Genomic DNA, 72,089 nt, shown 5'->3' with positions numbered 1-72,089 from the left:
TTTATAGATGCGTGCGATCTCTGGCACTAAGGGGTCATCTGGGTTTGGGTCACATAGCAGTGAACAAATGGACAAAAGAACTCTAGAAATAGTTAAAGCAGGAGACCACTGCGATCTGAGAATATCGAGACAAATGCTGCCATTACTGTTAATATTTGGATGATAAATTCTTGTTGTAAATGCCACCTTGGGTGGTTTGAATGGGTAGTCTGTAGGGAAATGAATTGTCAAAAAGAATACCCCGCCTTGATATGGGCTGTCATTAGGTCCCATAATCGTGGCTTGCCAATGAAACATGTCATCCTCAACTGGACCTGCAGAACACTGTGCTGGAGGGTCACGGGCCAAGTCACTAAATTCTTTATTAATCCGTTTCAATGCCATGGTGAGTCCTTCTTTCCACCAGATTCCACACTCTCTCAGTGGGTAGAAAATTCCGGCCAAACACTTGGATTATTCTGGTCAGTGGGGAGTTATTAGGGGGCTGGGATCTCTCTTCTCATACAGGATCCTAGGTTGGACAGAGTGGATCAGAGGCCAGTCACGAGCTGAGGAGGGAAAAGAACAAGCTGGAGTCTGAGAGAAGCATGGAGAACAGAGGGGACCCCATGCCCCTTCTTGTTTCTCCAGCATTTTTTATTAATCATGGCAAGAAAAAAATTCCATTCTTAGATGAAATATAATGAAAAACTATACTGGATTTTAAAATGAACTAGATTCATTTTGTTTTCTGATTCAGATTAAATAATTTGTGACTACTATAGCAGGAAGGCATTTTGAATTTTTTTTATTGCTCAGTTGAATAAACTCACTTGTAGGTTTTATAATCAAGTTCTCTAATACAATGGAATATTTTCCATCAGCTTTTATAAAAGACAACCCATTACTAAAAGGAATACCTAGGAGGAATCTGAGAAAACCTATGGATCTCAAAGAACAAACCAGGTCTTCAGGATTTTATTTGCAGAAGTGGTTTGCTTCATGACTTCTGTCACTCATGATATGGATAAAAAAACTGTCAGTATCCAGATTATTGTTAATGTATGGGGAAAAATGTATTCACTGTGCTTGTATATACAGTAAAATGAGTTGCATATTAATATATTACTGAATCAAAGTGTTCCATTATACAGACTTCTCTTCTTGTGTAAATTTACATAATGGAGATATTGAATAGAATTTCTTGTCATCTCCTTTTGTTTAAAACCAAGCAAGTTAAAAATGCCCGGATTCATTCTTTGTAGGCACTTATTTTAGTGGGAGACAGTGGCCATTTTAAGCTAAGGTCTTGAATCTGTTTCAGTTTGACTGAACTAATGCACATTCAGCTTTAAAGCCTAAGAAAGAAATGAAACACCTAGCTAGTCAAAAAACAATCAACATCAGAGGGGAAGGCCATCAGGGTTTTTATTCAAAAGAGAAAAAATCCTCTTTATTTCTATCTGAGTCAATTTAGATATAAAAGGAGTATCAATAGCAAACAGAAGGGGAAGGGAGGAAATAACAACTATGGATAAGGGAAGAGGTTATAACATGAGAAATATAAGTAAGAATCACAGGAAACAAAATGAATAATTTTGTTTCCATAAAGTTGAAATATTTTGCATAAAGAGATCAAATGCTGTTAAAACAAGAAGGGTAATATGAGGGAAAAAGATCTCTACACTATATTTCTCTAAGGGATATTGCATATGGAAGCTATAGAAGAAAGTGCTTCCATTTTCCTAGATTGAGTCATTCGCCAATTGTTCAAAGGAATAGGAAGCTTTCAAAGGAAGAAATGCAAGTCATCAATAACACTATAACAAAATGTCCAAATCCTTTAGAATGAGATAAGTTCCCAAGAAATCGTCCCTGACCTTTCAGTTGGAAAAATCACAGAGATCCACAGCTTCAAGAACATTTCCTTCTTTCTAAGCCACAATAAGGTCCATGGAAATATCCCTTTAAACAAAAGATATGATATGAAGAAGGGGAGGGGGAAATTTCCTAGACTGTGTCCTCTCTCCCCAGCGGTAAGACAAAACTAAGGATGGAGGGAGGATGGAAATACCTGTGTTAGGAGAGGTGGAAGGGAGTGTTCCCAAAGACTGGCCCCTGAAGGTGTCCACACCCCACCCCAGTTCCTCATCCCCCAAGCTCCAGACCCTCAGACAAAGGCCTAGGCAGGCAGGCAGCCCAGGGCAGCAGCAACAGTGCAGGACCAGCCACACCCAGCTTCACCCTGAACACATACTCATTCAAACATTCACAAACACATTCACTCACACACCAGGATGACTTAACCTATTTACACCACACATGCAAAAGCAAAAATATTAATACCTGCCATCCACCCTTACACACATTTTCCTGAGTATGCAGAAAACCCCATTGAGGAGGGAGTTGGGGATGAAAAGCTGGGGAGGGGAACGAAAGGAAGATAAAGAGAAGAAAGAGAGGGGGTGAGGAAGGACCAGAGAAGGGGCACTTACCTCCCTCACAGTCTTTGGCACTTGCAGGATCTTCAGATAAGGTCAGTCTCGAAAATAAGGGGCAACAAAGGAGAAGTGTGGAGGAGGGCAAGGCAAGTGGTGAGGGGCCCCCAGAATTCCAGCTGGTCCCCCGTCCTTCACATCTTCTGGCAGAGACAAAGAAGACTTACACTCGATAGAGTGGGGGAGGGGTGGTTACGATGACATCATTGAAAGGCAGTACTTATCTCCTCTCTGAGCAAAGGAGGGGGAAGACAGGAGGGGGCTCTGTGACATCAGGTCAGAAACAATAAGGAGCTCCCCCAGTTATTTCACTCAATCCCCAATCACCCAGTCTGACAAAGGAAGGGGGCGTGGGGGTCCTGAGGGCAGTCTGCTGTGGCTGAGGGTGGGGGGCATCAGTTGAGCTCAGCTTAGGGTAGTTGTGGGTGGGTCCTTTTGTAGAGAGAGACCTAGGATGGGGAGGGTGAGTTCCGAGATAGGGTTTCTTGAGTTCCCTAAAAGGAAGAGCACAAAAACTCCAATGGCATCTGCAAACCACCAGGCCTTGAACACACCTTGGACAGCTCACAGCCCCCAGAGTAGAGGAGGAAGGGACTGGTCTGAACAAAGACTCTTTTTTTCCAGGCAGGAGTAGATAAAGATGGAGGAGGGTCAGAAAGAGAGGAAATGGAGAACCCAGGAACCCACCACATGTCTACCACCTTTGTTTATGTGTGGGACCCTGGACAAATCCTACAGAATACAAACATTCCAGAGCCTGGACAGGAGGCAGCCAGACCTTTCTTTCTGACTTAGTCTCTTGTACCAAGTGATTTCATAAATTTCTTTCTAAAACTATTTCAGATTTGGGGTTTTATTTGCTCCCAAACCAGTTGCTCTGCACTAGTGAAATTGTACAGTTGAGATATAACTGGAACTGGAGTCCCAAGATCTAGACTTAAGTTCTGACATACTTAAATTCTCTAAACTTCAATGTTCATATCTCTAAACTGAGGGGGATAATAATACCTATGCTAAGTATATTGTATAGTGGTTGTAAGGTTCTAATGGGTTCTTTGCACAGAACTTTTCAAATTATGACATACTACCGAAATATTTATTATCATTATCTTTCTTATTCATATATGTAATTATTTTTATGGGGTTTACATATTGTTCTATTGACTCTTTTTAGTTTTCTTCAGATAAATGCACATAATTACTATCTTTTGTAACTCAAAAAAAGTGTTGGTATGTTCACTCATCTGCTGCAGACTTCATAAAATATCTTTCAGACAATTTTAGGAGGAGATAGATTGTGAAGATCATGTGTTCCTCAAACTGTCCTGACATGGTTTTCAAATTTTCCCCTGGGTCACTAAATGTAAAGAGATTTTCTCCATGGAACTTATAGATATTAAAAACAATAGGTATGCTATTAAAACATTGTTTTTGATTTTTTTTCTTTTTTTTAAGGTTTTTGCAAAGCAATGGGTTTAAGTGGCTTGCCCAATGTCACACAGCTAGGTAATTATTGAGTGTCTGAGGCTGGATTTGAACTCAGGTATTCTTGACTCTAGGGCTGGTGCTCTATCCACTGTGCCACCTAGCTGCCCCATGTTTTTGAACTTTTAAGGATCAATGTTATGTCAAGAAGATGGGGGCAATAATTTAGTACAATGACATTGTTCCATTTCCAATATAATCAATTTTTCAAATCTCCAGGATAGCCTGAGGTCTCCATTTGAAATATGAACATTTGTCATTTGTTCACTTTTGAAAGGTAGTGAGCTTCTGATGAGTAATTCCAGCCACCAGTTCATGTCTTGCTAAGAATTCTTGAGCTAGTAAAGTTTTACAACCTGCAGTCAAGTGTGACTCAGTTTCTACCATTTCCTTCTATAACCCCTTTGGTTGCTAAATCTGGGCTTTCTAAGTACAATCGTATATAATTTCTTCTGAAACTGACTTGATGCAGGGTTGCCATCAGAAATCACCTCCATTTCCAGAGACAAATGTACATGATGAGTATGTGCTCAGTGGATCTCTGTTCATATATTGTTGTTTGAATTTATGTAGAATATTATCATTGAAGTGCTATTGGACATTATTCTTGGTGTTTACTGTTTTTATAGGATTCCCCAGAGACTGACCACTTCCAGTTACACTGGACATACCCAGCATATTTACTTTTTTAACTTCCTTTTACTATTTCTAAATGAAGTGTTAACAACTCTTTGTTGCACAAGTATTTCTGTCAGTTTTAAACTTGTATAATTTATGCTTTGACAGCATCCCTCAATCCTCTCCCTCCTTTTTAATGAGTAACTGTAGATCTCTGTATTTCATTACTGGATAAATTTTTGTTGGGATATTTTCCAAGTCTTGCTTGCATTTGCAGATGGAGTACAAGGTCTATTTACACAAGGCCCTATCTAAGATGGCGGCTATATTAAGGACCATCAGCTGGGAGAGGCAATGGGAAGTAGGAAATGATCCCATGGATATGACAGGTAGAAAGTTCTAAAGGATTAGTGAATTATCCTGTGGGTCACAGGTATGAATATACATGAGGTGATATTTGGGTTACTGTGATTCAGTTCATTTAGAACAAATGCTGTATGGAGTCAGAGCTCAAAAAACTCTCTTAGCTTTCTCAGAAATCAACCCAGACTTTTGTTTCACCCTGGAAGACTTCCTGAGGTCAAAGAGACTATTTCTAATCCCTTCAGAATGGCACTGGCCTAGCTCTCAGGACCAACTGATCCATGTTCAACTGCTGCTGAACTTTGGCCTTCTCCACTTCAAAGTTCTTGTTTGAATATTTGCTAGCAAAATCACACTCATATCCCTCCACACACACTGGCCCTTCTGTACTTTAGGTCATACATATTCAAGAACTTTCACCCTAATTCAATGAGAGCAGTAGTAAGGGCTTTAGAAATGGAATCTCAATTAATTTCATTATCAACTGAACATACTATCACCCTCCTAGTCAGCATCACCACAGAACTGAAAGTTTTTATCTCTCTTTTGATTTTCATAATTTCTAATTTGGTACTGAATGGGGTACTTTTAATTTGTTATTTTTCTAGCTTTTTTAGTTGTTTGTCCAATTCAATGATCTCCTCTTTCCCTCTTTCTTTCATGTAAGCATTTAGAAACATAAAACCTCCCTGCAGAACTGATTTAAATGTAACCCTTAAGTTTGGATATGCTGTCTCATTATAGTCTTTCTCTTTGATGAAATTGTTGATCGTACCCTCATCAAATTTAACTCAAAGAAAGAATGACATGCACACTGAATTGGGTTTAGAATCTTAGCCTAAATGGAGGAAGAAGGGAAAAGGAAGGACAAGCTGAGAGCAGGAAGGGCAGAAGGAAAGGCAGAAGGAAGAGGGGAATGGAGAAAGGAAAAGGAGGACTGATAGAAGGGAGAAAAAATTGAGGGAGGTGCTGGTTAGAAGCAAAACACTGATGACAGGAATATACTGAAAGGAGAGAAAAAAGAAAAAATGGGGGAAAATGGGATGAAGAGAAATACAGAATTAGTACTAACAACTGTGCATGTGAATGGGAGGAACTCCCCTATAAAAGGGAAGAAGATAACAAAGTATTTTAATAGTCATAATCCTACAATATGTGATTTACAATAAACAAATTTCAAGCAGAGAGATTCACTCAGTTTAAAGGTAAAAGTCTAGAGCAGAATATATTATGCTTTACTAAAGTCAAAAAGTGGCAGCAATCCTGATATCAGACAAAACTTAAGTAAAAATAGATCTAATTAAAAGAGATCAGGAAGGAAACTATTTTTTTAAAGTAATTTCATTTTTCCAATTGCATATACAAATAATTTACAACATTCATTGTTTTTAAGATTTTGCATTCCACATTTTTCTCCATCTCTCCCACATCTCTCCCTTCTCCAAGATAGCAAGTGATCACATATGTTATACAGAGAAAAACATTTTAAACATATTTCCATATATTCTTGTTGTGAAAGAAGAATCAGGACAAAGGGGGTAAATAACATAAGAAAAAACAAAAACAAATCTAAAAGTTAAAATCATATATTTTGGACTGCCTTCAGAATGCTTAGTTCTTTCTCTGGATGTGGATGACATTTTCTATCGCAAGAATTGCTAAGTCTCATAGGTGATTGACACATAATGTTGCTGTTGCTGTAGATTGCTGGTTCTTTTCACTTCACTCAATATCAGTTCATCTAATTTTTTCCATGTTTTTCTGAAATCCTCATGATTTATTAAAGAAAAATTTCCTTTTTCATTATCCCATTCAATTACAAACCTAGTAATGGTATTGCTGAATCAAAAGATATGCACAGTTTTATAGACCTATTTCTAAAGTCCTAGATCTAAAGTGCTCTGCAAAATGGTTGGATCAATTCACAGCTCCACCAACAGTTCATTAGGGTCACAGTTTCCCCACATTCCCTCCAACATTTATCCTTTTACTTTTGTCTGTTAATCTGATAGGTGTGATGTGGTACCTCAGTGTTCTTTTAATTTTAATTTCTCCAATAATTAATGGTTTAGAATATTTTCATGTAACTGTAGTTATAATTTATTCCTCTGAAAAATGACTGTTCATATCCTATGAACATTTCTCAACTGGAAATTGACTTATAGTCTGATAAATTTGATTCCATTTTCTATATATTTTAAAAATAAGACCTTCATCAGAAAAACTGGATGAAAAATTGTTTCCCAGCTTTTGGCTTTAATTCTAATTTTGGCTACATTGGTTTTGTTTGTCCAAACAGTTTTTCATTTAATGGAACCAAAATTATTTGTTTTGCATTTTATGATGTTGTCTGTTTCTTGTTTTATCATAAATTCTTCCCCTCACCATACATATGACAGATAAACTATCCCCTGTTCTCATAACTATTCCTTGTACTCTCTATGGTATCACCTCTCATGTCTGTGCCATGTACCCATTTTGATCTTAACTTGGAATAAAGTGTGAGATGCTGATCTATAGCCAAGATTCTACCATACTATTTTCCAGTTTTTCTAGCAATTTTTTCAAACTGTGAAACATTCTTATCCCAGAAGCTAGTCTTTCTGTTTGTCAAATATTATATTACTATAATCATCTGCTACTGTTCCTTTATTACTTATTTATCTATTTCTGATCCAACACTATTTTTTAGTCAGTACAAAACAGTTTTAATGACTATTGCTTTACAATACAGTTTTAGGTCTGGTACAGGTTGGTCACCTTCCTTTGCATTTTTTTTCCTTAACTCCCTTGATAATATTGATCTTTTGTTACTCCAGATGAATTATGTTACTATTTTCTGTAGCATTATATAATGACTGTTGGTAGTTTGTTTGGTATGGTACTAGGTTACTAGATTAATTAAAACAGAATTGCTATTTTTATTTCTGATTTTATTTGTATGACAAGTGTTTTGTAATTGTGTTCATATAGTTTCTGGATTTATCTTGGGAAATAGATTCCCAAATATTTTGGGTTGTCTACAACTACTTTAAATGGAATTTCCCTTTGAATCACTTGCTGCTGAAATTTCTTAGTAATATCTAGAAATGTGGATGATTTCTGTAATTTAATTTATATTGTGAAACTCTTAAAAGTTTTTGATTCAAATAGTTTTGTAGTTGATTTCCTAGGATGCTCTAAATATTACTATCAATTTAAGTATACCATCTACAAAGAGTGATAGTTTGGTCTCCTCAATGCCTATTCTAATTTCTTCAGTTTATTTTTCTTCCCTTATTGTGAAGTTAATACTTTTAATACAATATTGAATAATAGTGATGATAACAGACAAACTTGTTTCACTTCTTATTTTATTGTAACTACTTCTATCTTTTCCCCATTGCATTCAATGTTTACTGATGGTTTTAAACAGATACTTATTATGATTTTAAAGAAAACTCCATTTATTCCTATACTCTCTAGTGGTTTTAGTAGGAATTGGTATTGTATTTTTCAAAAGCTTTTACATCTGTTGAGATAATGATATTATTTCTGTTGCTTTTTATTGAAATGGTCAATTATGCTAATTGTTTTTTGATTATTGAACAGTCCTTTATCCCTAGCATATATCCTATCTGATCATAGAGTATTATCCTCATCATAAATTGCCTTAAACTTATTGCTAATATTTTATTTAAAATGTCTGCATCTATATTCTGTGTTGGCATCTTCTGGTTTAACTATCAGCACCATAGATGTGTCAAAATATGCTTTAGCAGAACTCTTTCACTATTTTTTAATCTTATTTTATTTTATTTCTTCCAATTACATGTAAAGATAATTTTTCAACTCTTATCTTTTCGTAAGCTTTTGGTTTCCATATTTTTCTACCATCCTCCCTTCCCTCACTCTCCCCATGATAATGAGTAATATGATATAGGTTATTCATGTATAGTTATGGTTAACATATTTACTTCTTACTTAAGCTGCAAAAGAAAAATCAGAACTAAACATGGGAAGCAATGAAAAAATTTAGAAACATTTTGAAAAGTGAAAATGGCTCTTGATGGATGCATTTCTATTGGGATAGTTGTAGGAAGTATACTTAGACTTAGGGTGTGAGTATGAAATGCTTTTGGCATGATAATGCTTATACCTCTGGAGAATTCTGTTTCTAATGAGAAGTTGAAAGGAGTATACTTTGACAGAGGATGTCAGCTCAATGCAAGTTTAAAACAAATAAGAAATGAAAAAAATATATACTGGTAGAAAAAAGAAGAAGCATTATGGTATAAATAACATCACATGAAAAGGCAAAAAGGGCCTATTATAATGCAGGGAAAAAAGGGAAAGTATGAACACTAGGCAAATCTTACTCTTAACATATTTGACTCAAAGTGGTAATGACAGGAAAATATGGGGGGGGAAAGGGGACATAAAGAGGAATGAAAAGAATGATAAAAGGAGGGAGGAATATAAAAAAGTAAAGAAAAAGGTAACAGGAAAAAAGGGAGAAGAAAAGGGAAGGGGAATAATAGAACCAAGGGCAGATTGAGCGAGACAGCAGTCAGGAACAATATATTGGTGAGGAGGGATAAGGGTAAAGGAAAGAGAAAAGTACAAACAGAGGAAGGGGAAGATGTAGGAAAATACAGTGATACTAATCATATTTGTGAATATAAATGGGATGAATACTCCAATAAAATAGAAGCAGATAGTATAGTGGATTAAAAACCAGGATCCTACAATATGTTGTTTACAAGAAATGCATTTGAAGCAGAGAGAAACACATAGTGAAAAAATAAAAGGTTGAAGCAGAATATATTATGCTTCCACTGAAATAAAAAAGAAGAGATAGCAATCTTGACCTCAGAGGGAGCAAATGTAAAACAATTGATCTTATTACAAAGAATAAGAAAAGAAACTACATCTTCTGAAACAGTACCATAGACAATGATGTAATATCAGTATTAAAAACATGTGGTATACCATCCAAAATTTTAGAGGAGAAGCTAAATGAGTTATATGAGTCTGTTAGTGGGGGACCTCAAACCTTCTCACTCAGAATTAGATAAACCTAACTACAAAATAAACAAGGTAAGAAAATGAATAGAATGTTGGAAAAGCAAGATATGATAGACCTCTGGAGAAAATAAGATGGCAATAGAAAGAAATAAACTTTAAAAACTTCACCATCAAATGCAGAAAAGCAGACATTTTACATTTTTGCTTTTCTGATCATGATACAATTAAATTAAATGTAATAAAGTGTCATGTAAAGATAAACTAAAAATTTATTGGCAATTGAATTTAAAGAATTAGTAGATCAAACAACAAATCATGGAAATAGTCAACATAGCTATGATAATGACAATAATTAGCAATCTTGTGAAAACTATTCAGAAAAATAAGTGAAGGAGTTCTATCAAATTCCTTTTATGAAACCAACATGGTTTTGATATGGAAGCAAGGAAGAACCAAAACAGACAAAGACAATTATCACCAATTTCCCTAATGAATATTGAAGCAAAAATTTTCAATAAAATATTAGCAAAGAGATTACAGCCTGTTATTAGTAGAAGAATATATACAATAAGTAGCATTTATACTAGGTATGAAAGGATGGTTCAATATTAGGAAAACATTCAGCACAACTGACTATATCAAGAACAAATTTAAAAAAATCATTTGATTGTCTTAACAGATGTTGAAAATAATTTTGGCAAAATATAGTATTCAGTCCCATAAAAAATATCAGAGAGCATAGGAATAAATGAAGTTTTTTCTTAAAATGAGAAGCAGTTTCTATCTGCAACTATCAGCAAACATTATATGTAATGGGTATAAACTATAAGCATAAGACTGGGGTAAACAAGGATGCCCATTATCATCACTGTTATTCACTATTGTATTAGAAAAGTTAGTTTTAACTATAAGAGAATAAAAAGAAATGGAAACAATTAGAAAAGAAAATGTGGAAATAAAACTCTCACTCTTTGCAGATAATATAATGCTATACTTAGAGAACCCTAGAAAATCGACTAAAACCTACTTAAACTATTAACAACTTAAGAAAAGTAACAGGATATAAAATAAACTCACACAAATCACCAGCATCATTATATGTTATAAACGAAGTCCAATAGCAAGATAAAGAAAGAAAAATTTCATTTAAAGTAATTGTAGATAAAATAAAGTACTTGTGACTCTATCTTCCAAGATAAATTCAGAAATCATATGAATAAAATTACAAAACAATTTTCACACAAATAAAGTCAGATTTAAATAATAGGAAAAATGGCTAATGCTAATGAGTAGCATGATCTAATAACAAAATGACAATTGTACCTAAGTGAAATTACTTATACAGTGCACACCAATCAAACTACCCCAAAATTATTTTATACAGCTATAAAAATTGCACCAAAATTTTTTTTTGAAGAAGAAAAAAAAGGTCAAGAATATCAAGGGAATTAATTAAAAAAATACAAACTAAGGTGGACTAGCCATACAAGATCTAAAATTGGAACAATTTTTACTATTATAAAGCAGCAGTTTTCAAAATAGTCTGGCAATACTAAGCAATAGAGACTTTCAGCAGTTCTTTTAAATACTCAAGCTGTTTTAAATATTTGCATAAGTTCAATCCTTTTCATCTCTCCTCCTTGTACATCAAGGGTGAATTGGGAGTTGGTAATTCTCTACAGCTAAACTATAAGGCCTTGCCATGGAAGATTTTATATCCTATGCATTAACCATACATTCAGCCCTAAGATTAGACATGGTATAGGCCATTCCAACTTTGGGAGTTAATTTCCCATAAATTTAGAAGAGGATGTACTATCATGAAAAGATTTTTTTGAGCTGAAGCTGAACTAAATAGAAAGTAATACCAATCATGACTAGTATCGCTAGTTACAAGGTGAGAGGCCTCAAGTAGTTTCCCATCAACTACATGGGTCTGTATTCTGAGTTCATTGTGCAATCTTTCATTTTTCTTCAATAGTTGCTTTAGAAAATCAGAATCATTTAATATTTGTATAAGAGGTTCTAAGGACAGGTGAAGTTAACTTGTATGGAAGATGTGGAGTTCCTCCACCACAAATGGATGCAGGTGTGATTGAATCTCAGGATGGGTCCAGGAGTTCATGAGGCTGATCCATGCAGAAGAAACCACAGCAGGAGGCACCATAATAAAACACTTCATTCATGTAAAAACACTTGAATTAATGGAACAGTATACCATTTATCACTCCCTGAATAGCAGATTACAACAGTATTATCTTTGCCTTCCACAATAATTTTCAAAACCTTAGGTGTGTCATGTAAATATATCCAAACCTTAGCCCCCACTTTAATGTTAGTTGAGCCAAAGGTGACTCTTCAATGTGTTTCCATTCTACTTTTAAACATGGTAAATTATTAATTGACATAATCCTGTTCCTTTAAAAACTACAAATGTGTTTGAGGGACTAAAATTATGAAGATACACCTTTATTTGTCTCACTATCTATAACCCTATCCACCACTTGTACATTTTGAATAGCAATATTTGATCTGGAGACTAACTGACCACAACATCCTTTAGGAATTTCAACCCATAGTCCAATAGAGAATAATCCAGATTTTCCTGAACCTAATTCTACATCTTGAGTTAAAGACAAATCATAGGCTGCAAACCCAGAATAGGGAGCCAGGGCATATATTTTATATATTTATATTTATACATAGCCACCATTTCAAGGTTCTGAATTTTGCCTTATTAGGTTTTATTTGCAAGTTAGGAGTCATCATTTGGGATAAAGGGGGTACCTTCACCCAATGGACAGTTATTTAACTGTGTTGTAAGGCTTAAAATAAGTTTTCTTTCCATTTTGGTAAGAAGTTATTTCCTTTTTCAATTTTATTTTTAACAACCCATTCATTCTTTCAATCAAGCCAGTTGCCTGGGGGTAATAGGGTAAGTGGTAGATCCATTCTGTATAATGTGTCTTACAATATAGGTCTATTACTATCCCTTTAAAATGTGACTCATTATTACTCTGTATTTGCATAGGAGAACCATAATATAATGCTATAATATATAATGTTTCTCAGGAGTTCTTTTGTGTATCTCTCTTGTAGGGGCAGGCTATGAGTACTCCATAATAGGCGTCTACACAGGTGTAGGCATATTGATACCCTTGACTAAAAGGCAAAGGTCCAATATAATCAATTTGCCAAATTTGGCCAGGCAGGGCGCCCCTTCCTATTTCCCCAATAATAATGTTGGGAATTGGTCTTTGTACATTGATCAGTAGCTTGTCTTAACAGTGAAAGAGGAATTGATGTGCCCTAAGCAAGGGCCCGCCTGTGAGAGGCTTGGGGTACTAGATGTCCTGCAGTTACATGGAGCCATCTGGCCAAAATCAATAAATCTTCAGGTTCCTCAGTTTCTTTAGGAGCTACTTGCATGATTCCAATCTCTGGAATCCATCTACATATGCATTGTACTTACGTTCCAGGCTGTCCACACTGGCATGGGCATCTATATAAAAGACTGAGACATTAATATACTGGGACCAAATCCATGTAGCTTTCCATATTGCATGACCCCAAACTTGTTTCCCATTAAGATATCAATATTTTGCATGCCACACAGGCATCCAAGTGGTTAGGTCATTTGCTACTGCCCAGGAGTGTATAAAAATATGACACTGTTCCCCCTTCTCCTGTTTCAATACTTGATATATAGCCATCAGTTCTGTCCACTGACTGCTGCCTCCCCTGCCTATAGTTCCTAAAGTATTATATACCATGGCCCTCCAATGCCTAATTTGCCCTCAATATTTAGCAGAACCATCCATGAACAAAGTGTGTTTCTTTTGTTGAGGACTCAAGGCATCAAATCCTTGATTCTGTTTGACTGGTGAAATGGCCTTCTGAGGGGGAATGGTCAATGGAGGATGAACTGAGTTTAATTCAGACATTTTGATATGCCGAGGAGAGATGCCAGATTTTCCTATTTTAGCTCTATTGTGTATGTACCATTTCCATTTAATTATACTGGACTCCTGTGTATGTCCTATTTTATGAGAGTTCGGATTCCCCATTTATCCAGCTCATAATAGATATTTGGGGAATTAACAAAACTTCATGATTTAAAGGGAGCTGTTCAGTTGCTACTAATGCCCAAGATACATTCAACAATTTTTGTGTACTTAATCACTTTTTTAAGGTTTTTTCAAGGCAATAGGGTTAATTGCCTTGCCCAAGGCCACACAGCTAGGTAATTATTAAGTGTCTGAGGCCAGATTTGAACTCAGGTACTCCTGATTCCAGGATTGGTGCTCTACTGCACCACCTAGCCAACCCCCAATCACTTTTAAGAAGACATCTCAATTCAGTACAAATCTGGGTTATATAATTCCAGAAGAAATTCCATAGCGTTAGTTAATTCATAACTATATTTTTTGTATTTTACATTAATTTTAAAACAATTTTCAAAACTTCCAAAAACTAATATTTAATTTCTACAAAGTCATACTTGTTCATACCTTCATTCTACATGCATTAGCTTCCACAAATTGGATATACTTCAAAAAACTCAGCATGCTCTATGCCTCCTCAATTTTTCCTTGCACCCCTTTCATTATCCTCTTCACAGATCTTTTAAACCCAATATTCAGACTGCACAACTTGAATTTTCTCTTAATATACTATTTAAGCATATTTCAGACTTTATTCACACCCCCCTTTCTTCTTTTTTTTATTTTAACATGCACTGTTCTTGACCAGATCCAATGACTTACTTGCAACCTTATTTTTACAACTAAATAGGCATAATTCTATTTACAAGTTCTTGGGCAAGATTTTTCTATATCCCTGATTACATTGTATATTTAAAATTTTACAGATTGAGATGGTCCTTGTACTTTAGCAAGATTAATTTCTCCTCAGGTAAATTTAGAGTCATCCCCCTAATATGTACTGGGCTGGGGGGGGGGGCGGGAAGGGAATAATCACCACTGAATACTCCTTTTTTGGGGCAATTTATCTATCTTCATTAATTTCTTTAACCTAAATTTATTTTCTTCCTAAGTCTGTAAATGTAATGGATATTCCATTTCTAAATATACTAGGATTGCCATATATCAAAGAGGTCTTGTCCTAGTATAAAAAAGTACATTTTAGTAACAATTATATAACAATTTTTGCCAATTTATAATATTATGAGAGGCCAATAATTCATCTGTCTAATCTCCATTACTGGGGTTTGGTCCCTATCTACTATTTTCCTTTAAGATTGGTCAGATGTGGGTATAGGGAGGGTACTAATGGAGTGATCTTAATGTCTCTATTTCTATTTTCTTGTCCTTTCTTCTCCTTATTCATCCTGAACAACTCAGGAGTGGGGAGTCCAATCTTATTCCTATCCATTCTTGCTCATAGGGCAATAAATACATTTTTCAGGACATTCTATTTTGTACTTATCTTGAGACTGACCAGTAGTATGTTCACCACTCCTATATTGACATTTATTGTTCACCACTCCTATATTGATATTTATTGCCATCAGATCAGTATACTCACAGTTACCTAAGTTCTCTACTTGGGAGATTTTGTCCAAAACTTCTGCCAGAGGCTTGTCTGCTTCACTAAGCAGCAATGTCATTATCAAATTGTTATATCCACAGGGGCCCTCAAAGTCAATCAGCCTTCCCTTTTTTAACTGTGTCACTTAATGGCAGCTTTTCCAGCTACACTCTGATAATTGCATACCTGATCTCCTAAAATAAAGTTCTGACATTGTAGAATAGATACATTACTCTAATTCCTTTCTCAAATTTACCTTTTCTTCCACTGTCTTATCTCTCTAATCCTGCATTTTATGATAGGATGTTAATAGCACCCACTGGCTTCTACAGACTTTTGCCATTTCCTTGCCTTTTTCTACAGTTATTTGCTTCAAGTCTCTCTATAATCAGATTAAAAATTTCTCTAAATCATTATTGATTAAAGGAATGCACATTAAAACATCTCTGAGGTACCACCTCATTTAAGAAAGGACAATGATCCATGTTGGAGTGGATGTGGGAAATCTGGGACACTATTACATTGCTGGTGGAGCTGTGAACTCATCCAGCCTTTCTGGAGAGTAATTTGGAACTATCTCCAAAGGGCACCAAAAATGTGCATGCCATTTGACCCAGCAATACCACTACTGGGTCTATACCCTGAAGAGATGATGGAAAAGGGTAAAAACATCACTTGTACAAAAATATTCATAGCAGCTCTATTTGCGGTGGTAAAAGAAAAAAATGGAAACTGAGGGAATGGCCATCAATTGGGGAATGGTTGAACAAATTGTAATATATATATATATATATATCTGTATATATATGTATGTATACATACATGCTGCATTGATAATTCCTAATTCCTAATTAATAATTACCAAATTATTAGTGTAAGGCCTCTTCAATATATATGAAGGCCGTAATTGAGTCAATGGCCGGTATATGAACTCACCATTTGGAGTATGCCTTATGTGATTTGGCTGTATTTCTGACATCCCAGCAACTAGCCATCCCGGGGAAAGACAAAACAGGATTGGGAGGAACTGGTTATTCTCCCAATGCTGATATTTAATAAAAATAAACCTTATAGCCCCATAATGGCATTTCTTTAAAAATAACATATTGATTCAATCTATACCTGAAGCCAAAAGAGAATTAGATGCCATTCAACTTAGATGGCTCTGAGCCTTCTTTGTCTTCAAAGGTATAAAAGTTGTATGCCCCCTCTCCTCATTGGAATCAAACCGATGGAGTAGATGTCCTGCCTGGGGTATGAATGTGGTCTCCTAATTCGGACCTCGAGGGTCGATGAAAACTGGGATTCCCCGACCTGACATCTCGAGAGTTGGTGCTCCCCGAATTGGTTATGTTTTCTTTATATTACTCTTCTGTTTTTGATTATAGTATTAATAATCCTTTGTCTTTTATGTATTATCTGTTGTATTGGATGTTACTGTAAGCAATCTATTCCTTGTATTGTATAATTAAAATACTTTCATTTTTAACTGAGTGAGAGCTTCATTTTCAGGAATGAATCCGAACCTCATTAAAATCACAAAACACATGCACACACCGGCATACATATGTATGTGTGTACATATGCATGGGTGCATGTGTATATGTATGTGTGTTAATGTACATATACATGTACATATATAAGGGAACACTATCGCTCTATAAGCACTCAAGGACAGGATTTTAGAAAAGTCTAGAAAGACATGTATGAATTGATGTTGAGTGAATTGAGCAGCAGCAGAAGAATATTATACACATTAACACCATAGGAGAGGGACCAATGTCACAGAGTATGTTAATAATAGAGTTTAAGCTGAAAAAGACTGGAAATATGGCCAATTAGAAAGGACTTTGAATGCCAACCAGGAAATATTTGATTTCACCCTGAAGACTCTAAAATCATTGAGTAGTAGAATTTCATGGTAGGATTTGAACATTTGGACAGCTGAATAGAGGATGAAATGGCATAAAGTGAGAATGGAAGAAGGAAATGCAATAGAAAGGCTCTTTCAATAGTCCTGATATGAGATGATGAGGAACTACTACAAAGTGGTGGCAGTGTCAGAGGACAGAGCTGACATATATAAGATGGTAAAGATGAAGATGGTAAAACTGACAAGATATGGCAGCAGATAAGAAATCCTTTGGTTTTCCTTCCAAATCTCTATTCCTTTTTTCTCTTTGGCTCATCCCCTTTAATCTTTTCCCTTATTCATCTCTTGTTTAATGACTGTAGAATGTTCCTTATTGCCTTTGTATCCTGAGTGCCTGAAAAGTTATACAATGCAAATTTATTCCTTAGAAAGATGTAGCTGCTATCTGTGGACAATAGCCTTCTTTAGCAGTCTAGTAGTCTAGTAGTTGGCTAAAGCAGGGGGAAGGTGAATGCAAAAGGGTAACTGAATCAGTTGCTGTGGAGGTTTTATGATTTGGTCAGACATCAGAGTTGACAATGTCATCCCCTATGTCCCAAGGCATTGCAGGTTGTCTTGACTTTTCATTTGTCACTAGACTTTGGTAATCATGGAAGAGAATATGACAGTTTCTGTAACTCTGCCACAATGATATCACATTTATTCACAAATAAGTATATAATTCATCCTTCAGTATTGTATCCCAACATACTGATGGCAATGGTCATCTTCAAAAAAGGATGAACAACTAGCATTGTTTTCAGTTTATCATCCTATCTTTGGTCTAGGGTCACTGACTGCTGACTAACCACTGTTCTTCTGCCAAGAAATTGAGAGCATCATTCAATCATTTGGGCTCAGAAGTATGCATAGTGTGATTCACCCTGAGTTGGTGAAAATATGGGAAACCTGGGATTTTTGGAATGTGCATGTGGCAAAATTTTTACCTACATTTCTGCCTTCCATGTTACTGAGTCATCTTCTGTCTCCTTGGGTGATAAGAATTTTTTTATCAAAACATTTTTGTTTTAGGGAGAACAGAGTGAAACACATAGTAAGCGTGATACTTCATATTTCTTTGTTATGGTCTTATAAGGAAGGACAGCTCTGTGCTAGGAATTGTCTTATATGTAATCATTGACCAAGGTTAGGAATATCCATCTTGGTGGCCACACTGAATTCCCAAGATTTCTCTTATATTGCAAGATCTGAGTGTGGTAATCTTAATCCTCAGTGAGATGGACAAATCATTAGTCTGGTCAGCCTGTGAGCTGGGTCCAAGATAGAAGCAGAACCTCCAGCTCCTTGACCTCAAGGAAAATACTTCATTACACTATGAAATTAACAGAAAAAGGCATTTGGTTGAACTGCAAGTGTGTATCAATAGAAATGGCCAGTGATTATGTGAGTCAATGAATAAGCCCAAATATGTCATGAGACAAAAGATCTGTGAAGACCTGAATGAGGTCTTTGGGAAAATCTCTCAGAGAGAGTCTCCGACAATCACAACTTCCTGACCTCACCCAAGGATCCAATGCATCCCATTTTGCATTATATAGATAATTCTACTGTTTGTAAAGTCTCCAGTAACACAGAGCCTGTGGAGTGAAGCTCCAGTTCAGTCTGTGGGGAGATAGGACCAAATAAGGAACCAACAAAAATCACCATAATCCTAAATCATCTCTTGCCTCAGTTCCTCTTATGCCTTTGAAAATGGAGCTTAGAATCATAGTATAAGCTCTTGTGATCTGACAATTTAGGAGAGAAAGAGCAGCATTTTGCTAATTTTGGATTATTCTGTGTACTTCAGAATACATGGTGTCCACATGATCTGTATTTGGTATCCTTGTAAATTAAATTGTCTTTTTCCCTGTGGTCTGACTAGACATAGAAGAAAGAGTGAAAAGAATGAGAACTTTCCTCTGACAATTGCCAAAAGTTCAAAGAACAGTCTTTTCTCTGCATTCCTAATTCTGGACAAGTTAGGAATACAGAGCGAAGGGGAGAGAGAAACAGAGAGAGACAAACAGACAGGAGAAAAGAGATTCTTTTTAATTTTTTTTTGAGGATTTTTGCAAGGCGAATGGGGTTAAGTGGCTTGCCCAAGGCCACATGGACAGGTGATCATTAAAAGTGCCTGAGACTGGATTTGAACTCAGGTACTCCTGACTCCAGTACCAGTGCTCTATCCACTTAGTCACCTAGCTGCTGTCCCAATACTTTTGTTTTTTTTAAGAAAAATTTTTTATTTTGAATTTTACAATTTTCCCCCTAATCTCGCTTCCCCCCCACCCCCAACAGAAGGCAGCCTGTTAGTCTTTACATTGTTGTGATGGTATGCATTGATGAGAGAGAAATCATATACTTAAGGAAGAAAGAAAGTATAAGAGAGCAAAATTACATAATAAGATAACGTTTTCTTTTTAATTAAAAGAGTTTGGTCTTTGTGCATACTCCACAATTCTTTCTCTGGATACAGATGGCATTCTCCATCACAAATACCCCAAAATTGTGCCTGATTGTTGCAGTGATGGAATGAACAAATACAGTAAGTTTGACCATCACCTCCATGTTGCTGTTATGGTGAACAAAGTTTTTCTGGTTCTGCTCATCTCACTCAGCATCAGTTTGTGCAAATCGTTCCAGCTTCCCTAAATTCTCATCCCTCTTGGTTTCTAATTGAATAATGTTCCATCACATACAAGAGAAGAGATCCTTTTGAGAAATTGCAAATTTATTAGCGAACAAATTTGCGTGTGAAGTGTAATCTATTTAATATGTATTTCCAAATTTTGATGGGACTGCTATTTGAATATCTTATTGGCTATATTCTATAGTTCCTTAGAAATATGCAAAGGTCCAGCCAAAAGACTGTTTGTTATAAATGGTAAATTTAATAATGCAGAAAGCTTTAGATCTTGACTTTTAAATCTACTAAAGAAACTGAGAAGAAATTCAAGTTTGTTTAATGTTGTGTGAAACTTTCTTATATATTCCATTTATGTTCATTTTGTGAATGATAGAACTAAGTTTAAGAATAGTAGTTTTCTTGCTTCAGATAGAAAGGAACTTTTTACAATTAGGAAAATCTTTAAGAGATCTATACAAGAACATTGTTCAAAAGTCTTTAATCCTGGAGGCAGCTAGGTTGCTCAGTGGATAGAGCATGGACCCTGAATTCAGGAGCTGAGTTCAAATCTGGTTTCAGATACTTAAAAATTACCTAGCTGTGTGACTTTGGGCAAGTCGCTTAACCCCATTTGCCTTGCACAATAAATTTCTGATACAATGGCCAATCTTTGCTATCTTATTTGTGGTTTGTGCCAATCCATGTTGGTAGGTTCTTCCAAGCATTTGCTTTTTCTGTGGTTTTTTTTGGATAAATCAATGAAATCATAAAGACTGTTAAAAATACAACTTTTCAAAAAGTCTTCAGAAAACACAATTCTCTATTTCCTCTATTTTCAGTTCAAATCATACTGAAGTTGCAGAGATGAGAGTAAGATAAAATAATCATATTAATAAAATAAACTAAAATTGTTATTCTCTACTGGGAATTTCTCAATTATGATTTGAAAAATTTTAAGATATTTTGATAGGTTTTTGAAGTAGAAGCAAACTTTATAAATTTTAAGGAAAACAAAATTGGATACATGAGTTACTCAATAAATGGAGAATTTTAAAATGAGTAGAAATTTATTCTAAAGCTGCATTTTAAATTTTAATACCTCCTTTATTAATCAAGGAATCTTCTCAGGAGACATTCAGTGAAATTCACATTCAGTAAAATTTGGAGAAGTATTAAAATAAGGGGGGAAAAGCTTAGAAAAATATTGCAGGAGAAATTAGAATAAAACTTTTGTGAATTTAAATAAATTCATAACTAAGAATTTTAAAAAGAGAACCACAGAAGATTTTTTGGGGGGTTGTGAGTCTGTCAAACTGGTTTTAACTTTAATGTAGATTAAAGGTATATTTAAAAACTGAACTTAAAGTTGAGACAGATGTACTGCAGGAAGGGAGTATGAATAGTTTTATTAGAAGTCAGAATTGTAAAGTTTTAGACCATTTTGAGAATCCAAAAGAATAAAAGTAAGTAGAGTTGGATTTCATTTACCCTTCTATTGCTTATTGTTTTTAAGCAATCAACATGAAGACATCAGGGAAGCCCTACCGTACTTTGGGATTCCCAGATTGAAGATGAGTCCCAAACCATTCCCAGGAATAGAAGAACTTGTTTTGAAATCAAGAAACAAATGAAATTAAGTGAATTTTAATGATATCTCTATAGTTTTAGTAAATTGTTTAGGTTAATTGGGAGCATAATAAAATTTGTGTTGAAATCAATAAACGTGAACATGATATTTTGGCAGAACTACAGCAAGTAAGGCTAAGATAATTTAAGGTAAGAATTACTAAAGACAAAATTAAACAAGAATATAAATTTGTAGTGTTAAACCCAGAGAGTGATACGAAGAGAAAAATTTGATAATTTTGGAGATCTTTAATTTCCCAGGGACTGCTTGGGGATGAAGAGTACCAAAATCAGATAGTACCTGAGTATTCAAGGGATAGGGTTTTTATAGTGTTTTTGTTTAGGGGGGAAGTTTACTGAGAGCAAGCAGGATAAAGAAGTAAAGACAGCAGTTAGATATATTGTCTTGTCATACTACTACAAACATATGTAACCATATGGTTCAGTATAGATAGAGAGCTGGACAGAGTGGGAAAGGGTCAGGGTCTTTGTGTTATTTCTGAACATGTTTCCTGGGATGGAGGGAGTCACATATTCATGGGCTTTCCACAGGGTTGAGGGAGTGAAATTTACTGTTATGCTTCCAGCCACTTCTGGGGAAGGGGAGGCAATCCTGAGAGGAAGCAGGGATTTTACAGATACAGCAAGATAATTAGGCTAACAAGGGGGCTATGTGAATCTTAGACAAATTTATGTTATATCTGTGACCCCAAGAATCAAGTATTTGGGTCCTGCCCGATTATTCTCAGAACAAAATCTCCTGGCCAAAGTTATATTTCTGAGGAGTTTCTCAGGGCCCAGAAAGGTGTCAAGGAGCCCTTCTAAACAGGGATTATACAAATATTGATTTTGTACTTCAGTAGGAAAGTAGAAGAATAAAAGGCATGAACACATAATACAGGGTACTCAAAAGTATAAAAAATCAAATTAAAAGAAATATATGACTTAAAAATAATAGATAAAAACAAGAATTTTGTGAAAACAAAACAGTAAATTATTTCAGGATATTTTTTGCTTCGGTGTGAAACATAAATTCTAGCATAATCACATTGCAAAAATTGGGTAGTAAAATTTGAAATCTTTCAATTAATGACTGGAGGAATTAAGTAAACATAAGAAAATAAGAGAAGTGTTGAATAAGACAACAAGAAAGGTCCAGTTTTTAAGAGATTTTGTAAAATGAAAGAAGAGATGACAGTTTAAACAATTAGGAATGACAAAAAAATGGGTAGAGTATAAGGAAAGTAGGAGTCTGCATTGACAGAGTGTGAATACAGAGCATAACAGAAAAAAAGCACTGAAATTCTGAAAAAGGAAATTCAAAGAATGGTCTGGTGGTCACTAAGAAAAAACAATTTTGAAGGGAGGATTTTAAGAATTTTTTACAGAAAATGCCTTAAAGACCTTTGTGAATTCTATTGGTGAAAATCATAATAATGTGGACCCCTTAAGCAGTAATAGTCATGATGTGGGTTTCCTAGCAAAAGTCTTTAGCAGTAAATGTCTCTATGATCTATCTATCTATCTATCTATCTGTCTATCTATCTATCTATCTGTCTGTCTGTCTGTCTGTCTGTCTATCTATCTATCTATCTATCTATGTCATGACCCTCATGTTCCCTCAGCTCCCATATCTAATCAGCTATCACATTTTGTGATAACCATATGAACAATATCTTATGCATTCTTTCTTATCTATCTACTCTTGTAACCTTATCATTTTTATTGTTAACTATTACCATAATCTCCTAAATTCTCTGCCTGGCTCAAATCATTCCCTCCTCCATTCTATCCTCCATTCAGCTGTTGAAGGAATATTGCTGCTATCTAATTCTGATTATGTCAGTCCCACACTCAAATAATTATATTGGTTGGTTAGTTGTCTTGTATCAAATCCAAACTGAGCTTTTATTACCTGTGTCACTAATTATCATAAATCCTATCTAATGTATTCATATATTATTCTATGTTGATTCTGTCAAGATGCAAGTTTTTTGTTGCTGTAATTCACACATGACCTGATATATCATTTCTCTTCAATAAGCTTTACAAAATTGTTAGTCAAGTGTGGAATCCATTGAATTCTCACTCTTGAATTCACTAGTTTTCTTGGAAGTTCAGCTAACATGTAATATTGTCCTACTTCAGTACTTTCCTAAATGCTGACCCCACTACACCAAAAGGTAGAGAGCTTTCCCCTTTTCCCCGAAAACCCTGCAATTTCTTATATTTCATACATAATTTTATATGTATATGATGCCTTCACCAATTCCAATAGGATTTAAGCTCCTTTAAGGAAGAGGTCATTTACATCTTGCCCTTAAAGTCCCAGAACCTAGTCTTTGACATCAGAAAAGTAGTGACTAATGAATAATTAAACTGATCCCTTCAGGGACATTTAGAAAAATAGAACAGGCTTTCCCTGACATCTGCTGGCCACAAGGAATATTGCAGCAGATGAAAAAGGTTAGGACAGAAAATAGTTAATGCAGAGAGGTCTTCAGCCCATCTCTTAAACAAATCCTACTATCACTTTCTGTCCAATTCTAAGCCATATTTTTAGATTTTAGGATGTGACAGTTCAGTTGCTATAAAAAGAGGCAGAAAAGGAGTCAAATCACAACTTTCAGTGTAAACAGAAGTTCAGACTAAATCATCTCTCAAATGACCTATTTCACTCCTAATTCTATCACAGGAGAAGAGATATAGGTTAAGACGTAAAAGGAGAAAGGGGGCAGCTAGGTGGCACAGTATATAGAGCACTGGCCCTGGAGCCAGAAGTACCTGAGTTCAAGTCCGACCTCAGACACTTAATAATTACCTAGTTGCTAGACCTTGGGCAAGTCACTTAACCCCACTGCTTTGCAAAAAAGGAGAAGGGGAGGCTAGATGTTACACTAATTAGAGCACCAGTCCTGGACACAGGAAGACCTGAGTTCAAATCTGGCTCAGACATTTAATAATTACCTAGCTGTGTGGCATTAGACAAGTCACTTAACCCCATTGTCTTGCCAAAAATAGATAAATAAAGATAACAAAGATTAAGTAGAATTAGAGAGAGAATATTGTATACACTTTAGCCATCAATGCACCTCACCTCTGGTGAAGCATCAATGTTCCCCAAGACAATGGTTTTGAGAAGCTGATCAATGAAAATGGATGATCTTGGGGTGGCTAGGTAGTGCAGTAGATAGAGCACTGGCCTTGGAGTCAGAAGGACCTGAGTTCAAATCTAACCTCAGACACTTAATAATTACCTAGCTGTGTGTCCTTGGGCAAGTTACTTAACCCCATTGCCTTGCAAAAAAAAAAAAAGAAAAGAAAATGGATGATCTTTGCTTTGGAAATAATTTTTGAAAAAAAACTATCAAGAGTTAGACTGAACTGATATCAAGATTATATCAAGCAATAGGGGAATGTTTTGTCTTTGTGCTGAAAGAAACTACAAACATCCTTAATCCTGCATTATGCAGAATCAACCAATGAATGGAATGCCAGTTCTTGGCATTATAGAGATATTCTTGGAATCTGGTTCCTCTACCACTAGTTCCTATCTTTGAAGCAGGTTTTCCATTTGTCTCCCACCGTGGCATTCCATTATGAACAGAGCTGTCCCACTCTCCTTTCAGTCACTGACAATCTTATCAAATACATGACCTCTACCCACTGTCCCAATTCCCTCCAAATTCAGTCATTGATTAAAACCCTTAAACAGAAATATGGGATCAAAGTCCTAAATGTAAGGCTCCAAGGGATCTCCAAACTATTCTATCCCATTTCCATAATTTTCCAGAAGAGGAAGCTGAAGCCCAAGAAGGTAAAATGATTCGTCCTTATTTATTTTAAAGTTCATAGATCTATATCTGACAGGAGCCTAAGAGTCTTCCAGTTTAAGGCCTTAATTTAAAGAGAAAGCCCAAGGAATGGAAGCAGTTTATCCCTCCATACTAAAGTAACATATCCTTACAGCTGGAAGGGAAGTCCCAAGTAATCTTGTCAAATCGACTCAATTTATAGATTATAAGAGCCAAGGACCAGATGAGTCTTGTTTGAGAACCCCCAGCTAGCTGGGGGTTTAGACTAGACCTCTGCAAGTTCAACAATGTGACCTCACCATGCTGCTGCCTCCTAGGCTCTCATTGCTCTAGATGTTGTGAAAGTGAAGTGAAACGGATGAGTGGTCTCTCTTAAATGAAACTGAAATTTCCCAAAATGTCAAGTTTCTTTAAATAAACATTCAAGAGATACCTGTTGGCATGAATGGAATTCTTTGACTTCTTATGTATATACAATCTATGTAGAATAAGTGAATTCCTGGAGCCTAAATTTATTCCTTTTGATGAAATGAGACACTTGAAAGAATTTTTGTAAAAGCTTAGATTATAACATATCAATGCTTCTAAAAATCACTGGTTCTACCCCAAACATCATAGAAAAACATCTGTAGGCATCCTGTCATGGAAACAATTCGCATCCTTTAATACTCATATGTGCATCAGAGGTCGCCTAGGGTATCCTGGCAATGTCACTATCCTGCTAATATCAGAAGAATTTTTGTTAGCCCAAAGACTGTCAAATACTTAGTATCCTCTCCTGGACTGTCACAACACACCTGACTACAGACATATATAGCAGTGTTTAAAGTAGCATGATCAAACATGGGTTCAATGTGTAAGTACTTCCTGTAAAAACTCATGCATATGATTCCTGGGCTACCTGATCAGAATAAAGAAAAGTATGACCTAAGATGCCATTGGTTGTTATTTTTCTATTATCAAAGTATTTAAATCCATTGACAGTGAGTTTGCTATACTTAGAAAAGATATGATATAATTTTTCACTATAGCATAATTCTCTAATATTAATTTTATGCTAAGAGACACCCTGATGGAGAGACACTGACAGAGGAAAACCTCATTCTGGCTGTTGCGATTGATGGTCACATCCTTTATTAAATGTGAAAGACAGAGAAGAGAACTCATGAAGACTAACAACTTTCATAGAGAAACCTTACTGAACAATAAAAATCCAGTATCTGTGGTGAAATCCTGCCTCAGACACTGTTTTTGACTTCAGTCTTTTCTTCCTTATATTTAGAGCTTTGGACTTGAGAGTCTGTAATATTTTTTCTACTATTTTAACATGCAAATGGGCAAGTTATTCTCTTTCCCTTAGCCTGATTCCCCTTTTGAATAATGGGTGGAAGAAGATTGTCAGGAGAACAATGGTCTCTGAGTTCTTTTTCCAACACTGTGACCTGTATAATGAACTACTGGGTAGAGGTGGAATAGAGAAAGAGTGTAATCACTATATATTTGAAAAAGTTGGCAGTGAAAAATAGGAAGGGACGGTTTTGTTTAGAATGGAGTACTATAGGATGGGGGATACCTGGCAAAGACTGAGAATATGATTCAGTGATCAGAATCCTGGAAATAAATGCCCTTGTTTCTCCACAAATACTTGAAAAACCTTTACTTGGCTCAGTAATCTTCCCCTCTGGTTTCCCATTTATCTCCTGGTTAAAATCTCCAGGAAGTTTTTCTTTTTATTCTCATCCTAACTCTTTATAGACTTACTTTGGTCATATCATACAATGGAAAATGGCTCAGCCTCAGGGGTGGGAAACCTGGGTAGGAACAAATTGACGGGCATTCCACAGTTGAGCGACTACAATCACAGGTGTGCTGACCACACAAGTTTGCAGGCCATGGGGGAGAAAGAACAAGTACAGGGTTGATGATGTGGCAGCAGAAGGGCAGGGACCCTGTGATTATGGGCACTTACAGGAAAGCAGAGCCCCTGCTTTCAGTTCCAATGTGGAGAGAACAGTTGAAGTTTACAGCCACCAGAAGGACCACAGGGAATAAGATTCTTTGTGGGACATTGTATCAACAGAACCTACCCATGGCTGAGAAGTGGAGGGGACTGCACAAGGGTGGGTCTCAGGATGGAGGTTAGAAAATAACAGTAAAAAAAGACCTGAGGGAAGATGATAGCATGAAGCTGCTATACTTTCATAGGTTTGGCAGCATATTAAAACTACAGATTCCACCAAACATATATATATATATATATATATATATATATATATATATATATATATATATATATATATATATATATTATATATATACATATATATATATGTTTTCCACTCTAGAAATCATGGAGGAACTTCAGTGAAGCTCTGTCACTTTAGAGGAAAAGGGGAACTAAAGCTCAACTAGTTGGGAGAGTAGGAAAGTCAGCAAGGAGTTTTAGTCTCAAATCAGTCCAGGTCCCAGCATTTAGATACCAGTATAGGTCCAAGCAGCTAGATAGCAAGTCATCAGGGAGTGTTCCAAATGCAAAGTATGAACCCTGGAAACACTGGGACAAAAGACAGAACTGGGTTGGGAGCAAACCACTGCATAGACAGAGTCTGTACATAAGAGAGGAATCAGACCTCTGCATAGGCAATGCCTGGACTGCATAGGCAACATCTTGACAATTGATAAACCAATAATCAGAGCCCAGGCCCAGCACAAAAAGCTCAGGACTATACTTCCTATACCTCAGGAACAGAGTGCAACAATCAAAATAAGCAAATATGCTAAAAGAACCCTAAAGATAGAAAGCTATTCTTCAGATAGAGATGACAAAATTGGCATCCCAGAAGAAGAAAGCAGTAACAGATCACTTGCATGGGGGGTCTCAAAAGAGTCCATGAATTGTATTAAAACAAAAAATTTCACAAAAGAGCTTATAGAAGAATATAAAAGTTAAAGAAGAGAGAAAGAACACAAATGCAAATAAGAAATTAGAAACATGTAAGAAAATTATGAAAAATTGATTAAAGAAATCAACTCCTTTAAAAGTAAAGATAACAAATTGAAAAAAGAATATAACTCTTCAAAAAATAAAATAAATCAATTAGAAAAGGAATGCAACTTTTCTAAAACTCAAATCCACCAACTGTAAAGGGAATGCAACTCAATGAAAATTAAAATTAAATAGAAAAGGAAACCACACAAAATCTAACTGAAGAAAATAATACCTTAAAAATTAGAATTGGACAAATGGAAACTAATGAATCTATGAGACAGGAAGATTCCATCAAACAAAATCAAAAGGCTGAAAAAGTAAAGAAAACATAAAGTAGATTTTAGGAAAAGCAAACAACCTGGAAAATATATGCAGGAGAGATAATTATTGGTCTACCAAAAAGCCTTGAGCAAAAAAGTGTCTGGAAAATAGCATTCAGGAAATTATAAGGAGAAAACTGTCTCTATGTACTAGATCAAGAAGATAAAATAGATCTTGAAAGAATATATATACAGGGTTGGCTAGGTGGCACAGTGGATAGAGCCCTGGCCCTGGAGTCAGGTGTATCTGAGTTCAAATCTGTCCTCAGACACTTAATAATTACCTAGCTGTGTGACCTTGGGCAAGCTATTTAACCACATTGCCTTGCAAAAATAAAAAAATCTATAAAAAAAAGAATATACATAACAGTTCCAGAAAGAAACCTCAGGGTAAAAACTCCAAAGACTATCCATAGTCAATTTTCAGAATTCTCCAATAAAGGAGAAAATACAGAAAGGAGTAAAAAAAAAGTAATTAGAATACAAATGAAGCACAATCAGAATTGCACAGGCCTTGCCAACTTCAATATTAAAGGATCTGAGGGCCTAGAATATGATATTTTGACTGCCAAAGAACCTTGGATTCCAATCAAGAATTTACTACTTTCCCAAATTCAGAATATTCTGTCAGAGGAAAAGATGTATTTTCAATGAAAATTTCCTGGAAAAAAAGGCCAGAACTGAAAAGGTAATTCTATCGTTAATTATAAGACTTAAGACATGCATTAAAAAGGTAAATGAAAAGGGGGAAAAACCCAAATGTTGGTCTAGAACATTAAATTGTATATAACTATACAAGGGAAGATTGCCCTTGTAACTCTCTCTCTCTCTCTCTCTCTCTCTCTCTCTCTCTCTCTCTCTCTCTCTCTCTCTCTCCACATGGGGCCAGACCAGGGTTTTTTCCTTTTTAATTTTCCCAGTGGTAGAACCCTGATGCCCATATACTAATTGGGATGTAATGGGGTTCTAAACCTAAATTGAAGAACAGATCCCACAGTTCATTCCAGGAACAAGGTCAGGGTCCCATCCTGGCTCCCTGGACCAAACTTTTCTAATTACACACCATCTGATATGGGCAGGCAGGTGAGATGTACTTTTAAAAAGAAACTCAGAATGGAAGAGTGAGAAGTGGAGAAGGGAAGATTACAGTGAGGGGATCCATACCCTCTCCCTCAGTCCACACTGGGTTTCTGCAGGAGAGGCAACCTTATGTCCAACTATTTCTCGGAAGAGAGGGAGGAAGTATAGCCAGAAGAAAAAGCAGCAGCACTTACTGTACCAACCAATTCAAGGTTATCCTCTTGACTTGCACTCTTCTGCCTTCCCCATGTTGCTTTTCTAAGGCAGCTGGCCTTCTTTAGCTGGGAGAGCTGTTGCTCTGGGAGTTAGAGGAGTGCTGCTCATTGATTGCTGCTGTACTCCAAGCTCTCAGAGCTGTAATCTTTCAGCAGCCCCTCCTTACATTCTGAGGCCTTATGTAGGAAAGACCCTGGGTCACCCAGCTCCTCCAGACAGGCACCAGAGCTCCCTGGCTCCATGCCTGAGGCTTTGCTAACCTCTTGGTCCACAAGCAATGTAGAGGGCTCAGGGTCCTTTGTGCTTGATCTGGAACTATGTCTGCTGCTGTCAGGCTTGGTGAGTGGGCTAGGTTTTACCTCCTGAAGGGTCTTGATGGGGTCAGGGCTTGAGGGTCTATTGCAGACAGGGACCACCTGCTGCTGCTGCTGTAGCTGTAAGGTGCTGTACAGTGGGGGAGGGATTGGAGGTCAGTTCACCACTTCCTCATAAGGAGGTCATAAATAGTTTGACAAAAACCTGAATTGGTAGCACTGAGTAGTTATGGGCTTCCCAGTAGGCAGTCAAGTTAATTCTATGTTGCCGCTGCTGTGCCTGCAGATGATGCTGGGCCTGGCCATGATGGCAAGCGCAGCAGCAGCTCAGGAAGATTATAATAGTCCACACCAGCCAGAACTACCAGAGGTCATATTACTAGTTGCAACACTGAGATTGTCCACAGCAGTGTGCTGTGTCACATATGGAGCTCTGCTTGTTGATCCCCACACAGATTTCTTTATCCTGAGGGCGTTCAGACCTGAGTGACTGGAGGGTGGGCAGTGCCTGGAGAAGCAAGAGTGCCACACCACCCAGGAACCTTCCCCTCTGCAATCACCCTCTGGCTTGGGCTCCAGCTTGGGCTCCAGCTTGAGCTCCTGCTCCTGCCCTTGCTCCTCCACCACAACCACAGCCTCCTGTTTCATCTCCCTCTCTCTTGTTTTTTGGTTTTTGCAAGGCAAACGGGGTTAAGTGGCTTGCCCAAGGCCACACAGCTAGGTAATTATTAAGGGTCTGAGACCAGATTTGAACCCAGGTACTCCTGACTTCAGGGCCGGTGCTTTATCCACTGCACCCCTAGCTGCCCCTCCCTCTCTTTTAAGAAAGGTTTTTTTTATTTTGAGTTTTAAAATTTTCCCCCTAATCTTTCTTCCTCCCCCCACCCCCACCCCCCACAGTCTGTTAGTCTTTACATTATTTCCATGGTATACATTGATCTAAGTTGAATGTGACCAGAGAGAAATCATGTCATTAAGGAAGAAACACAAAGTATAAGAGACAGCAAGATCACATAATAAGATAACATATTTTAATTAAAAGTAATAGTCTTTTGTCTTTGTTCAAACTCCATGATTCTTTCTCTGGATCCAGATGGTCTTCTCCATTGCAGATACCCTAAAGTTGTCCCTGATTGTTTCCCTATTCATATGAACAAGTCCATTAAAGTTGATCATCACTCCCATGTTGTTGTTAAGGTGTACAATGTTTTTTTGGTTCTGCTCATCTCACTCAGTGTCAGTTCATGTAAATCCCTCCAGGCTTCCTTGAATCCCCATCACTCTTTGTTTCTAATAGAACAGTAGTGTTCCATGACATACATATACCACAGTTTGTTAAGCCATTCCCCAATTGAAGGACATTTACTTGATTCCCAATTCTTTGCCACTAGAACCAGGGCTGCTATGAATATTTTTGTACAAGTGATGTTTTGACATCACTTTGACAAGTAATGTCATGACACACACACAAGAATTGGGTTTGAGTTAGGAGGTGCTGTCCTAAGTCACTTTCTCCTCTGGAGCCCGAAGCCATATCAGGACAACTGGATATGGTCCTGGATGGGTGGCAGTCAGAATTAAGTGATTTGCTCAAGGTCATATAGCTAATAACTGTCTGAGGCTGGATTTGAACTGACATCTTCCTGACTCCAAGGTCGATGTTCTTTCCACTGGGCCACCTAGGTTGTCTTACATTAATGTGTCTGAATATATATGTGCATGTGTATAGATATCTATATATGTGTAAGTATATCTCTGTGTAGGTATATATGCATATACTTACATACATACAAACATACTATATATGTGTATATGTATATGCATATGCATATGTACATGTATATGTATATGATGTATGTGTATGTGTATATGTATATGTATATGTATACGTATAAGTAGATGTAGGTGTAGATATATAGATATAGATATAGATATAGATATAGATATAGATATAGATATAGATATAGATATAGATATAGATATAGATATAGATATAGATATAGATATAGATATAGATAGATATCGATGATCTAGATAGATATAATGTCCATGCTTAATTGTAGGTTTTCTTGGGGGGAGGGAAGGGGAAAAACAAAGTTAAAAGTAAAAGGTGTCCAGCATAGAACAAAAGAAAACCTACAAGAAAGCAAAGAAAAGATGAACAATTCTAAACACATTGTCTGGTATTTATTATATAGGATTTCTTGACATAAAAATTTATTACTTTATATTTTGAATCCTCTCTAATGTTCTGCTGTCTACTTGGCAATGTTTTTTGTTCTTTTCTTGTGAGTTTATAATTAAGAAAAGAAATGAAAACCAAAAAATGAATATATAAATTACCATCTCCTATGATATGGGCAATTTAGACCAGGCAAATTAAAAATGAATGATATCAACATAAACTTCACTAGTACTTTAATCTTCCTAAACTTGCTCCAATTTTTATTACTTTCCCACTGCTTTTCTTTGGGGAGTTAAGTGGGTGTATTGGGACAAGGAGTTGGATTCAGGACCCTAGCACTTTGCTTGCATGAGAAAATAGAATTTTCTGATGATCAAAACCCATAGACACATATCTGTAGGCACAGATGTTGGGTAGCCTGTTTTTCAAATTTAGGGAAAAAAAATTTTGATTCTCAGGGTCTGCCCAAGCATGCCTACTGGTAATGGCATTAATTTTCTATAGTCAATCTAAGAACACACAGGTTGTTAAAAACAAAGAATCCTTCTCAGGGTCTATGAAGTTAATCCTGCCCAAACATTTTCACAAAGATTTTTAAACTTAGTCTGAGATAATTGGGATTTATTCAAAGGAATTTTTTCTGAATTAGCCAAGAGACAACCCATAGGGGTAATCTTTAGAAGGAATAGACTGACTAGATCCCATAGTTTAGCATAAAAAGATTTTTTTGCCAAGAAATTTGAACCAGAAACTGAGAAAACTAAAAGAAGGATCAATTGGGAACCATTTTTTTCCTTCAAATAAGAAACTAATTAACTGAAACATATTCACTGCACTCCCCAAGACATATTTTCATATATCAGTCCAACTTTTGTTGCTGATGGTAGCAATGATATTGTGAAATAGATAATTAAAAGACTAAACAGGAAGAATGAACTTTTATTATTGGTGGGTTGTCCTCAATATAATACTGAGATTTCTACCACATTAGCATTCTTATCTGCATCACTTAACCAGCAGAGCCATGTAACTGGACCCAAAATGGGTCAACCCAAAGAAAAAGGCCACAACAAACAGATGGATCTCTTGTTTATTTGCTTACATAAAATGAAGTGTTTTTTTAAAGCATCAAAGTATTGAGGAATACTAGATCCAAGGCTGGGGGATGAGAAATGCCTAGTCCTGTCTAGTAAAACTCAGAATTTCTCAGTCTAGCCTTCACTTTAGACACCTGATTCACATTGCTGTGCTCATCAGAATGTCTGGGCTGCTACCTGTCTAAGCACCCCAAAAGTTTCAACTACTAATTATACAAATACAAGAGATAAAAAATGCAGAATGCATAGAAAAAAATTTTAAATACATAGAAGTCTGCAGGACATACATAGAAGACAGACTTACCTCCTTTTCAGTGATTTTTTTTTCTTTTTGGACAGCAGTCTTTATGGTCTGGTTGAGTTTTCCCTTCCAAAATTCTCCAGGTGAATTTATCTCTGTACATAGTGGAGAATTTTGAAAACAGAAGCCTCAGTCTTTCCAAGCTCCTCCCTTTTTTTTGCATGGTTGCCAAATTTGGTATGGAAGAAATATCTTTTCTCTGAGTGCATGTGATAAAGAATTGCTCCCAAATATATATTTGCCACTATGTAGAAATTATGGAGTTAAAAACCTAGGTTTTATTATTATATCAAGAATAGGTTCAGGCCTCAGAGAAAACAATAAACCTTAACAATTATTAGGATTTTAAGAACTGCTTTTATTGGCAAAATTGTGTCTGAGTGACAGAAAAACAATTCTTTTACATATTGCAATCTAGTCTTAAAAGTTAAAGAGAAGGCAGCTTCATAATAGAATACCTCCTTCAATGTAGGAAAAGTTGAACAAGGGGCAGCTTATAGGTGCAGTGGCTAAAGCACCAACCCTGGAGTCAGGATGACCTAAATTCAAATACAGCCTCAGACATTTAATAATTACCTAGCTCTGTGACCTTGGGCAAGCCACTTAACCCCATTGCCTTGCAAAAGCCAAAAGAAAAGTTGAACAAACTTAACTAAACAGAGTCATAATCTCATACATTTCCTCAGAAAATAAGCAATATAGGTAAATTACATCAAGTTATGGATTAAAATGCAATTAAAGGATTCCCAAATAGGCTGATTGAGGAAGAGAATTTACATGTCACCAAGGAATCAAGACTGGAGAATCTTCCTCTGTTGAAGGCCTGAAGTAAATTTTAATACACCCATGGGATAGGTTTTACCCGGTTCAACAACTTCCCTTAACATTTTTATTCCAAAATTCTGGTTCTGGTCAGCTGAGGTCAATATTAGCAGAAGACAGACTTTTAATTAGCCAGAAGTTGCAGGCAGAATAAAAGGAATTAAAAAACAAAAAATTCCCATCACAAGGATAATAGATTCAATGTTTTAGAAGTAAGTGCTTTCACTGCTTAGAGAAGGTTAAGAAAAATCTTAAAGCAGTTTGGAAACTTTGGAACCTTTGGAAACTTTAGACCTTATCTCTTTTTTATTTACTCTTTAATCTTAGAAGAATAATTTACTTTATCACTGTATTTTCTTCTGTGAATGATTCAGTGAACAGAATTCACTGATTTAGGTAAATTAGAAATAAAATCACCTAAAAGAAATTTAGGCTTATGAAGAAAATATAGGATATGAAATTTGAAATGTAAAAGTTTTGAAGTTAATTGGTATAGTATATGAAAATTTGTTTAGGAGAGATTCAGTTGAATCACTAAGAAATAAAAATGAGACAGTAAAAAAAGTACTAAAGGTAAGTTGAAGGGTCAAATTAGAGTCTTATACTTGCAATTTTCAAATGTGTAGGACTTTAATCTAAGCCCATTTTAAGATAAAACAGAGAGGGGTTTAAATAAGTAGAGATAAGAGCATAATGGCTGGAAAGTTAAAAAGACCAACAATATCAATAGATATTTTGAAAGTAAAAGGTTTAGAGTTATGGAAAGAAAGGTTTAAGGAGGTTTTTTTTAATATCATTGACATAAAAAGAATATGAGAAACTTTCTATATCTGTAATTTATGGACACCAGTTGGAGAAATTCCTGGTAGTAATTAAGATAGACAATATTCTGTCAAGTTACAAAATTGACCAAATAGAAACTAAAGCAATGCATTTGTTACTTGAAGGACCATTAGAAAGATATATTCCAGGGGCAGCTAAGTATCACAGTGGATAGAGCACTGGTTCTGGAGTTAGGAGGACCTGAGTTCAAATCCTACCTCAAACACTTGATAATTACCCAGCTGTGTGACCTTGGGCAAGTCACTTAAACATGTAGACTTGCCCAAAAAATGTTTTAATCTTTATGTGAGAAATATACAGTTACAATATCATTATGATTACAAGTTCCATAATTCTGAAGAGCCTCATAGGCCCCAAAAGAAGGAAATGAAAATATGAGACTAACCCTGTAAATCTTTAGGATTAAGTTAATTGAAAACATTGGTCTGAAAAATTTGAGGTTCTGCCAGCTAATGGACCTTGGAAAAACTGAGATTTTGAATGATACTATTTGGAATTATAAATCTAGATTTGATTTGATATAGTCTGTCCTAAAAATATTATGTTGTGATCTCATTTAGAAGTTAGCTATATTCTCCCAATAGGATAATTGTGATGTTTGACCCTCTGTAGGTAAACCATAACTTAATATTGGGGCAGCTGGGTGGCACAGTGGATAGAGCACTAGCCTTGGAATCAGTAGGACAAGATTCAAATCTGGTATCAGATGCTGGACACTATTTAACTGTGCAACCCCATATCCAATCATCCTGATCCATATCTGCACTGGACCCAGATGGTTCTGGAGAAGAAAGTGAGACTGGTGACTTAGCCCAGCAACCATCTCCCAAACTCAAATCCCATTCATATGCTTGTCATGGCATCATCTCCCTGTTATGGCTTTCTTTGAAAATGAAGGATAAGTATCATCATAATACCTTAGAGCAAAATAACTTGATATTTGACATTAAGGCAATATGCTTAAGAACTACTTAAATAAGAATTAAAAGTATAATGGCTTCAAAATTCCAATATATGTTTTTTGAATGTGATAACTATATAGAATGTCAAATTGGTATTGAAATGATTTTCCATGTAAGATGATTCAGAAATTTATCAACTGAATTGAGGTTATTTAAGTGATATTAGCTTTTGTTTTAAACATCCATAATATTGTTTAAGTTATTGTTATATCTTAATTTTTCTTGTATCTTGATTTTTTGGAAATCATTTTATGAGAAATGCTGTGAATTTGAAAATGATGTCTAGAGAGTGATGTAGTATCTTTAGAAAAATTCTTTCTCTTTTAACCTGGATGTTGCTAGATTACAAATTAAGTAATTAGAATATGTGATCATGATGTTTTAAAATTGTTAAGTATTTATTTGGGAATAATTTGCTTTAAAAGAAACTATAATAATAACTTGGAGACAGCTAGGTAGCTCATTGGATAGAGTTCTGGGTCTGGAGTCAGGAAGACTTGAGTTCAAATCCAGCCTCAGTCACTGACTAGCTGTGAGATCCTGGGCAAATCACTTAACCATGCTTGCCTTAATTCAGAAAGGATTAAGAAGGAAATAGCAAAACCAAAGTTTTGCCAAAAAAAATCTCCATAGACAATATTGACTATGATCCATAGGGTTCCAAAGACATGACTGAACAACAACAAATACAGATACTACTATTACTAATAATAGCTTATTCTTTGGGAAAAATACAACAGGTCTTTTAAATTGTCCTTATCTGTGAAATTCTTTTGGGATTTACTAAGAACGTACTGTGAAATTCTAAAGTAATAAATTGGTTTAATAACTGCTTTCCTAGATGAAATAAAGGGTAAACAAGTTTAGAAGAAGGGATTTTTATCAGGTGAACTGTTTGGCATCGGTTATGAAAATTTTAAAATTGTACCTAGAATATTATAAATTAAATTGAAGTTATACATTTAGGAGAACTTTATATTATTGAGACTCCTGATTTAGAGATTTTATGTTTGCCTTAGGGGTTAATATTCAATCTTTTCAGACATGTAAATCTGTCATTATGAAAGTTTATAATGACCAGAGTATTTCTATATTCTGAGTGGACTCATGTATTCACTGTAGGTGTGTAATTACAGAATGTGATTATTTTCTTAATTTCTTTTTTTTTTTTCGAATTTTGCAAGGCAATGGGGATAAGTGGCTTGCCCAAGGTCACACAGATAGGTAATTATTAAGTGTCTGAGGCCAGATTTGAAATCAGATACTCCTGACTCCAGGGTTGGTGCTCTATCCACTGCACCACCTAGCCACCCCCTATCTTCTTAATTTCTAATGATTTATTTCTACTACAAGATGGATTTAAACTAGAAAAGATGAATGAGATAATGCCTTATTTGTGCTTATTGTTAGCTACTATTGAAACATGATATGAAAAATAATGATAAACACTATGTAATGATAAGCATTCAGTATACCTAGACCTAAGCTGTGATTAGTGAAACTTGTTATTTGAGGTAAAAATCTCTTGGGATCATATTTTGTTAAACTGTTCTGAATTTTCATTTATTTTAAATTATCATTAAATCAATATTCTATCTTTCAAGAGAAATGTTCAAAAGCAATTAGATCAAACAACTGTTACCTATTGTGTCTGGGAGGGTAGAGGGGATGACCTTGTATAGACAAAGATAATATCCTCTGGTCTCAGTTTCTCCTTTGTGCTATTTCCTTTTTGAATAGGAAATTTTTTCCCCTGGTTAATCCTGAGTCTGTGTCACATATTGAAATTTACTGAATGTTTGGCTGTTCCAAACTAATGGTTAACTCGACTTTTACCAGGAGTCAAATAATGCTAAAAAGAAGCTTTATCCTGTTATGCTTGTGCTAGACAGGTCTGCACCCTTGAAGGACAGTCTTGATTTTGTTATAACTATATCCTTTCTTTCATAGTAAATTTCTATACCTAGGGTAGATGAACTGTAAAGTCTTATTTTTATATGCTCTATCTTGTTATTGCTTATTTGTGAACTCTCTAAATATAGTTTACCTATAGAGTCTATTAGTGAAATTTATTTCCTTAGGGGATGTATGGCATTATGACTCTGTTTAACTGAGCTTGTTCAAATTTTATGCCATTGAGGGAAACATTGTACTATGAATTTATCTTCTCTTTAATTGTTATACCCCAAGAATACACAATATAATAATATATAAAATTATTATTTCTCTGTCATTCTGATGCAGTCCATAAGAGACTTGATAAAATTTTAATTGGAAATCAGGTTTATTTTTTTGTCTGAGATCTGAGTCTATACTTAAGCATAATAAAACCTAGGTTTTTCCTATCTTAATCATTTCTGCATTGTGGTAGAATTATTTTTTTCAGCATCTGTTACCTATCACATGAACTCATTTCTCTCCTAATAGTAACAATGAATGAGCTACTAAATTTTATCTAACCATTCAGTGATGTGTGATATAATTCCCTTGTGTTTACAATTTTCTTTTTTTAAAAGATATATAATATTTCATGTATCCAATTACATGTAAAAACAATTTTAACATTTTTTTTACAAATTTTGAATTCCGTATTCTCTCCCCCCTCATTGAGAAGGAAAACAACTTGACATAGATTATACACGTGTAGTCATGGAAAACACATTGCCATGTAAGATACACTGTGAAAAAAACATAGACTAACCCCCCCCCCCCAGGAAAAATAAAGAAAGTTAAAAAATTGTATCCTTGATCTGTATTCAGGATCCTCCAGTTCTTTCTCTGGAGATGGACAGCAACCCTCATCATAAGTCCTTCAGACTCGGTCTTGGAAGATTGTATTGCTGAGAATAAGTAAATTATTCACAGTAGAACTGAGTTCATGTGTTTATTATTTTTGAGGAATAAATTGGATATCCTGCCCTCCATTCATGTTTGCTCATTGAATATCTATTTTATTTCCCTCATCTTGAGAGCTCAGTTGAAGACAGATTTGCTAGCAGGGTAGCCAAGTTGGGGATGAGAGTTTGGGAAGCTAATTCCCTGAGGAAAGGTCAAGTTGTCCCTGAGTTGAAGGTGGGCAAATCATAATCGCAAGTCAAGGCCAGGAATGGAATATGGGGCAGAGGCAGGCCTGGAACCTCAGCTGAACAGCTTGCATCTACAACTGAACTAAACTGTTCTATTTCATCTTATTGGATTCAGGTCAAGTTTCTAGTCTGTCTACATCGTTTTGAATCCTGATTTTGTCATCCCGCAGGTTAGCTCTCCCTTCTAGCTTGGTATCACTTGTACAGGATCATAGGGTGCAGAACTGAAATAGACCACAAATAGGTGAAAATAGGTTTGACTGCTGTGGTCTCAGTCATTGGGATATTCATAAAGTAAGGTGGAAATAGCACAAAGGTACATAATGTCTCAGAAAACCTTGTAACAACATTATCTATATTTTATTGTATGTATTGATTGTATTGAATAATGCCACGTTACATTTGAATCTGGCTTAGGCTGCACTGGGTCAGTTGTTTTTTTTATTTATTTTGTTTATTTTTTTCCCAATCATTCTCGTGACAGGAAACCCCTTCTTAGTACCACACCAGGTTTTTGACTAAAATAAACTATAAAATACAACCCTGAGGGAGAGGTTTGGGGTTTTGGGGTTTCATCCTGCTCCATTCCCAGGACTCCTGCCTCCTTTGGAGAAGGACCTGTGGGAGAACATTTATACTGCTCCCCACTGGGGTCTGCTCTCCTTCTGTGCACACTGTCCCCTTTGGTCAGAGTCCTGCTTCAGGAATGACTCTGTCCCTTTTGGCAAGGACATAAGAGCATATCCTAATGCAAACTAGTCATGAGATGACTAGATGGTACCACAGAGGGTTGGGTCTGGGGTTAGGAAGATCTGAGCTTAAATCCACCCTCAGACCCTCCTTGCTGTGTGCCCTTGGGCAAGTCACTTCACTGGCATCTGCTTCAGTTTCCCTCTCTGTGAAATGGGGATAATAGGAGCACCAAAGGGTTGTTATGAAGATCAAATGAGATAATATTTAAACACTTAGTATGCTGCCTGCCACAAAGTATGGGATATGTAAATTGCCTCCCCTCACCTCTTCCTTTCTCCTCCTGTGCCCTACCATGAGGGAAGGTCCTTTCCCCAGAGTCACACAACAAAAAACTAGCAGAGGCTTTGCAGGAATTCAGGCCATGTGGCTCCAATCATGACCACCTGCCAATGTCCAAGGGACCCCCAGGATCATAGAATGCAAAGGAGGCAAAGTCCTTTAGAGATCATCAAGCATAACCCTCTCATTTTACAAAGGATACAACTGTGATCCAATATGGAAAGAGACTGATCTAAAGACAGCTAGGAAGACATAAAACCATGCCCCTTCCAAATATAACAGTCCTTCCATTTTATCCTACCTCCAAGAGTCTACCAGACTTAAATCAAGGCATCAAAAATTAAGAGTGGAAAAGAGTCCTAAGAGATGATCTAATCTCCTGTTCCTCAATTCTTTACTTTAAAGAATTAAAATAGGGGTGGCTAGGTGGCTCAGTGGATAAAGCAACGGCCCTGGAGTGAGGAGTACCTGGGTTCAAATCCGGTCTCAGATACTTAATAATTACCTGGCTGTGTGGCCTTGGGCAAGCCACTTAACCCCATTTGCCTTACCAAAAAAAAAAAAAAACTAAAAGAAAAAAGAATTAAAATAATTATCTTTTGACTTCCCATAAAAATGAAGAATAATATTAGATTTAAACATGAAATAATAAAACACTGGGCAATCCATCTTACAATGTGAACTTTGTAAAGCTTCAGAGAACTGTATTTATGACCTACAGTTTCTACAAAAATATTTTAATTTAGAATAGAGAAGTTTTTAAAAAGTGATGTTCAGAATGACGATAAAGTGATGACATGTCAAAATCTAAGGGATGCAGTAAAAAATAGTAATCAGAGGAAAATTTATATTTATATAATCTTCTAAATGCTTATATCAGTAAAAAAGAGAAAGAACATACTGATGAAGTGGATATAGAAATATAAAAAAACTAGAAAAAGAACAAATTAAAAATCTCCAACTAAATACCAAATTGGAAATCTTAAAAATAAAAATGAGATTAATTAAAGTGAGTGCAGAAAACAATTAAATTAATAAATAGAAAAAAGAGTTAATTTAATGAAAAAAACTAAAAAAAAGTTAAACCATTGGCTAATATGGTTTTTTAAAAAGAGAGAAGGAAACCAAATCACAAGGATTAAAAACAATAAGGTGAACAAACACCTAATTATGAAGAAATCAATGTAATTAAAAGAAGTTATTTTAATAACAATTACAATTTTACCTAATCTATTCAATGCCATCCCAATTAAATTAACAGAAATTTATTTTACTGAACTGGATAAAAATAGTAGTAAAATTCATTTGGAAGAAGAAAAGTTCAGGAATATCAAAGTAATTAATGAAAAAATGTAAAGAAAATAGGGTTAGCAATTCTATACTTAAGCTATAATATAAGGCAGTAATTACTAAACTGCCTGGCACTGCCTAAGAAAAAGAAAGGTAGATTAGTAGAACAGAGTAGCAAATGATTATCATAACATTGTGTTTGAAAAATGTAGAGATCTAAAATTCAGGAATAAGAAATCATTATTAGGTAAAATTTATTGGGAAGACTGGAAAGCAGTCTGACAGAATGGATATAGACCAGTATCTTACACCCTTTACCAAGATAAGGTCAGAATGGATGCATGATCTAGTTATAAATGGAGTTATCTTAAGAAAATCAGAAGAACATGGAACATGTTACCTATCAAATTTAAGAATAAAAGAACAATTTGTTAATAAACAAGATATAAAGTGTTGTGTGTATAAAATGGTTAATTTTGATTCTATTAACTTAAAAAAGTTTTGTGCAAATAAATTCTATATAGTCAAAATAAGAAGGAAAACGTATAATTGAGAGAAAAAAATTTAAGGACAGTTTCTCAGATAAAGGTCTCATATGTCAAATATATAAAAAACTTTGTCAAATCAAGGCAATGGGTCAAAATTAACATTTAGACTAGGGACCAAGGGACACTGTAGTATGAGGCCTGTTTGATATTAGTATTTAGATGACACCAGTGACAATGTAGTGAGGACTGGTCAATATTAATATTAAAATGAGGACCAGTGACATTGTAGAGTGAGGCCTGCTTAATATTAATACTGAGATGAGGGAACAGTGTCACTGTAGTGTGAGGCCCACTCCATGTTTACATATATATATATGACAAGTGTCATTGGAGTGTGGCGTCAGCTCAATATTGATATTTGGAAGAGGGATCAGTGACACTGTTGTGTGAAACCTTGTCAACCCTAAAATTTGGATTAGGGACCAGGGACACTGTAGTGTGAGGCCTGCTCAATATTGATATTTAGATGAGAGACAAGTAAAAGTGTAGGGCGGCCTGCTCAATAATAATAATATATAGGTGAGGAACAAGTAACACTGTAGTGAGGTCAGCTCAATATTAATATAGAAATGAGGGACCAGTGACACTATAGTGAGGCTGGCTCAATATTGATATTTAGATGAGGGACCAGTGAGATAGTGTGAGGTCTGCTCAATATTAATATTGTAATGAGGGACCAGTAAGACTGTAGCAAGTCCTGTTCAATAATGATACAGAAATGAGGGACCAGTGGCACCATTGTGTTAATCCTGGTCAACATTAACATTTTCAATAGAGACCAGGGACACTGTAGTTTGAGGACTGTTCAATTTTGATATTTAGATGAGGGGCCAGTGACAAAAAAAGTTTATGGCCTGATCAATATTTATATGTACATGACAGACAAGTAACACTGTAGTGTGACGCCTCTACAGTTTTGATATTTAGATGAGGGACCAGTGAAATTGAAGCTTGGGGCCAGCTCAATATTAATATTTAGACATGAGACCAGTGGCATTGTAGTTAGGCCTGCTCAATATTAATATTTAGATCAGGGACAAATAAAACTGTAGGGGGGGGGGCTGCTCAACAGTTATATTTAGCTGAGGAACAAGTAACACTATGGGGGTCCTGATCAATATTAAAAATTAGATGAGGGACCAGAGACACTGTAGTGTAAGTCCCTCTCAATGTTAATATTTAGATGGGGGACCATTGTCACTGGAGTATGGCATCGTCTCAATATTGATTTTTTGACGAGGGACAAGTGACAATGTTGTGTGAATCATGGTCAATGTTAAAATTTAGATTAGGGGCCTGGACCACTGTAGTGTGAAGCATACCCACTAATAATATTTAGATGAGAGACAAGTTACACTGTTGTGAGGTGTACCCAATATTAATATTTAGATGAGGGACCATTGTCACTGCAGTGTGAAGTTGACTCAATATTCATATTTGGAAGGGGTCCATTGTCACTGTAGTTTGGGGCTGGCACAATATTAATATTTATTTGTGGAACCAGTGACACTGTAGTATAGGGTCTGCTGAATAATAATTTTGAGATGAGGGACCACTGACACTGCAGTGTGATGCCTGCTCTATGTTAATAGTGACTATATAATTTGAGGTTCACTCAGCATGCATATATATAGATGATGGATCAGTGACACATCAATGTAGGGCCTACTCAAAATTAATATTGAAAAAAGGGACCAAAGACACTGTAGTGGGCTTTCCACACTACATGCATATTTAAATGAGGGACCAGTGACACTATATTTTGGCCTGCTCAACATTAATATTTAGATGAGGGACCAGTGAGACTATAGTGTGAGGCCTGATCAATATTAATATTGAGATTAGGGACCAGTGAGATGATAATGTGGAACCTTCCCAATATTAATATTAAAATGAGGGACCAGTAAGACTGTATGAAGGACTGTTCAATAATAATACAGAAATGAGGGACCAGTGACACTGGTCAATCCCAGTCAACATTAACATTTTGATTAGGGACCAGAGACACTGTACTTCGAGTCCTAATATATATTATTATTTAGATGAGTGACCAGTGACAATGGAGTGTGAGGCCTGCTCAATATTAATATTTAGATGAGGGACAAGAAAAACTGTAGGGGTAGTGAGAGCTGCTGAATATTAATACTGAAATGAGGGACCATTGACACTGTAGTATGAGGCTTGCTCAATATTAATATTGAGATGAGGGAATAGTGACACAGAAGTATGAGGCCCACTCAATGTCAACATTTAGATGAAGGACCAGTGTCACTGGAGTGTGGCGTCGGCTCAATATTAATATTTGGCAGAGGGACCAGTGACACTGTTGTGTGAATCCTGGTCAAAGTTTAAATTTAGATTAGGGATTAGGAACACTGTAGTGTGAGGGGTGCTCACTAATAATATTTAGATGAGGGACAAGTAACACTATTGTGAGGTCTACTGGATATTTATATTTAAAAGAGGGATCAGTGACATTGTAGTGTGGGGCTTGCACAATATTAACATTTAGATGGGGAACCAGTGACACTGCATTATAGGGTCTGCTTAATATTAATGTTGAGATGGGGGACCAGTGACAATATACTGTGAGGTTCGCTCAGAATGCATTTATAGATGAGGGACCAGTGACACAGTAGTGTAGGGCCTACTCATTATTAACATTGAGAAAAGGGACCAGTGACACTGTAGTGGGAAGCCCACTCAACATGCATATTTAAGCGAGGGATCATTTATACTGTAGGGGGGCTTGTTCAATAGTAATATTTAGATGAGGGACCAGTGACACTGTAGGGTGAGTCCTGCTCAATATTAATATTTAGATGAGGGACAAGTGACACTGTAGTGAGACCTGCTCAATATTAATACAGAAATGAGGGATCATTGAAACTGTAGTGTGATGCTTGCTCAATATTAATATTGGGATGAGGCATCAGTGACACTGTAGTATGATGTCAGCTCAATATTGATATTAAGATGAGGTACCAGTGGCACTGTAGTGTGAGTCTGGCTCAATATTGATATTTAGAAGAGGGACCAGTGACACTGTTGTGTGAATCCTGGTCAACATTAAAATTTAGATTAAGGACTTGGGACTCTGTAGTGCGAGGCCTGCTCATTATTAATATTTAGATGTGGAACAAGTTACACTGTAGGGGGACCTGCTCACCATTAATATTTACATAAGGTACAGGTAACATTGCTGTGCAATTTGCTCAATATTAATATTTATTTGAGGGATCACTGACTCTGTAGTATGAGGCATGCTTAATATAAATATTAAGAAGAGGGACCAGTGACACTGTAGTGTGAGGCCTGCTTATATTAATATTAAGAAGATGGACCACTGACACTGCAGAGTGATGCATGAACAATGTTAATATTTATATGAGAAAGCAATGACATTGTACCATGAGATTGCTCAGAATTCACATTTTGATGATGGGCGAGTGATACTGTAGTTCTGAGGACCACTCAACATGCATGTTTAGATGAGGGAACAGTGGCACTTCAGTGTGATGCCTGTTAAATGTTAATATTGAGTGGAGGGACCAGTGACACTGTAGTGGGAATTCTTGTCAATGTTAACATTTGAATTAGGGACAAGGGATACTGTATTGTGAGGCCTGCTCTATATTAATATTTAGTTGAGGAACTAGTGACACTATAGAGAGAACCACTTCAATATTAATATTTATATGAAAGACAAGTAACACTGTAGTGAGGCTTGCTCAACATTGATATTTAAAGGAGGGACCAGTGACAGAGTAGTGAGGCCTGCTCAATATTAATATTTAGATGAGGGACCAGTGACACTATAGTGTGAGGACTGTTCAATATTAATATTGTAATGATTGACCAGTGAGACTGTAGTGGGGACTGCTTAATATTAATATTTAGATGAAGTTCAAGTAACACTGTAAAGGAGCCTGCTCAATAGTAATATTTAGGTGAGAAAAAAATAACACTGTAGTGAGGCCTGTTCAATATTAATATTGACATGTGAGACCAGTAACACTGTAGTGTGAAACCTGTACAATATTAATATTGAGATGAGGGATCATTTACACTATAGTGTATGGTGTGCTCAAAATAAATATTTCTATAAGGTACCAGTAACACTGTAGTGAAGCCTGCTCTATATTAATATTTCATTGAAGGACCAGTGACACTGTATTGTGAGGCTGTCTCAGTATTGATATTTAGATGAGGGACCACGGACAATGTTGTGTGAATCCTGGTTAACATTAACATTTTGATTATGGACCAGTAATACTACAGTGTGAGGCCTGCTCATTTTTTAATATTGTAATGAACCAATTGCTAGCTCAATATTAATACAGAATTGAGGGAACAGTGACACTGTAGTGTGTATCCTTGTCAATGTTAACATTTAGATTAGGGACCAGGGACACTGTACTGTGACACCTGCTCTGTATCAATGTTTAACTTAGGGACCAGTGACACTGTGGTGTCAGACCTGCTCAATTTAAAGTTTAGATGAGGAACCAGTGACACTGCAGTGTGAGGACTGCCTAATAATAAAATTTATATGAGGGACCAGTGACACTATAGTGAGGGCTATTTCAATACTAATATTTAGAAAAGGGACAAGGAACACTCTAGGGGGACAAATTCAATATTTAATATTGAAATATGAGACCAGTGACACTATACAATGAGGCCTGCTCAATATTAATACATAGATGAGCAACCAGTGTCACTGTAGTATGACACCAGCTCAATATTGATAATAAGATGAGGGACTAGTGACACTGCAGTGTGTGGCTGGCACAATTTTGATATTTAGATGAGGGACCAGTGACACTGTTGTGTGTATCATGGTCAAAATTAAAATTTAGATTAGGGACTAAGGACACTGTAGTGAGAGTCTTGCTCAATATTAATATTTAAATGAGAAAGAAATAACACTGTAGGGATGTAGGGGTGTCTGCTCAATAGTAATATTGAGGGGAGGAACAAGTAACACTGTAATGGGACCTGCTCAGTAATCATATTGAAATGTGGGACAAGTGAAATTGTATGGCAAGGCCTGCTCAATATAATTATTTAGATGAAGGACAAGAAACTATGTAGGGGGGCCTGCTCAATATTAATAATTAGATGAGGAACCAGTGACACTGCAGTGAGACCTGCTCTACATTCACACAGAAATGACCATTGACACTGAAGTGTGAAGTCTGCAAAATATTAATATTGAGCTGAGGTATCAGTGACATTATAGTATGAGGCCTGCTCAGTATTAATTTTTATGCGAGGTACAAATAACACTGTAGTGTGGCCTGTTCAATATTAATATTTAGATGAGGTCCAGTGACACTGTTGTGTGAATCCTGAAAAATATTAACATTTAGATTAGGGACCAAGGACACTGTAGTGTGAGACCTGCTCAATACTGCTGTGAAGATTAAGGACCACTGACAATGTAGTGTGGGGAATACTCAATATTCATATCTAGAGGAGAGACAAGTATCACTGTAGGCAGCCCAGCTCAATATTAATATTTAGATGAGGAACAAGTAACACTGTAGTGAGGCCTGTTCAACATTAATATTGATATGAGGGACCAGTGATACTGTAGTATGAAGCCTGCACAATATTAATATTTAGATGAGGGATCAGTGACACTATAGTATGTGGCGTGTTCAATGTTAATATTGTAATGAGGGACCGGTGGGACTGTAGTGTGAGACCTGCAGAGTATTAGTATTTAGATGAGAGAACAGTGACACTATAGTGAGGCCTGCTTCAATATTAATATTTACATGAGGGACAAGTAACATTGTAAGGAGGCCTGTGCAATATAAATAATTAGATGAGGGATGAGTGACACTGCAGTGAGACCTGCTTAATATTAATAAAGAAATGAGGGACCATTGTCACTGTAGTGTGAGTCCTGTACAATATTACTATTTAGATGATGGTCCAGTGACACTGAAGTGTGAATCCTTGTCAATATTAACATTTACATTAGGGAGCAGGGACACTGTATAGTGAGGCCTGCTCAGTATTTAAAATTGGATGAGGAACCAGTGACACTGCTAAATAGTAATATTTAAATGTTGGTCCAGTGACACTATAATCTAAGGACTTCTCAATATTGTTGTTTAAATGAGGGACCCATGACACTGTTTTGTGAGGCTGTCTAAATATTGATATTTAGATGAGTGACTAGGGACAATGTTGTGTGAATGCTGATAAATATTAACATTTAGATTAGGGACCAGGGACACTGTCAATGTTAACATTTAGATTAGGGAAAAGGGAAACTATACTGTGAGACCTGCTCTCTATTAATATTTAGATGAGGAACCAGTGAAACTATAGTGAGTACTGCTTCAATAGTAATATTTAGGTGAGGAAAAATAACACTGTTGTCAGGCCTGTTCAGTAATAATATTGAAATGTGGAACCATTGACACTCTAGTGTGAAACCTACTCAATATTAATATTAAGATGAGGGACCAGTGTCACTGTAGTGTGATGCCGGCCCAATATTGCTATTAAGATTAGGGACCAGGGACACTGTATTGTGAGGCCTGTTCAATATGAATATTTAGATGAGGAATAAGTAACACTGTAGCAGGGCCTGTTCAGTAGTAATAATTAGATGAGGAACAAGTAACATTTTAATGGGGCTTGCTAAATATTAATGTTGAAATGTGGGACCAGTGACATTATAGGGTGAGGCCTATTCAATATTAATATTTAGATGAGGGACAAGTAACACTGTAGTTCTGCCTGCTCAATAATAATAATTAGATGAGGGACAAGTGACACTGTAGTGCAACCTGCTCAATATTAATATTTAGATGAGGGACCAGTGACATTGTACCATTAGGCCGGCTCAAAATTGATGTTTAAATGAGGGAACAGTGACACTGTAGTGTGAGGCTGGCTCCATATTGATATTTAGATGAGGGATCCGTGACAATATTGTGTGAATCCTGAAAAGCATTAACATTTAGATTAGGGACCAGGGACACTGTAGTGTGATGCTTGCTCTGTATTGATATGAAGATGAAGAACAGTGACAATGTAGTATGGGGAATGATCAATATAAATATTTAGATGAATGACACTATAGACATCCCAGCTCAACAGTAATATTTAGATGAAAAGAGACAAGTAACACTGTAGTGTGGCCTGCTCAACATTAATGTCCAAATGAGGGACCAGTGACATTATAATGTGAGGCCTACACAATATTCATATTTAGATGCGGGGCAAGTAACACTGTAGGGGGGCCTGCTCAATAGTAATATTTAGGTGAGAAACAATTAACACCGTAGTGAGGCCCACTCAGCATTAATATTTAATTGAGTGACCAATTATACTGTATTGAGACCCGTTCAATATTAATACAGAAATGAGGGACCAGTGACACTGTAGTGCGAGGCCTGCCTAGTATTAATATTTAGATGAGGGAACAGTGACAATATAGTGAGGCTGGCTTCAATAATAATATTTAGATGAGGGACAAGTAACACTGTAGGGGGGACCTGTGCAATAATAATATTTAGGTGAGAAACAAGTAATGGATATTAAGATGAGGGACCAGTGACAATGTTGTGTCAATCCTGAAAAATATTAACATTTAGATTACAGACCAGGGACACTGTAGTGTGAGGCCTGCTCAGAATTGATATGAAGATGGGGAACCAGTGACAACATAGAATGGGGCAAACTCAATATAAATATTTAGATGAGTGACCAATGACACTGTAGTGTGGGGCCTGCTCAATATTAATATTTATATGAGGTACAAGTAACACTGTATTGTGAGTCTGGCTCAAGATTGAAATTTAGATGAGGGTCCAGTGACACTGTTGTGTGAATCCTGAAAAACATTAACATTTAGATTAGAGATCAGTTTCACTGTAGTGAGAGGCCTGCTCAGGATTGATATGAAGATGACAGACCAGTGACCATGTAGTGTGTGGCCTGCTCAATGTTCATATTTAAATGAGGGACATGTAACACTGTAGTGAGGCCTACTCAATATTACTATTGATATGAGTGACCAGTGACACTGAAGTGTGGCCTGCTACATATTAATATTTAGATGAGAGACCAATGAGACTGTAGTGTGAGGCATTATCCATATTAATATTTTAATGAGGGACCAGTGAGATGATAGTGTAGGGCTTGCGCAATACTAATATTGAGATGAGGAACCAGTGCCACTGTAGTGTGAATCCTTCTAAGTCTAACTACCAGATTATGAGATTATGGGGATGGAGAGGTTTAATAAGGTATTTGTACCCAGATGGGGAGAGACTTGCATACTTCAGATAGGCCTTTCACCTTGGCAAACCCAGCCCATTAGGGAAGAGGGAGGGACTTGTGTTTTGAGACAGGAGAAAAAAGAACACGATTTTATGTTCCACATGTGCCCATTTCTATTTTAGACATCCATTTTTAAGGATGTTTTAATGAAAGAATCTGCTTTTGTCTATTTTTATTTTTTTACTTTTTTTGGTTTATTTACTTTATATTATTATAATAATCTTGTTGAGAGAGTGAACATAACCCTCTATGCCCCTTACAAAGGATAGAGAAATGTCAAAAATAGAGAGAAATGCAATGTTGGAAAATCTGGACATGAGAGACCTTTGGAGGAAATTGAATGGGGACAGAAAGGAATACTTTTTCCTGCAGTAAATGGAATTTACACAAAAATTGGCCATATACTAGGGCATAAAAACCTTATAATCAAATGCAGAAATGCAGAAATAGTGAATACATACTTATCAGATCATAAAGCAACAAAAATCATATGCAATAATGGCCCATGGAGATATAGACCTAAAACTAATTGGAAATTAAATAACCTCTAAAGAATAAGTGTATCAAACAACAAATTATAGAAAGAATAAATTATTTCTTCCTAGATAATAACAATAATGAGACAATATACCAAAACTTATGGAATACAGCCAAGGCAGTTGTCAGGGGATATACTCTATCTTTAAATGGTTATATGAATAAATTAGAGAAAGAGGAAATAAATGAACTAAACATGCAGCTAAAAATTAGAGAAAGAACGAAATAAAAACCGCCATTAAACACAAAATTAGAAATTGTAAAAATTGAAGGAGAAAATCATAAAATTGAAAGCAAGAAAAGTATTTAACTAATAAAGAAAATTAAGATTTTGTTTTATTAAATAATGAATAAAATTGATAAACTTCTGGTTAATTTGAATAAAAAAAGAAAGAAGAAAACCAATTGCTATTGTTAAAAATGAAAAAGGTGTACTCGCCACCAATAAGGAGGAAATTTAAGTAATAATTTGTAATTATTTTGCCCAGCTGTATACCAATAAATTTGATAATCTAAGCGAAATGGATGAATATTTACAAAAATATAAGTTGCCCAGGTTAAATGAAGAAGAAATTAAGTACCTAAATAACCCTGTCTCAGAAAAAGAAACTCAACAAGTCATCATTGAACTCCCTAGAAAAATCTCCAGGGACAGATGGATTCACAAGTCATTTGTCTCAAATATTTAAGGAGCAATTGGTTCCAATTCCATATGATCAAGAAGTGTCAAAACAGAGAAACACAATTATAGACATATCTTCCTGATGAATATAGATGCAAAAATTTTAAATAAAATCTTAGCAAAGTGATTACAGCAAGTTATCACTAGGATAATACATTATGACCAAGCAGAATTTATGCAGGGTTGGTTTAATATTAGGAAAGCTGTTAGTATAATTAACTATATCAATAACAAACCTATCAAAAACCATGTGATTATTTCAATAGATGCTACTAAAGTCTTTGACAAAATACAGCACCAATTCCTACTAAAAACACTAGAGAACATAGGAATAAAGGTAGGAATAAATGGATTGTTCTTTGGAAAGATTCGCAGTAGCTATCTGAAACCATCAACAAGCATTATATGCAATGGGGATAAGCTAGAGTCATTCCCAATAAGATCAGGGGTGAAACAGGGATGCCTATCACTATTCAATATTGCGTTAGAAATGTTAGCTTCAGCAATAAGAAAAGAAAAAGAAATGGAAGGAATTAGAATTGGGAATGAAGAAACAAAATTCTCACTTTTTGCAGATGACATTATGCTATACCCAGAGAATCCTAAAAACCATCTAAAAAAAACTACTAGAAACAATTAGCAACTTTAGAAAAGTTGAAAGATATAAAATAAACCCTCATAAATCTTCATGTTTTCTCTATATGACTAGCAAAATATAGCAGCAAGAGCTAGAAAGAGAAATCCCATTCAAAGTAACTTCAGACAACATAAAATACTTGGGAGTCTGCCTTGCAGAGGCAGACTCAGAAACTATGAAAATAACTACAAAACACTTCTCACACAAATAAAATCCAATCTAAATAACTGGGAAAATATCAACTGCTCATGAATAGGCCGAGCTAATATAATAAAAATGACAATTGTACCTAAATTAAACTACTTAATTAGTGCCCTAACAATTAAACTTCCAAAAAATTACTTTAATGTGCTAGAAAAATATTGGAAATAAATTCATATGGAGAAATAAAAAGTCAAGGTTTTCCAGGGATTTAAGGGAAAAAAAGTGCAAAAGAAAGTACCAGATCTAAAGTTATCCTATAAACCATCAGTCATCAAAATGTTTCGTATTGGCTAAGAAATAGAGTGGTGGATCAGTGAAATAGACTAGGTGCAAAAGAGATAGGAAATGATGAGAGTAATCTGCTGTTTGATAAACCCAAAAAGTCCAGCCTCTTGGATAAAAACTATCTCTTCAATAAAAGCTGTTGGGAAAAATTGGAAGTTAGTATGGGAGAAACTTGAATTAGACCAACATCTCACATGCTATACCAAGACAAGATGAAAATGGGTCCAGGATCTAGATCTAAAAGACAATATTATAAGCAAACTAGGGGACCAAGAAATAGTTTACTTGTCAGATCTATATAAAAGTAAATAGTTTATGACTAAGGAAGAGATAGAGAACATTATTAAACGTAAACTAGGTAATTTTGATTACATTAAATTAAAAAGCTTCTGCACAGACAAAACAACTCTAACCAAGATCAAAAGAAATGTAGTAAATTGGGAAACAATTTTTTCAACTAGTGTTTCTGACACAGGACTCATGTCTAAAATATACAGAGAACTGAGTCAAATTTTAAAAAAAATAAGCCATTCCCAATTAACAAATGGTCAAAGGATATGCAAAGACAATTTACAGCTGAGGAAATCAAAGCAATCCATAGTCATATGAAAAATTGCTCTAAATCATTACTGATTAGAGAAATGAAAATTAAAGCATCTCTGAGGTACCACCTCATACCACTCAGACTGGCCAATATGACCGGAAAGGACAATGATCAATGTTGGAAGGGGTATGGGAAATCTGGTACACTAATACATTGTGGGTGGAACTGCGAACTCATCTAACCTTTCTGGAGATCAATGCGAAATTACACCCAAAGGGATACAGAAATGTGCATACCCTTTGATCCAGCAATACCACTACTGGGTCTATACTGAAGTCTATACTGAGTCTATACTGGATCTAGAAGAAATTATGAAAAATGGTAAAAACATCACTTGCACAAAAATATTCATAGCAGCCCTGTTTGTAGTGGCAACGAATTAGAAATTAAGTGAATGTCCTTTAGTAGGGGAATGGCTTAACAACCTGTGGTATATGTATGTCATGGAGCACTATTGTTCTATTAGACACCAGGAGGGATGGGAATTCAGGGAAGTCTAGAGGGATTTGCATGAACTGATGTTGAGTGACATGAGCAGAACCAGAAAAACATTGTACATCCTAACAACATGGGGGTGATGATCAACCTTGATGGACTCACAACAATCAGGAACAATTTGGGGGTATATGTGATGGAAGATACTATCTGTATCCAGAGAAAGAATTGTAGAGTTTGTACAAAGACCAAAGACTATTACCTTCAATTTAGAAAAAAAAACTCGTTATCTTTTATGTAATTTTGCTATCTCTTATACTTTAGTTTTCTTTCTTAAGAATATGATTTGTCTCTCGTCACATTCAACTCAGATCAATGTATACCATGGATATAATGTAAAGACTAACAGAATGCCTTCTGTGGTCGGTGGGGGGAGGGAAGCAAGAATGGGGGAAAAATTGTAAAATTCAAAATAAATAAAATCTTTCTAAAAAATACAAAGGCTGAATAATAACAATACAACAACTAGTGTTGCTTTTGCTTTTGCTTCCTAGCTTTGACTTAGGGTTACATCCTTCTTTCTAACTGGAGGGCTTCTAGCAAAAGGCTGAAAGAATTATCCAACAATCTGAGGTTAGAAAGATAATTAGGGTGATTCACTATGAGCACGTAGAGTGATAGGACACCTGGGACTGCTAGTGTATATAGAAACATTTTTTTATCTATATTAATGGACTCCCATGGTGCTGAGTCATCCTCTTACTGTTTGAGTGGTAAGAAATATTTTTTCGAAATTTCTTTGATCCAAAGGAGATCAGAGTGAAACACATAAAAAGGGTGATTCTTCAGCTGTTTGTTGCTTATGTCTTTGCAAGAAGGATAGTTCTGTGCTAGGAAATTGTCTTAGTTATAATCCTTTCCCAAGACTTGGACTATCCATCTTGGTAGCCACACGTGCTTCCCAAGATTTCTCTTAGGGAAGGTAGAAAGCAAGATTTGTTTGTGGGAACCTCATACCTTCACAGTTGTCTGGTCAGCAGGAGAGTTGGGACCAAGTCTTCAGATGGGACTTCCAGCTCTTGACCTTAAGAAAAATCATTCATTCCCCCATGAAATTAACAGAAGAAGAAGACATTTGTTTGGAAAGCAAGTGTGTATGAATGGAAATAACCAGTGATTGTGTGAGTGAATGTATAAACCCACCATGAGGCAAAACCCCTGTGAAACCCTGAATGAGGCCTGTGGATAGGTATCCTCCCAGGGAGAGGCCAGAACAATCATTGTTTTCTGACCTAGTCCAAGGATCATACAGTATATGGAGAATCCTACTGGCTTTGAAGTCTCCAGTAGCACTGCCCTGTGGAGTGATGTATCCTTTCAAACTCTGGGGATTTTGAACCAAATGAGGAAACATCAGTCACCATGATCCTAGATCATCTGCTGACTCAATATTGTCCTTTCTTTATTCCTCTTATGCCCTTGAAAATGGACCTTAGAACCTTAGAAAAAGATTTTGTGTCCTGAGACATTAGAAGAAAATGAACAAGGTTTTGTTTGTGTTTGGTTGTTCTGTGGATTACAGAATATATGTTGACAACATGGTCTGTATGTTGTATTGTTTATCTAATCTGATATTCTTTAAGATGGAATTAGTATTTCTTGATTTTTATATTTCTGATCAAAGGTTAGTCTCTTAACCTTTAATTAAAGGTTTAAAATGTCAGTCTGCTATGTAAGGCCTGCCTCCTACAATATTGACTACACTTGTGTCAATACTATCTGGTTATCTCAATGTTAGTACCTGATCAAAAAACTTCAAGATAAGAGACATCTTGTACAAGCAGAGAGAAAATCCTATTGTCATTTGTAAACATTTACTCTTCAGCATAAGTGGAATTCTTGTTAATAGGAATTTTAAAAGGTATTATAAGATTTGAAAGAATCATATTGTAAAACCATGTCATCTATGTCAAATAACATTGGTTGTTAACCAAAAGTTTTATCATTCTTTGTTCATTTTGTATAAAATTCCCCCAAAATATTGTTTCAATGTTGGTATTGGTAAGGATGCCATCTACCCATGGATTTTGTTAGGATCCTAGAGAATTAAACTTCATTTATAAAACTAACTTTGTAGTTTCATTTTTCAGCCTAAGGAAAAATATGGTTAACACCTTGTAAACCAAACTGACCTTTTTCCTATGGTCTGATCAGCCAAAGGATAAAGGAGGAAAAGAGGGAGAGCTTCCCACTGAAAATTTCCCAACTTTCAAAAACTATAATCTTATTTTCATACTCTAATTCTGTCCATGTTAAGAATAATGAAGAGAGAAAGTTTGTATGTTTTCGTGTGAGTGTACGTGTGTGTGTGTGTGTTGAGAGAGAGAGAGAGAGAGAGAGAGAGAGAGAGAGCAAGAGGCAGTGATACAGAGGGATGAGACACAGAGATAGACAGACAGACAGACAGGCAAGCAGAAAGACAGAGAGAGACAGAGAGAGAGCCAAAAAGAATTCTTCGTGCAAATTAGAGAACAAAATTATGATTGAAGTATGGACTACTTAATGTGTATTTCCAAATTATAAGGAGACTGTAGTTTGAATATTTTATATATGCTGCAAAATCTTATTGACTTTTGGGGGATACAACTCTATAGAACTGCCAAAATTGAGACTTGGTGGAATTTGCAGAAAATAAATCTACCTAACTCCTATAGTATTCTATTTCTTCCCTGGAGACTGATGGATATTTTTTTGTTTTAATATAGGGAAGGTGAATACAAGTATGTACACAGAATACAGCTCTTGACAGAATTGAAGATACTTTACAGGATTTGTCTTCAATGAAGTGAATAGTTTATCTGACCACTTTGGTCTTCTGTGAAATATTTAGCTCAATATAATTGATTACATAAATAAGAGGTAAAGTCAACAAAGAGGAATTAAAATGGACTATGCCTTTGTGAACTCTTACTTTAAGAGCCAAATCAGAAACTTTTTAAACTATCTGTAAACCTTTCAAGTTCAGTTGTGATCAGGGAAAAATAACGTTTAACAATAAATTTGAGGTGTATGAGAACCATGTGCTAAATTTGCAGAGGAGAATTCCAGTGGATATTTCTCCTGAAGGTAGTCTGAGAAAAAATTTAGAAGGAAAAAATTGAGAAAGTGGCAGTGAAGGGAGGAATGGGAAGTAATGGATCAGGTGTGTAAAGAGAGGCATTTCTTTGATTTGCAGGAATCAGATGGGATAAATCTAAGTCAGAAGAGAGAGGGAATTAGACCTTCCTAACATCTCTTGCATGCACTGCCCCCCACTCTGGTTCAAGTCTCATTAGCTCACACCTGGGTTGTAGCTATTGTGACTCTACCTGCCTCAAGTCTCAGCAATCCAATTCACCCTCTATTGGATCAAGAGATTGCTTTACTTAAAGCATAAATTCAATCATTACATCCCCACACATCCCCAATAAACTTCAGTGGCTCCTTTTGGCCTCCAATATCAAACAGAAAATATTCTTTTTTAAGGACTACTTTCTTCATAACTTGTCCTTCCTGCCTTTCTAGTCTTATTATCCTTTATACTACTATAGTTCACTTGGATGCAGTAACATTGACCTCCATAATATATCCTGAATAGGACTCTATCTCTCAGTTATATGCATTTCACTGTCTTTTCACCAACAGCATACTGCTCTACTTTGTCAAGTTTCATAGGGGATAGACAGGGCACTGTTCTTGGACTCCAAACTATTTGAGTTCTCATTCTGATGCATATACTGCCAACCCATACTATGAAATGAGATAATTGATGAGAGAAAGAGAAAAAAAATTCCCTGAGAATTTGTGTGAGAGATATAGAGCTGGAGGGAAACTAGCAGTGAGAAAGAGATAGAAAGGAGACACTAGCAATGAGGACTAGGAGAAATGTGTGAAGAGACACATCCACGTCTCCTAGAGTTTGGGTCACTGTTTTGGATGTCATGAGGCCAAGAGTTCATATTATGCTTCAAAATCTGCTTAAATGGGAGCAGCTGGGTGGTGCAGTGGATAGAGTACTGGCCTTGGAGTCAAGATTACCTGAGTTCAAATCTAGCCTCTGACACCTATTAACTATATAGCTATGTGGCCTTGGGTAAGTCACTTAACCCCACTGCCTTGCAAAAAACCCAACAAAATCTGCTTAACTATGTGATACTTTTTAGGTCTCTGAAATTGTCTAATTTGAAATTGTCACTTTCATCTTTTTTAAAATGATGGAGTTTGACTCTGTAGCTCTTATGGTTTATTCCAGCTCAAAATATTTAATAATATCAGGGATAGAAAGAAAATGAAAAAAGTTAGTTTGGGCTCAGAAGGATAACACAGCAAAAAGCTTTTGATTAACACAAGGATATAAGAGAAAAGGGTTCTGTGGATAGTGAGGTTTCTGTAGGGACTGATCTTAGAAATCAGGATGAACTGAGTTCAGTTCCTCATTCACATTCTCAAAATATCTTTGACCTGTGAAATTGATGCAGAATGTTTTCACCTCTGCTTCTTCAAAATAGAAAAGAAAAAGAGAAGAATATTTTTAATTGGATGGGAAACAGAGGAAGGAATAAAACTTAGGAGAAGGAAGGTGGATGATGGGGGAAAGAGACAGAGACAGAGACAGGGACACAGAGAGAACCAAAGAACCAAATACTGAAACAAGAGAGAAAGGCACATAGAGAGCAAAGAAGTGTAGGAGGACAGTGAGATATTAAACAAGGGGATGAAAAACTGTAAAAGGATAGGTCCCCTGTGAAATATAGGGCAGCTCAGCTAGAATCCTATTGATCGGAGATTTAGACTTGGAGTTCACTGAGATTCAATACCATGTCAGGCTGAGGAGCTGTTTTACCCTGGAGAAGTCCCTTAACCATAATCAACCTCAGTTTTCATTTCATTCAGTTCATTGGGCTGGACTTGATGGTATCTAAGGACCCTTCAGATCTATAATTCTCTGGTTACTAGAGAGTGAAAGCTGGTCCCCTTGGAATTAATATTGGAATACAGAGAGAGAGTCATTAAGGATGAGATGGAAATAGAGGCAAGTGTCTATAGGAATTAGATATGGGGGGATTGAGGGGAATATTTATAGTAAAACAGTTAGATTATCTAATAGACTCTTTTTTGGAAATGTATGTGATCTAAGTCCAAAACCTAGTTAATATTCTCAAAATGGGTTTGAACCTGAGTAATTCTATCATCTTAATAATGGTAGATAGATAGATAGATAGATAGATAGATAGATAGATAGATAGATAGATCTTAATAATCGACCTTCCTTTTCTCATCTTCTTAAACCTTAAAGCCCTTGTCCTCTTATCTCACTCCCAACATTACTTGACCTCCTTGCTGTTTCATGAACAAAAGCCTCCATCTTTTACCTCTCTACCCATTCTCCCAAGATGTCCTCCCTGCCTGGGATTTTCTGCCTCTTCATTTTTGTCTCCATGTTTTCCTGGATTCCACCAAGTAACACCTAAATTACCACCACATAAAGGAAGCAGTTTCTATTCCCTTTTAATTCTAGTGCATTATTTATGTATCTTGGTACAGATGTGTTTTTGTTGTTGTTGCTTACTCAACACCTTCCCCATTTGATTGTGAACTCTGTCTTTTCCTTTTATCACCACACATAGGAAGTGATTAATAAATGGATATGGACTGACTGGAGTCAGAGTCAAATTTAAATCCCAATCCTATTATGTGATTCAATGTGTATAGATGGAGTTTTAATCACATTTTTAAAAACTGTATATTGCAAGATTATGCATGGTTGTTATTTTTTTTTAATTTTTTATTCTTGTGTTTTTTTAAAAAGAAAATTTATTCCTGATAGATTCTCAATCCAATGGTAAGTTGGTTAAAATGTTTGACAACAGACTTTCTTTTATATACATATCTACATATATATACACAAATATATAACTTTATTAATACTTCTACTAAAATAAAATATTCCAACACAAATTGAAAATAGTAATAAGAATAATAATTATTTATACATTATCCTTTATTTATCCATAGTTCTAACTAATTTACACAGAATGCTTTTCTTAAATTTTGTTTAGCTCATGTATCTATAGCCATTCTCTGGTTGAAATTCCATCATCATTTAAAAATAATAATGAATTTCAATTGATTGAATCATAATCCAATAAATGAAGTGTCATTATTCTAGTTATGTGTTAGCCTATTACTCTTCAAGTCTGAAATTATTTATTAAACCAAGAATTCTTTTAGCTTTGGCTAAGAGAAAGCCATAGTGATGACTGTTGTTTTGCCTATTTTATCCTTCTGGTAATTGGAACATTGTTTAATTCTTTATTATTCTACAAAAATGAAGAAAACCTTTAGATGAGTTGCATGTTTATATTTTCATTTAAATGATTCCATTTTCTTCCATCTTTCCATAATCAAGTCTGTTATGCACAAGACTAAGTAGAGAATTCTAATAAATCAAAATATTTAAAAATAGTTTCATCATTTCTTTTGTTTCATAAAAGTTATACATTTATCTGTGGAATTATATTTCCAATCACCATATTGCTAGGAAGACCATTACATGTATTGTTTTATTAAATTATGCATCTTTATTTTTATTTGGCTTAAATCTACTTGAAATTCATGCTTTCTCAGATCAGTACTCAAAAGGCTGCATGATGAATTCATTAACTTTTGCTCTGTCTGAATATTGGTTGATGGTGAGTACAATTTAAATGAATTTAACCAAATTTATTCAAGATGTCAATTAATAAAGTAAAACATTTCAGGAAATTAATGTCAATTAATTTCAGACAAGACATGGAATCAGGAAGACCTGAATGAAAATTGGGTTTCAGCCACTTACAAGTTTGTTTCTCTGAGTAAGTCAATCAATCCTCTTTGTCTTATTTTCCTCATCTGTAAAATGAGCTTCTGATGATGGCAAACCACTGCAGTATCTTTGAGAAGAAAACCCCAAAGGGAGTCATGAATAATAAAAACTGACTCAAATGAATGAAAAGTAATAGTAGCAACAATCGCTTTATAAAATAACAAATGAGCAATAATTCATATTCAATATTGGATAATTATTACATATAGTAGAACTACTACTTTCTAAACAACAAAGCACTCATTTCAGTCCCAGTATTTGACCAGTTTTAATGATTTCCATGTCAGTTCTTTAGCAGTAACTTGTAGTTTGGTTTGATATTTTTTAAATTAGATTGATGATATTTATTTTATTTCTTTTAAGGTTTTTGAAAGGCAAACGTGGTTAAGTGGCTTGCCCAAGGCCACACAGCTAGGTAATTATTAAGTGTTTGAGACCGGATTTGAACCCAGGTACTCATGACTCCAGGGACAGTGCTTTATTCACTACACCACCTAGCTGCCCCAGATTTATGATATTTAGACTGAATTTTATTTAGAGAAAATAAAAACTATCTTTTTGATTTTGAATTTGAGAGGATGTACCTCAATTGGAGAATGACAAAACTATGTTATATGTAGACTATAGAGTACTACAGTTCTGTAAGAAATCAGGAGTGGCCTGATTTCAAAAAAGCATGAAAATGCTTGAATGAACTGATGCTGAGTGAATTGAGCAGAACAGAACATTATACATACTAACAGCAACATTGTGAGATGAATAACTATAGAGCAAGGCATATTATGTTCACTTTTTTCCAAGCTTCTTTTATGTTTTTTCTTCCTTTCTTATATTTCCCCTTTAGTTCTAGTTCTTCTTTCACAGCTTGATTAATACATGAAAGGTTATTTTAAATGTACACTCTATATCAGATTATTTGCTGGAAAAATGTGGACCTCAAAAACTTGCAGAAAGATGAATGTTGAAAACTGTCTTTGCATGTAATTAGGAAAAAAATAAGGAAACAATGATCATTTTATTTTAATTAGGAAATGGCAATTACAATCAGTGGTTTGAACAGTGCCAAATAAAGAATTTAGGAATAACTTATAACCACTTTCTACCTGTTCCAAGCATTCTTTCCAACAGCAGAAACCAGCTCAGTAAAAATAAGATACAAAAAGTTCAACTTCTAATAGTATTGTTCTTCAGTCAAATGTGAGATCTTGTTCTTTAAGCAAAGACACTGCTATTGCTTTCTCCAACTAATTTTACAAATGATGAAACTGAAGCAAACAATGCCCAGGGTCACACAACTAGAAAGTGACTGAGTCCAGATTTGAACTCAGGAAGATGAATCTTTCTGACTCCAGGTCAGGAATTCTTCCCCTGGACCCCCTAACTATACATAGCCATAGTAACTACTTAACAAATGCTTCCTGTCTGACTGATTGACTTCATATCCAAAATGTAAAATTCCTGAAATCTAGGAATCAGATCTTGGTCAAAGGAGCCTGTGATCAGGGTTTTGTATACCAGTCTTAGACAATCTTTAATGTTTCATTTCACAAATCTCCTTCTAAAAGAAGCTTAGATTTTCTTTGATATTTTTCTTCCAAATTTGCTCTTGAGAATAAAAGTACTAATGAGTAATAATAATATTTAAATGAGGGGCCATAGTAATCATAACCTTGAATGTGAATGGGATGAACTCTCCCTTAAAACATAAGCAAATAGCAGAGTGGATTAAAAACCAGAATCCTACAATATGCTGCTTACAAAAAACTCATTTGAAGCAGAGAGATACATATAGAGCAAAGGTAAAAGGTTGGAGCAAAATACATTTTGCTTCAGCTGAAGTAAAAAAAGCAGGGGTAGCAATCCTTATTTCAGACAAAGCAGTAGCAAAAACAGATAGCATTAAAAGAGATAAGGAAGGAAACTTTATCCTCCTAAAAGGTACCATAAACAATAAAGTCATTTCAATATTGAATATATATGCACCCAGTGGGACAGCACCCAAATTCTTAGAGGAGAAACTGAAAGAACTACAGGAAGACATAGACAGCAAAACTCTACTAGTGGGAGACTTCAACCCCCGCTATCAGATCTAGATAAATCGAATCATAAAACAAACAAGAAAGAAATTAGGGAGGTAAATAGATTGTCAGAAAAATTAGATACAGTAAACTTATGGAGGAAACTGAATGGGGATAGAAAGGAATATACCTTTTTCTATGCAGTACATGGAACTTATACAAAAATTGACCATGTACGAGGACATAAAAATCTAATTATCAACTGCAGAAAGGCAGAAATAGTGAATACATCTTTCTCAGATCACAATGCAATAAAAGTCATATACAATACTGGCCAAAGGAGATATAAACCCAGAACAAATTGGAAACTGAATAACCTCATTTTAAAAAATAAGTGGACCAAAAAACAAATTATAGAAAGCATTAACCATTTTATCTTAGATAATGATAATAATGAAACAACATACCAAAAGCTATGGGATTCATTCAAAGCAACTCTCAGGGGATATATAATAGCTCTAAATGATTATATGAATAAATTGGAGAAAGAGGAAATCAATGAACTAAACATGCAACTAAAAAATTAGAGAAAGAACAAATCAAAAATCCCCAATTAAATACTAAATTAGAAATTCTAAAAATTAAAGGAGAAATTAATAAAATTGAAAGCAAAACAACTATTGAATTAATAAATAAAACCAAAAGTTGGTATTATGAAAAAAACAATAAAATTGATAAACCTCTGCTCAATTTGATTAAAAAAAAGAAGAAAACCAAATTGCTAGTATCATAAATGAAAAAGGTGAACTCACCACCAATGAGGAGGAAATTAAAGTAATAATTCGAAATTATTTTGCCCAACTCTATGCCAATAAATTTGATAATCTAAGTGAAATGGATGAATATTTACAAAAATATAAGTTGCCCAGGTTAAATGAAGAAGAGATTAAATAGCTAAACAACCCTATCTCAGAAAAAGAAATAAAACAAGCCATTACAGAACTCCCAAAAAATAAATCTCCAGGGCCTGATGGATTCACAAGTGAATTCTACCAAACATTTAAGAAACAATTGGTTCTAATCCTATTTAAACTCTTCAGAAAAATAGGAAAAGATGGAACTCTGTCTAACTCTTTCTATGAAACCAATATGGTACTGTTACCTAAACCAGGAAGAGTCAAAACAGAGAAAGAAAATTATAGACCTATTTTTGTGATGAATATAGATGCAAAAATCCTAAATAAAATCTTAGAACAATGAGTACAACAAGTCATCACTAGGATAATACATTATGATCAAGTAGGATTTATTCCAGGAATGCAGGGTTGGTTCAATATTAGGAAAATTGTTAGTATACTCAATTATATCAACAACAAACCTATCAGAAATCATATGATCATATCAATAGATGCTGAAAAAGCTTTTGACAAAATACAGCATCCATTCCTATTAAAAACACTAGAGAGTGGAGAAATAAATGGACTGTTCCTTAAAATAATTAGCAGTAACTATCTGAGACCATCAACAATCATTATATTCAATGGGGAGAGGCTAGAGGCATTCTCAATAAGATCAGGGGTGAAACAAGGGTGCCCATTATCACCACTACTATTCAATATTGTATTAGAAATGTTAGCATCAGCAATTAGAGAAGAAAAAGAAATTGAAGGAATTAGAATTGGGAAGGAAGAGACAAAACTCTCACTCTTTGCAGATGACATGATGCTCTACCTAGAGAATCCCAAGAAATCATCTAAAAAACTACTGGAAACAATTAGCAATTTTAGCAAAATTGCAGGTTATAAAATGAACCCTCATAAATTCTCAACTTTTCTATATATGTCTAGCAAGAAACAGCAGGAAGAGCTAGAAAGAGAAATCCCATTCAAAGTAACCTCAGACAATATAAAATATTTGGGAGTCTATTTGCCAAGACAGACTCAGTATCTTTTTGAAAAAAAATTATAAAACACTTCTCACACAAATTAATTAGATTTAAATAACTGGGCAAATATTAACTGCTCATGGATAGGTAGAGCTAATATAATAAAAATGACAATTCTACCAAAACTAAACTATCTATTTAGTGCCCTACCAATCACAATTCCAAAAAAATTACATTCATGCATTAGAAAAAATTGTAAGTAAATTCATATGGAGAAATAAAAAGTCAAGAATTGCCAGGAGCTTAATGAAAAAAAGTGCAAAAGAAGGTGGCCTAGCCCTACCCAATCTAAAATTATATTATAAAGCATCAGTCATCAAAACTGTTTGGTATTGGCTAAGAAATAGAGTGGTGGACCAGTGGAATAGACTAGGTGTAAAAGCAGGAGATGATTATAGTAATCTGCTGTCTGATAAAGCCAAAGAGTCCAGCCAATGGGATTAAAAACTCCCTCTTTGATAAAAATTGCTATGATAATTGGAAGTTAGTATGGAAGAAACTTAGATTAGACCAACACCTCACACCATTTACCAAGATAAGATCCAAATGGTTACAGGACATAGACATAAGAAACAATACTATAAGCAAATTAGAAGATCAAGGACTAATCTACCTGTCAGATCTATGGAAAGGGGAACAGTTTATGACTAAGGAAGAGTTGGAGAACATCACCAAAACCAATTAGATGATTTTAATTACATTAAATTAAAAAGCATTTGCACAGATAAAACCAATGTAATCAAGATCAAAAGAAATGTAGTAAATTGGGAAACAATCTTTACAACTAATGATTCTGACAAAGGACTCATTTCTAAAATATACAGAGAACTGAGTCATATTTTTAAAACAAAAGCCATTCCCCAATTGACAAATAGTCAAAGGATATGCAAAGGCAATTTACAGATGAGGAGATCAAAGTAATCCATAGCTATTTGAAAAAATGCTCTAAATCATTAATTATTAGAGAAATGCAAATTTAAGCTTCTCTGAGGTACCACCTCACACCTCTCAGATTGGCCAGTATGACTAGGAAGGATAATGATCATTGTTGGAAGGGATGTGGGAAATCTGGGACACTATTACACTGTTGGTGGAGCTGTGAACTCATCCAACCCTTCTGGAGTGCTATTTGGAACTATGCCCAAAGGGCAGCAAAAATGTGCATACCCTTTGACCCAGCAATACCACTACTGGGGCTATACCCTGAAGAGATGAGGAAAAAGGCTAAAAACATTACTTGTACAAAAATATTTATAGCAGCCCTGTTTGTGGTGGCAAAGAATTGGAAATCCAGTAAATGTCCTTCAATTGGGGAATGGCTTAGCAAACTGTGGTATATGTATGTCATGGAACACTATTGTTCTATCAGAAACCAAGAGGGATGGGATTTCAGGGAAACCTGGAGGGATTTCCATGAACTGATGCTGAGTGAGATGAGCAGAACCAGAAAAACACTTTACACCCTAACAACAACATGGGAGTGATGTTCAACGTTGAAGGACTTGCTCATTCCATCAGTGGAACAATCAGGAACAATTTGGGGCTGTCTGCAAAGGAGAGTGCCATCTGTATCCAGATAAGGAGCTGTGGAGTTTGAACAAAGTGCAAGGACTATTCCCTTTAATTCAGAAAAAAAAACAGATAGCTTATTGTCTGATCTTGTTACCTCTTAGAACTCTCTTCTCTTTAAGGATATGATTTCTGTCTCATCACACCCAATTTGGATCAAGGTACAACATGGAAACAAAGTAAAGACTCACAGAGTGCTTTCTGTGGGGGGGAGCAAGATTGGGGGAAAATTGTAAAACTCAAGTAAGATCTTCAATAAAAATAAATTTTAAAAAGAAAAAGATTAAGATTTAAAAAAGATAATATGTATGGTGATTATTAGATCTGAATTTCTATTTCAGGTGAAAGAATTCCTTGCATACTTCAGCTAATAAATCCAGGGTTCCACTTGTATTCATTCCGTCTTTCTAAAAAGCAAGTGATTTCTCACAAGTGCAAAAATCCATTTAAAAACAAGATTTAGGGGCGGCTAGGTGGCGCAGTGGATAAAGTACCCATCCTGGAGTTAGGAGTACCTGGGTTCAAATCCAGGCTCAGACACATAATAATTACCTAGCCATGTGGCCTTGGGCAAACCAGTTAACCCCATTGCCTTGAAAAAACCTAAACAAACAAACAAACAAAAAAACAAGATTTAAAATGGGAAAAAGATCTAATACCAGAATTTGGTCACATGATGGCAGACTAAAATGGCAATGATGGAATTGGCCACAAGAGGGCAGGCGTATGTGAAAAGGCACATTAAAGGAACTGCAACATTCTTACTGGACATCAGATGTCAATGAAAGATGGTGTTATAAAACTCAAAGGCAAATAATTATTCAAAAAATATTTCTTGAGCACGTATTGTATTCCAATGTGTTTCCTAGATTTTGAGAATATAAAAACAAAAATTAGGCACTCTATAGCACGAAATATATACATATATATATATATATATATATATATATATATATATATATATATATATCCAAACAAAAAAACAAAAACAAAATGCAGCACAATGGTTTGGTGGTCTAATAATTAGAGAGGTCTATATTTGTAAGTAAGAAAGCATTTAATAAGTGCCTGATATGTACCAGCACTCTGCTATGTTCTGGAGATGGAAAAGATGGCAGAAAAAAATTCTCTACCTCAATTAGCTCATAAAATAAATATATTGTTAAGAAACAAACAAAATAAAGTTTTGTTGAAGATAAAAAGGAATTAACTTAGAGAGGGGAGGAATTGCTTTGAGATGTTTGGGATAGCATTCAAGTTGAAGATGGCATGTTAACCTCAACTTTAAAATACCTTGGAAGTCAGAATTGAGAACTAAGGAAGAAAATCATTGCTTCATGATGCATAGGCAGAGAAAATGACTCGAGTCAAGAGATGGAGTATCTTAATCATGAAGCAGCAAGGAAACCACTGTCATAATCCCAAAAAATAAACAAAATGAAGCAAGGTGTAAGATGATAAGAAAGCTGTCAGACTGCTTGTTTATAATGCCAAACACAAAGATTTTGTATTTAATTCTTGAAGTGGTATGGAGAAACTGGATTTTATTGAGTTCAGGGATGACATGGATATACCTATGTCTTAGGACAATCCACTTGCTGGCTGAATGAAAAATGGATTGGGATGAGGAGAGGCTTGGGGAAAGGTAAACCCAAGAACAAAGTCTTGCAATGTAAGAGCACAGCAAGTAAGAAGCAATGAAAGATTTTCAGGAGTGTGGTAGCACTGTGAGAGTAGAGAAGGGTGCATATTGTTGAGATTTTATAAAACTGGAAATAAAAAAGTTTTGGACACAGATTTGACATGTGCAGTGAGAGATTGTAAGTAGTCAAATTAATTTCAGTAATCAAATCTAATTCATTAACCTGAAGGACTGAGAAGATGATTGACATATAGATGATGGGAGGGGATTTAGGAGTACAGTCAGTAAATACATGGAAGTTTATGAAATCAAAAAGGGAAACAGTATAGAAAGAGAAGAAAAGAGGGTCAGAGATGGAACTTGGTAACATGTAGAGTGTGAGGATATTATAGCGATGAAGATCTACTAAAGGACAATGAGGAACAGTTAGATTAATAGGAAGAGAATGAGAGGAGAAAGGGAGAAAAAATGAACTAGAAGGAGAAGAACACCGAGCAAGAAAGCATGATCAGCAGTGTCAAAGAAAACAGACACTTTGGGGAGATTGAAAAAGAACATTGCATCTGCAAGTAAGAGTTCCCTGCTAATTTTGAAGACAGCAATATTGTTGGAATGACAAGGTTGGAAGGCAAATTGTAAGGCATGACATTTTAAATTTAATTTCTTTATTTTATTTGAATTTTACAATTTTCCCCTAATCTCAATTCCCACCCTCCCACGCCCCACAGAAGGCAGCCTGTTAGTCTTTACACTGTTTCCATGAAATACATTGATCTAGTTTGAATGTGATGAGACAGAAATCATAGTGTTAAGGAAAAAAATAAAGTAAAAGAGATAGCAAAATTATATAATATGATAACTTTTTTTAAAATTAAAGGTAATAGTTTTGGTCTTTGTTCAAACTCCACAATTCTTTCTCCAGATATAGATGGTATTCCCCATCATAGATACCCTAAAATTGTGCCTGATTGTTGGACTGATAGAATAAGCAAGTCCGCTAAGATTGATCATCAACCCCATGTTACTGTTATGGTTTACAGTGTTCTTCTGGGTCTGCTCATCTCAACATCAGTTCCTTGCAAATTCTTCCAGGCTTCCCTGAATTCCCATCCTTCCTAGTTTCTAATAGAACAATAGTGTTCCATAATGTTCTTAAACCATGATTTGTTCATTCATTCCCTAATTGACAGACATTCACTCAATTTCCAATTGTTTGCCACCACAAAAAAAGGCTGCTATGAATATTTTTGCACAAGGGATATTTTTATCCTTTTGCATCATCTCTTCAGGATATAGACCCGGTAGTGGTATTGCTGGATCATAGGGCATGCACATCTTTATTGCCCTTTGGGCATAATTCCAAATTGCACTCCAGAAAGGTTGGATGAGTTCACAGCTCCACCAACAATGTATTAGTGTTTCAGATTTCCCACATCCCTTCTAATATTGATTATTGTCATTTCTGGTCATATTGGCCAGTCTGAGATTTGTAAGGGTGGTACCTCAGAGATGCTTTAATTTGCATCTCTCTAAGAAGTCGTGATGTGGAGCAATTTTTCATATGACTATGGATTGCTTTGCTTTCCTCATCTTTAAATTTTCTTTGCATATCCTTTGACCATTTGTCAATTGGGGAATGGCTTGTTTTTTTGAAAATGTGACTCAATTCTCTGTATATTTTAGAAATGAATCCTTTGTCTGAAATACTAGTTGCAAAAATTGTTTTCCAATTTACTATTGTTCTTTTGTTCTTGGTTACACTGGTTTTGTCTGTGGAAAAGCTATTTAATTTAATGTAATCAAAATTAGCTAGTTTGCTTTTAATGCTGTTCTCCATCTCTTCATTGGTCATAAACTGCTTCCCTTTCCATAGATTTGACCTGTAAACTATTACTTGATCTCCTTGTTTGTTTATAATATTTTTATGCCTAAATCATGTATCCATTTTGATCTTATCTTGTTATAGGGTGTGAGGTGTTGGTCTAATCCAAGTTTCTGCCATACCAACTTCCAATTTTCACAACAGTTTTTATCATTGAGAGAGGTTTAATCCCATAAGATGAAGTCTTTGGGTTTAACAAACAGCTGATTGCTATAATCATTTCTGGAGATTGCACCTAGTATATTCCACTCTTCCATCACTCCATTTCTTAGCTAGTACAAGAGAGTTTTGATGACTGATGCTATATAAGAAAATTATAGATCTGTTAGAGCAAAGCCACTTTTTTTGCACATTTTTTTATTAAATCCCTGTAAATTCTTGACTTTTTATTTCTCCATATGAATTTACTTATGATTTTTGCTAACTCATTGAAGTAATTTTTTTTGGAATTTTGATAGGGCACTAAATAAGTAGTTTACTTTGGGTAGAACTGTCATTTTTATTATATTAGCTCAGCCTATCCACAAGCAGTTGATATTTGCCCAGTTATTTAAATCTGATCTTGTTTGCATGAGAAATGTTTTGCAATTGTTTTCAACAAGTTCCTGAATCTGCCTTGGCTGGTAGACTCCCAAGTATTTGATACTGTGTGAAGTCTCTTTGAATGAGATTCTTGTTTCTAGTTCTTCCTGCTGTATCTTGCTAGTCATATATAGAAATGTTGAGGATTTATGAGGGTTTATTTAATATCCTGTGAATTTGCTAAAATTGTTCATTATTAAAGATTTTTTTATATTTTTTTTGCAAGGCAATGGGGTTGAGTGGCTCACCCCTGGCCACACAGCTAGGTTATTGTTAAGTGTTTGAGGCCAGATTTGAACTCAAGTGCTCCTGATTCCAGGGCCGGTGCTCTATCCACTGTGCCAGCTAGCAACCCCTAAAGTTGTTAATTATTTTTTTAGATGATTTTTTGGGATTCTCTGGGTATACCATCATGTCATCTGCAAAGAGTGAGAGTTTTTTTCTCTTCCTGCGTAATTCTAATTCCTTCAATTTCTTTTTCTTTTCTTATTGTTGAAGCTAACATTTCTAATACAATATTGAATAGTAGTGGGGATTATGGGCATCCTTGTTTCAACCTGATCTTATTGGGAATGTGCCTAGTTTATCCCCTTTATATATTTTATTTTTTGATAACTTTAGATAGATACTACTTTTTATTTTAAGGAAAATTTCATTTACTCCTATGCTTTCTAGTATTTTTAATAGTAATGTATGTTGTTTTTTCTTCAAAGGCTTTTTCAGCATCTATGGAGATAATCATATTATTTCTGTTGATTTATTGTTGATATGTTCAATTATGTTGAGTGTTTTCCTTATATTGAACCATCCCTGCCTACCTGGTATAAATCCTACCTGATCATGGTGTATTATTATAGCAATAACTTGCTATAATCTTATTGCTAAAATTTTATTTAGAATTTTTGCATCATTGTTCATTAGGAAGATTAGTCTATAATTTTCTTTGTCTGTTTTGGTTCTTCCTGCTTTAGGTATCAGTACCATACTGGTGTCATAAAAGGAATTTGGCAGAATTCTTCTAATTTTTCTTAAATAATTTATGTAGGATAGGAATTAATTGTTCCTTAAAAGTTTGTAAGAATCCACTTATAAATCCATCTGGACATGGAGACTGTTTCATAAGGAGTTTATTGATGGTTTCTTCTACTTCTTTTTCTGAAATGGGTTTATTTAAATATTTTATTTCCTCTTCTGATAATCTGGGCAGTTTGTACTTTTGTAAATATTCTTCCATTTCACTCAGGTTATCAAATTTATTTGCATACATTTTGATAAAATAGCTCCAA

At 35.4% G+C, this 72,089-nt stretch overlaps 2 pseudogenes; both read right to left on the bottom strand.

The window, feature by feature from the left end:
- LOC141500002 (ubiquitin-conjugating enzyme E2 D3 pseudogene) overlaps positions 1 to 370 on the bottom strand; it is a 629-nt pseudogene extending 259 nt beyond the window's left edge.
- Positions 371 to 30,191: 29,821 nt separating this feature from the next.
- Positions 30,192 to 67,095, bottom strand: LOC141498757 (WW domain binding protein 1-like pseudogene; annotated as a pseudogene).
- Positions 67,096 to 72,089: the final 4,994 nt, after the last annotated feature.

This window comes from Macrotis lagotis, chromosome X (genome assembly GCF_037893015.1).
Source record: "Macrotis lagotis isolate mMagLag1 chromosome X, bilby.v1.9.chrom.fasta, whole genome shotgun sequence".
NCBI lineage: Eukaryota > Metazoa > Chordata > Mammalia > Peramelemorphia > Peramelidae > Macrotis > Macrotis lagotis.
The sequence above is the reverse complement of the archived record's forward strand: the minus strand, read 5'-3'. Positions and strand labels throughout refer to the sequence as shown.